Raw genomic sequence first — 72,089 nt, 5'->3', positions numbered from 1 at the left:
AGAGTAATAACGGGCTCTTTCCCCACAGCCTCCCATCTCTTGCCAGAGTCTCCCACTGACTGACCCAGCTGAGAGCCTGAGGATGGGGGAACCCAGTAGAAGGCCATAGAGGACAGCCTCTGAGCCTTCAAGCAGATTGGAGAAGGATGGAAAATGGACCCGAGGAGAAACAGAATATCTCCCACAGATGACGATGAGAGATACTTTTAATTTATTAATATTCACATAAATAGAGGTGCAAATTTTTTAAATACTAGGAAATTACTAGCATAGCATTTCTCAATTAATTTTTATAGAATAATTGTTTCACTAAAGGTTCACTGAAAAAGGGATTCTGTGATCAAATAAATTTGGTATATCCTGTATTCTACTTTTGGAGCCTAAAATTCATTAATAAACTAAAAATTATATGAAGAACTACAATAAGAAGCATTTTAAAATTTATATCATCCTGAATCCCCAAACTTACTTAATGAGAGAATTCTTTAGTTATAAATAAAAACCCTTACAACCCATGAAACCTTAGGAAACGCTGTACTATCAGGTTTAAGAGTATGAGGTCTACTTTACAAATCACAACCAACAAAAATATTCATAATAATACGAAAGTTTTTAAGGTAATTACAGCAAGGAGCCCTAAAAAATAGAAAACTTAATAACAGAAGACAAGGATATCAGTTATGCCCATATGTAAAGGACAAAACTCATAGAAAGACAAAAAGTTCAAAAAAGAAAATCCAAAAGAATACTGTCCTCAAGAAATACATTTAAAATTAAAGAAGGTTAAAAGTTTTGAGAATCATATGTAATTGTAAAATACAAAAGGAATTTTCTTTTGAATTTGCCTTTGGCTGGGCATGGAGAGGGTAAGGGAAGTGTTTAAATGTTATAGCTAAAGTGTAAGAAGAGAGAGTTAATATTAAAATTGTGATATGTACATCTAGAAAGCTAGGCTATATTGGTAGGGAAAAGTATTATGATTTTTTAAAGTCTCCACCTTTTATGCTGTAAGAGTTATACCTGGTGGGTCAGTTTTAGTTTATACTTGAGGTCTGTAGTAGAAGCACATGATAAAGAAGAAGTCAAAAATTCCACCTTTCTCAGCTCCCCCAGAATGGTGAGAAAATAAGGAGCCAGGAAGAGAAGAAACCAACAGTCAGACATGCGTCAAGTTTGGCCCTTCCCAGAATCAAGTTTCAAGTTGGAAAGATAGGTTAAGAAAAATGCTGATCACAGATGAACATGACTGAGCCACTTTCCTTTTGAGACTGTGGAAGGTGATTATTCACTGCCTGTCCTCACAACAAGCTGAGGGTGACCACATCAAGCTAAACTTTGATCGTGTGGTGAGGCAGAAAAAGCTCCACAAGAACTCCCAGGTTGGGGATAAAGTAAAGTATTTCCAGCGTGCCTTACGGAGAAAGGCCAAAGGTAGCTAGGAGTGCTATCTGGAGAGCTTGCCAGTGTGGGCTTTCACGCAGTGGCCCAATACTTGAGGCTGTGGGGCAGGTGGTTCGGGCTGGAGGAAGAATGGGAGTCCTAGCTCATGAGTTCATGGGTTCCTTGGGCCAGTGAGACTGAAGTATATCCTAGTCATCAAGAGTAGATAACAGATGAATGGATAAAGAAGATGTTGTACATATATACAATGGAATATTACTCAGCCATGAAAAAGAACAAAATAATGCCATTTGCAGGAACGTTCATGGACCTAGAGATTGTCACACTATGTGAAGTAAGTCAGACAGAAAAGACAAATATCATATGATATCACTTATATGTGCGATCTAAAAAAATGGTACAGATGAACTTATTTGCAAAACAGAAATAGAATCACAGATGTAGAAAACAAACTTATGGTTACCAATGGAGAAAGGGGGAAAGAGATAAATTGGGAGATTGGGATTGACATATATACACTATGGTATATAAATAACTAGGGGCTTCCCTAGTGGCGCAGTGGTTGAGAGTCCGCCAGCCGATGCAGGGGACGCGGGTTTGTGCCCCGGTCCGGGAAGATCCCACATGCCGCAGAGCGGCTGGGCCCGTGAGCCATGGCTACTGAGCCTGCGCGTCCCGAGCCTATGCTCCGCAATGGGAGAGGCCACAACAGTGAGAGGCCCACGTACCGCAAAAAAAACCACAAACAGATAACTAATAAGAACCTACTGTATAGCACACGAAACTCTACTCAATACTCTGTAATGACCTATATGGGAGAAGTATCTAAAAAAGAGTGGATATATGTATACGTATATGCATATGTATAACTGATTCACTTTGCTTATAGCAGAAACTAATACAACATTGTAAATCAACTATACTCCAATAAAAATTATTTAAAAAAAAAAGAGTAGATAGACATTGCTCCCTAGACATTTTGCTACAGCTCCAATAGAATAACTAGGAATGGAACCAGTTGAATCTCTGTTCACTAGTTCTGGCTAGTGGCTAGTAAAAATCCACTGCTCACTTGACTCACACTCAATCTTTCCTCTGCAACCACAGGGATAGGAAAAACACATCACTGCCTCAACACTCAGATACCATCTAGGAGAGAAGTGGGAGGGATGTAGTGACCAATTGTTTTAATTTCCCTGGAACTGAGAGGTTTCCCAGGATGCAGGACTTTTAGTGCTAGAACTGAAACACTTTGGAGGCAAACTACTACATATTGGTTACCCTAAGGGGATGCAGAACTCTGAAAGATTGGATACTATTTTCTCATCCAAACAAAAATTGAGCTAATTCAAGAGACAGTTTAAACTGATGCAATGGAATGATTCATCCAAATTGGGCTAAAATTTAGCCTCTGATCCCCCCTCTCTTCCACTGGTCTTCAGCACTTGAGATCAGAGCAATTACAGACCAGTTTTGCTGTACATCTGAATGTGATGTGATATATCATACAAAAGAAAAACCGTCACAATAATAGCAAAACTAAATAAACAGCACAACCAAAATAGAGTGGAAAAAACCCTGCTTATTCTTGTGAAGGATTAACTGGTACAGAATTTGCTCACCTGCTGTTATGACTGGAAAAGCAGATAAATTATATGAAACAACTGTTTTCAGACGCTGAAAAATAGGAAGCGCAGGACGATGACCTCTAGAGGAGGAAAGCGAATGAGTGAGTCCTATGATTGCCGCAGTTTTTACCTGGAGGCAGCTTCCAGGCCATAGCACAGGTTGGGGAAACCCAAACACAACACAGCAGTCTTGCTGAGTTAAGAAAGCCAGAGATGAAGTGCAGGGAGGATAAGGCAGCTACATTTGTGGACATACGCTGGAGGAGAGGGAGGGACAGAGAGAGAGGGAGAATATAAATGCTCCAGAGATGTGCAGAGAGGTCTCTTGATTTTTGGGGGGCAGAAAAAGTTTGGTAAAGAACCACCAAAAAGAAGTTGAAAATTTCCCAAGCTTACATAGGACTGGGAATAGGTCACATTCCCACCTGTCAGAGGGAAAAGACTGTAATAAATGGGCATTGGGTACAGAGTTCAGAAAAGGCTCTCCCTAGCAGTGAGGCTAAATTAGTCCTAGACTAAAGGCTTCTCAGGTGTATCAAAAGCAAGCCATGAAAGAATCAAACTGATGTGAAGTTACTTAACTGCATGCATAATGAAGTCCCACACTAAATGAATACAACACAATCTAGCAACCAATAATGTAAAGTTCGCAACGTTTAGTATCCAATAAAAATATTAACAGGCATGCAAAGTATCTAGGAAAATATGACACCCCTAATGAGAAGAAAATAATCAACAGAAACAAACCCAGAAACAGCAGAGCTGCTGGAATTAGCAGACAAGGACCTTAAAACAGCTTTATGAATCCTGTAAATATGGTCAAGAATATTATGAAAAAGATGAACATGATGAGAATAGAAAGACTAAAAAAGTAAACAGAACTTCCAGAAATGAAAAACTATAATTGAAATGAAAATTATAGTGAATAGGATTAACAGCAGATTGGACATTGTGGTAAACTTGGAAACATAGCAATTGAAGCTCCTAAAATGAAAGAAATATTTTTAAAAGCCTGAAAAAAGTGAACATACCATCAGGGATCTGTGGGAAAATATTGACAAACTTGACATATGTGTAATCAGAGTTCCAGAGGAAAGGTATGAAAGAAGGAGTAGGAGAATATTTGAAAAAATGCTGACTAAATTTTTTCAAAACGATGAAAAGTATAAACTTACAGATTCAAGAAGGTCAATGAACTCAAGCAGAAGAAGATGAAGGAATTGACACTAGGGCATATTATAAGCAGATTGCTTAAAACCAGTGACAAAGAGAAAACTCTAAAAGCAGCAAGGAGAAAAAAAAAGACAGAGTATATTCAGAATAACAAAATAAGTATGGCAGCAGACTTCCTGTCAGAAATAAAGCAACTTAGACAACAGTGGAGCAACACCTTCACAAACAAAACAAAATGCTATCAACCTAGAATTCTATACTAAGAATATCTTTCAAACTGAAGGCAAATAAAGACTTTTCAGACAAGTAGAAGCTAAGAGACTTTTTGCCAGTAGTACTGTGCTACAAGAAGTTTAAAGAAAGTTCTCTAGGTGGAAAGAAATTAATATTACATGGAAATTTGGATCTGTATATAAAAATGAAGGAATAAAAAGTGTGAGAAATGAAAAATATGTGGGTAATTATAAAAGACAATGTTTTATTCTTTTAAAGTGCCTTTAAAAGATAAGTGCTTAAAGCAAAATTAATAAATAAAATATATTTTGGGGTTGATGACATATAGAAGTCAAATGTATGACAACAGTGGTGTAAAGGAAAGGAGAATAGAAATGAAAGTATACTATTGTGAGGCTCTTACATTATACAGGAAGTGATATAATAGTACTTGAATATAGACGGTGATAAGTTAAAGATGCATATTATACACCTTGAAGCCAAAAATAAAAAATAAAACAAAGGACGATAGCAATAATGGAGATGGAATCCTGACTAATACTCAGTTAATCCAAAAGAAGGCAGGAAAAGGAAAAAAGTAACCAAGAACCTATGGGACAAATAGCAAGGTGATATATTTAAATCCAATAAAATAAAATATTACATTAAATTTAAGTGGTCAATATATTCCAATTAAAAGGCAGAGACTGTCAGACTGGATCACAATGCAAGACCTAACTATATGCTACATATAAGAAACTCATTTTAAATATGAAGATGCATATAGGTTAAAACTAAAAGCATGGAACAGATAGATTATACAAATAGTAATTAAAGAAAGTTGCATCAATGGGCTATATTAATATCCAACATAGCAGACTTCAGAACAATGAATATTATGAAAGATAAAAGGAAAGATTTCATAATAGCAAAGGGATAATTTCATAGAGGAAGACATAAGAATCCTAAATGTATATGCACTTCATAGAGCAAAACACAGATGAAGTGAAAACTGATAGAACTGTAAGAAGAAATAGGAAAATCCACAATTATAGTCAGGATTCCAATACCTCTCTCTCAATAATTGATATGGCAAATAGGCAGAAAATCTGTAAGCGTTTAGAAGACTTGAACAACACTATTAACCAGTTTGACCCAACTGACATTTATAGAATAAGCCATCCTACAACACCAGCAGAATCCACATTCTTTTCAAATGTACATGGAGAATGAATCAAGATGCACCACATCCTGGGCCATCACACAAGTCTTAATGAACTTTAAAAGCATTAGGATTATGAAAAGTATGCTCTCCAATGACAAAATAGGTTCTCTGGAATTCACTGAAATAGAATTTAACCTTTATACACTGACATATTTTCTAATGTGACGAGAAGTGCTCATTTAGTTGTCAAAAGAATCAGAAACACAATTCAAACTAACTGAAGCAAAAAGGGAATGAATTGGCTTATGCAGCTGAAAAGAACACGGAGCTCACAAGGTTGAAGAGAAATCGATAGGATAGGGATGTAGAGATTAACACTTGGGACTCAATGCCATAGGTCACAGTGTTGTTCTGCTCTGTTTTTCTCATTTATACCAGTCTCTGTACAGAGTTATTCTCAGGACAGTCTCAACTAACATGGTGGGAAGATAACCCCAGATTGGGATTGTCACTGCCAGCAATTCCAGTGTCTATATATCAGTCCCAGGGAGGGACGCCGATCAGTCAAGCTTGGTTCACCTTCCTACACCTGTTGTTGGGAGGCAGGCTCTGATAAGAGGATGAGAGAAGAAATCTTGTTGGGAAGTTCACAACCAATAGCTGTCATTGTCTACCATAGAGAGTAGTCTGAAAAAGAAGCGACGCTTGATCTGAGTGTTTTTTTTAAAGGCATTTGTAGTCTGGGTAAGATCATCTCAGTTTGCAAAGCTTGTATGCTCATAGGCTGACAAAGTTGCAGGAGGTCAACCAAAAAGTTTTAATAAATGGTAATCCCCAGTCTTCTCCAAGCATGGGACCCTACTAACAACCGGGTGTCTGGAAGTGATTTTTCCATTAAAAACAGCAGGAGATGAAGACGGGACTGGTAAGCCACATATGCTCTATAAAAAGTGGTTAAAGAGCTCAAGAGTAGAGCTTTGTTTATTCTAGATGGTTAATTCAGCTAGTCAAGACAGCGCGTCTGCCTCTTAACCCTCTTGTCTCTAAAAAAGGAGCAAACTCTATGGAACCTACTTCTTTTCCTAAACTCAATGTTTCTGGAATTGCAAGAGACCTACTCTCTATCCCCCTGCATAAACCCTGCCCCTGGTCCCCTAAACCTATTTTTGAAAGAACCATTTGGTAAACTAGCTTCCTCTCTTTCCTCTATAAAAGGCCACGAAGAACAGGGTCCATTTTCTTCAGACCCATGCTGAGCTCATTCTAAAATGATATTCAAGCAGCTATTAGAAAGCTGCTATTTACCATTTACTAGCTGTATTAGTTTCCTATTGTCGTATAACAAATTACCACAAACTTAATTACTTAAAATACAAACTTATTCTCTTACATTTCTCGAGGTCAGAAGTCTGAAATGGGTCTCAAGTCCCATAAAGCAGGGTTGCGATCTTTCCAATTAAACAAGTCTGAGACTTAGAGAATGAACTTTTAGTTACCAGTGGGGAAGGGGAAGGGAGAGGGATAGATTGGGAGTTTGGGATTGACATGTATGCACTGCTATGTTTAAAATAAAATGCCTTTCCACGAAAAAAAAAAGTCTGAGAAATCCAGCTGGTCGGTCGTTTGCATTTAGCCCCCCATATGCGATAATAAAATAGAAATTGCCCTGCCCTGGAAGTGGCTCCTGGCCCAAATTGGGTGCCCTATAGGGTCTTAGATGGCGATACCAGACCAAGTCCCTGTGCCCCAGAAACTAACATAGGTTCTTCTACTTGATCCTGAGAAGGAGGGCAAGTCCTGAGTCCCAGTGTCAGGAATTGGGGCTGCATAGGAACAAGAGGTGGTGGAAGGGATGGATATCTTGGCATAATGGCCAGAGAGGCTGGAACAGCTACCTCAGCTGGAGGAGTTAAGGTTTGAAACGACATATCCTCACTCTCATTCTCTTCCTTTTCTTATTTTCTCTGATGTAATAGCACAAACGCTTGCACATAAAGGATTTCATCATTCTTCCCTGCTTCTTCACAAAATGGATGTAGAGTCATTCAAAAGCCACTGTAAAACCATTAAAATGATGCCTTTTTGCTTTGGCATCAACCAACTGGGAATACAATGCAGCTGAAAAGAAAACTGGTTACTGCTGCGACATACAATTTAATTACTAAAATTATGACTGATGTCATTTACCAGATATACCAGAATTTTAGGAGTTCCATATAATTTCTAGAACGTGTATATTAATAACATTTTACCCATATGATACAGCCTAAGAAGTGTTATCACCATTTATTTGACAATGCTTCTCACGTGAGTTAACATACCAAATAAGCCTAGTTTAATATTACTCTCTCTCAGATGGAGAGAGAGGAAATAATTTGAGGTGTTTCAGGGACCCTTTGGAAAACCCCAAAGGCAGATAGAGGTCAAATGAACTTCATTTAGAATTTGATCTTTGGGAATTTTGTCAAAAATTTCAAAACGTTTTAACCAGTGATAATAAAAGATCACAAAGGCAAATACAGATCACTTAAAGAAACTCATAGTTATCAAAAGCAGTTCAATATTTAAAGAACTTCGTCCTCTTAGAGAATCAAATTCAGGCTTTGTACCACTTTACCTTTAAAATTCATTTTCTTAATTAAGTTCAATCTTATCTTAGCCAATCCTGACCATGACAAAACTCTGTGTGCCTCTTCCACAAACCTTCCATAACTTTCTGTATCCATATTTATCTGTCTCTCACTTTCTCTTCCCCTCAGAAACAACCAGCTCTAGGACAATACCACCTTTTTCCCTTTAACAAAATGCATTTTCATTCCTCATACCTTCTTCACTGAAAACACACATTCTACATCTCTGCATACTGAAATGTTTCTCTTATAATTCTTAACCTTAAAACCTTAATCTCTAGTGAAAACCAAGGAGCAAGTAATTGTCAACTGTTTGTCATACCAGCATTTCCTGATTGACAAAGTTATGCCTAAGTCTTCCTCTCCTAGGAAGGCAAAGGTAGGAAAACTTGGACCTGCCCAGCAATTAATGTTCTAATATTTTATTCTATTTAAAATGACCCAGATAGTCAATGAATTCTCTTCATTCAACTTAGTTTAAAGTTACAAAAATCGGGAGAGACTATTTTAGACAGACATTCAAGACATTCCCAAGACATAATTATTCCTATGGAGTAAAACTCTTACACCTCATTTACCTCTATTTTATTTACTTAAAAGCTTTGTCATATTATTTTTCTTGCTCTAACAGGAATAATAAGGTCTTATTTGATTTCTAGTAAACTAGGTACAATAAAAGCATTCTATTTAATGCTGAGGACTGTAAAGACACGTCCATATTAATCACACCAACCAACTTAAACTAACTTTAATACCAGATATTAATTCAATACTGAATATTTCCTAGATCACATGAACGCAAAATTCATTCTGGCCTGTTTCTTTTATATTTGAATGTTTATATAAGGGCTTAGTTTCCTTTAAGCTAATTAAATAGACCTCTTTTACACATTAACTTTGGTGATGCCACACATCTATAACACACGTACAAACAAACACAGGGACCTCACAGTTTCCATTCCAAAATTCCAGCCATGAGTCAGCTACAACAATGTAAAACCCATCAGTTACAAAAGAAGTTGGATTCAAATTGGGTTTCTTTCTGGCAGATGGGACAAGTCAAGGTCACTTGCCTAGATCACTAAAGCGTTTTTACTAATATTTATGGAAAAGACTTTTATGTCTATTTGCAGCTTTTGGTGATTTTAGGAACCAAGTGGAACCTTCCTCTTCTTCCTGGGAATGTCCCCTCTAGGCTAAGAACAGAAAGTGTTTCGTTTTGTTTTGTTTTCCTGTTCCTTTCCTCCATTTGACATCAGTAAAAGTTTTAAATATCACAAAGCTGCTTTGGCTATAAATGGAGAAACAGTACCAAACAAAATGAAATGAAAAACCCAAAAGGACAAACAGAAAATCCTAAATAAACCCTCAAGTTTGGTCTTGGGGTCTTACATATACCAACGACACAGGAGATCACAATGTAATTAACACATCAAGGGTAGTAGTACATGGTGCACACGGTCCCAGGACAACCCTTTCTAAACCCCTTGCAGAGATCCTAACAGGTAGTGTGGCCACACGTTGTTTCAATAAGATATCACCCTCCTCTCAGCTGTAATCAGATCACTTATCCAAAACGCACCTCAGAGGACTTTGTTTAGGGATAGTTGAAACATTTCCCATTTTTAAAGACAGAAATTCAAGACAAACAAAATACAAGTGGCACACACAAATGCTAGCATCCAAAGAAACAAACAAACCAGTTCAAAAATCAGGTAGAAGTCCAACAACTCTTTCCTCTTTCCAACAGGGTACCCCACTCAAATACAAAACAAATTGGCTTATTCCAGAGAAAAAGCCCCAAACGAAGAGAAAATGCAACTATTTCCCCTATCCAACAGGGTACCCCAAACAAACTGGCTTATTCTGCAGAAAAAGCCCCAAACAGAGAGGAAAAAGTTTCTGGCTGTACACACCAGAGCGACTTACCCTTCTGTATGGAGACTGTCAGCTCCCAAATGTCGATTCCTTCCTCCAACTGCCAAGCGCTGGGGAAGCGGGGGCTGCTTTGGGGAATTTTGTTTTTGTTTTGTTTTGCGGTACGCGGGACTCTCTCTCACTGTTGTGGCCTCTCCCGTTGCGGAGCACAGGCTCCGGACGTGCAGACTCAGCGGCCATGGCTCACGGGCCCCGCCGCTCCACGGCATGTGGGATCTTCCCGGACCGGAGCACGAACCCGCGTCCCCTGCATCGGCAGGCGAACTCTCAACCACTGTGCCACCAGAGAAGCACTGATTTGGGGAATTTTGAAGGAAAGAGCCCAGGACAAGTGGCCTGCGGCAGCTGCTAACGCCTTAGCCGAAAACTCCCCAACTGGGGCCAGCAGGCCACGAACAGCAAGGCTGCTGGCTAGCTGCTTGAAAACTCATTACCGAATCTAAACTCACCTGTACTGTTCGCTGCACGACAGGCCAATAAATCGAGAGATGAATTGTTGAGGCCAGGAATTCAGAGAGCCGGCAGACCGAGAAAATGGTGGACTCGTGTTCCAAGGAACCATCTTGCCTGAGTTAGAACGCAGGCTTCTTTTATACTAAAAGGGGAGGGAGTAAAGTAAAACATTTCCTAGTTCCAGGTAGCCTCCAGAGGGGATGTGTTAATTTCTTCCTGCTTGCAGTCCTTCACGGGGGTGGGGTGAGGGTGGGGGGCTTTGCGGGGGGTTGGGGGGTGGGGTGTCTGGTCAGGATGTTTCCTGTGAGCTAAACAAAGGTTTTTCAGCTTTATATTCATTACCTGGGAGGCAGGGTTCCCAGAGATGGGCCATTATGTATAATTCTAGCTTATAGGAAACATCCCTTCAGTGAGTAACTTGTAATAGACTATAAAGGTTCTTCCCTATTACTGAAGGGACAAGTGCTGAAGATAGCTCCCACTCGGAGTTTCAGATTCAACTCCCGCCTCTTCCCTCACTCTAAATCCACAGAAAAATTCTATTTGGGATTATATCCCCTGTGCCCATGCTTCCTGTGGCAGAGTCAGCTCTTTGCTCACAGAAATATCTGTGTCCTTATTTCCCATTGTATAATTGTCACTAAGCAGTAGCGTCTTTGGGTTTCGGAGCAGCCAAATGGCTGAGCTCTTTGTAGTGAAGTGTGAACTAGAACCTCTCAGGGAACACTCTTCTTGCTCTTTTCCAGTTGGCTGTTGGTTTCCAAGGACTCAGGCCCTCCTGGATGGAAGAGCCATGATATGGAAGGAGCCTGGGCCCCCTCAATCACCACTGGGTGAAACCTGTCTACCCACCAGGAAATCTTCACTGGACTGTTAAACATGTAGAAATTAACTCCTATTGTGTTAAGCCACTGACATTTTATAATTTACATACGACTACTAATACTTGAAAGTAATTCTAAGTCAACAAGAGGTAGCGCTGGAGAATTGTTAGAATTCTCTGCATCTCTACCTAAGACTGAGCAAACATCCACTTCTGCTGAACTCTATAAGCCAAAGGTGTAGCAAATGATGGTGCATAGGTTGTTCAGCCTGCTGAGGGTTAATTACTCTGATACTTTTGCATGGGGAAAACACAAAAATGAGGAAAGAGGTTACTGCCATTTTCTCCCTTTAATTAATTAATATACTTAGATATATATTTAAATAATATGTACATATTATATATAATAAATATATATTATATATAACTAAATATAAATAAATTACATATATAGGATATGTATATGGGTGTGTGTATGTGTGTGTGTGTGTGTGTGTGTATATATATATATATATATATATATATACATATATATATATATAAACAAGAGTAGCCCTGCATTGCAAGGGATAAGGAAAGTTTACAAGTTTGCTCAGGGGCTTAAAATTCTTAGGTCCATCACTGAGTTATAAATTTGCTGCTATATAATAAATAATCAGAATGAGGGAAATAAAGATTTCTCTGTGGTACATGAGTCTGAAGTTTGGAGAATAGAGGGGATATATTGTGAATCATATTCTCATAGGTGAGGATTTGAAAGTGGCAAATTTGACTTATACTGGTAAAAGGCAGTTTGCCAGCCACAGAATTTTTGGGTAATTTCATAGGCTGCTAATCAATTTCAGAGGAGTGCAACACACAATAGGTAGGAAATAACGTGGAAAGAGGTGAGGGGCAGGACCCTTCATAGCAAGGAGAGAAAAATCCATGGCGTTACCCTGTGCCACTCCAGCTTCACAGTTCTCAATTTACAAATTAGTTACATTTCAAGGTTCATTGTCATTTATTCATTCTTTCATTCATTCATTTAATAAATGCTTATGTAGTAGCACGGCTATAGCTTTGGAGATAAAATGATAAATAAGATAAGGTCTTGCTATGAGAACAAGTATACTACTCTGGATATACAGACGAATAATTGTGATACAAGAAAATTTTCATGACGAAAGTATGAAAGTCAGCTTTTTGGAAAAAAGGACATGTTGTCTTCAATAAATAACTGTATTGAAAATGGCTGGAATATAAAACCAAACGACCAAAGCCTGTTTGACCCATAATGTACCTAAGACACAGTTAAAAAAAAAAAAAAAAAAGGATTATTTCAGCTACCTCTTATGGTCTTTCATTTTACCATCTTATTTTCATGAAAGATTAAGACAGAGTAAGCAACCCTGAACATGAGTAACCTGTTATCATTCTGTATTTAAATAGAATAAAATCTTAACACATCAGATGCTTCTCTAGCTCTTCCATATTACAGAATTCCATTGTATTAGATGAAGTATCCAAATTCTTCATTTTCTAGATAACACAAAGTCTTCACTTGAGGGAGGGAGATGGTCATTGCCGAATAAACCTAGATCAGTGGGTGGGAGTGTCTGGAGACCAGCAGCTTTGGAGCGGCCTTAAGGTACCTCGGGGGATCTGAACTCCTGTGTCCTCCCAGCTGGTAGAGTAAATGAGAAGACAGTTCTGAGCAACGGTGTCATTCAGGCTTCTGGCAGGAAACAGATGCACACTCAACCAAGATTCTGAGAAACTTTACTGAAGGGACAATTTACAGAGGTATGGGCAGGGCTAAAGCTACCAACAAGCAATGTTGAAGCACCCAGAGGCTGACAACACTAGGAAGCTGTTTCCATCTCTAGATGTGAAGGAGTGTCTTAGTCAGGAGAAAAAATTAGACAGAGAAACAGAACCAAAAGGATATATATGTATGTATTGTACGGAATTGGCTCACGCAATTATGGAGTTTAAGAAGCTACAGGATCTGCAATCGGCAAGCTGGAAATCCAGGAGAGCTGGTGGGTCTGAGTTCCAGTCCGAGTCCTAGACTGAGTCTGAAGGCCTGAGAAGCAGGAGAGCCAATGGTGTAAGTTCCAGCCTGAGTGTGAGTCCAAAGACAGTCAGATAGAAATAATTTTCTCTTACCTCAGACTTTTATCCTAGCCATCAAAAGATTGGATGAGGCCACACTCTGGAGGGCAATCTGTTTTACTTAATCTACTGATTCAAATGGTAATCTCATCCAGAAACATTCTCACAGACACACTCAGAAATAATGCTTAACCAGATATTTGGGCACCCCACGGCCTCATCAAATTGACATGTGAAATTAACCATGACAGAGGCAAAGGATGAATAGTGTTCTCAGAGCCTTGCATGAGCTGGAGTAGCGAGTCTTGAGAAAGGATCTGTGGTCGAGAGAGGTACAGCTGCTATCAGAACAGCTCTCAGGCAGAGAGGAAGAGGAGTGAATAAACACCCCATTCTTTCTCTCTGCACACCCATCTTCTGCCACTGCATTCCATTGGCCCAACCCAACCGAAAGCCAGTGGACCTTGGAGTCTGAGTGATACAGTCAGTGGTGTAGGGCAGCCTCCTGGGGCTCAGAGCAGGCAGATGAAGAGGAGAATAGGAGGAGAGGCAAATGGAGACTACCCAGCACAGAAACTCCAGAGCTTTTTTAGAAGTACTTAGTAAGGGAAAAGACGGTCACTTATAGCCAGGGAGGGCTTAGAGTCATTTTAGATCTTAGCATTAAACAAAATGAAGCATCAAACCAAAGAGGGACTTATTTCATACCACGTATATAAGTTTCGGGCATACAATTGCATATGAATGCATTTATTAGTTAGAGATCTATAATTCTGAGAATGTATTTGTGTGTACATATCTCCTCTTTAAGGCTGTAAGCTATTGTAGGGAAAAGACTATCTTACAGTTTTATTTTTCCAACAGTGCCTTGAACATGGTAGGTTTCCATAAATATTTGCTGAAGAACTATTTCAACTTCTTTTCTTTGAATCTCATAGAAGCTGATGAAATGCAATATAAGAAAACAAGACAGGTCTCCTAAGTGTCATATGGAATCAGCCAAGGAGACTTTTAGCACAGCAGGTAGTGAGGATGGATGGAACTAAGTTGCTTTGTCTGAGACTTCTTAGAGCTCATTCATTCCACAAATATTTACGGAGCAGCCATGCTGTGCCAGACAGTGTGTTAGGCTCTTAAGATACAAAGATAACGTTTTCAGGAAGAAATCTATTAAGTACCTGAACTGCTCATTTTGTTGACATGCAACCAGCCAATTTCCACACAGCTGTTGGGGTCAGCCTTATAGACATCTGAATCAGTTAAGCCAATGAGATGAGCTGCTCTGACCCATACATTCTAGCCCCGTAGAAAAAGCCTTCATTTTGCTGTCCACAGCCTTACAGCAGATTTATTCCTTGACTGAACTTGGGTAACACAGACACGGGTCATGACCACACAAGTTTAATTAAGCTCTTGCTATACCACTTACTCAAAGCTACTCCCAAGACTTGGGCCCAGTGATGAGGGGCCCTTGAAACTGAGGAGTTCAATAAGAAGAGTAGTCACAGAATAGTTAGGCTTTCTTTACTAATGTCAAATGCCAGCACCTCCCTTGGGGGAGCATCTTTTGTATCTGCAGAAAAAACAATGTCCCCCATCCATTAATTTCAACTGGCTTCCCCTTCTGGACCCTGAGGCATGAAAAGCTGCTGTTTAGAAGCCAAGAAAATTCAGTGGGGAAAGGAAATCTCTTCAATAAATCGTGTTGGGAGAATTGGGAAACCACATATAGAAGAATGAAATTAGACCTCTATCTTAGACCACTCACAAAAATTAACTTGAAATGGATTAAAGACTGTGATATTTTGATTTATAATAAGATATATATATATATTTGGTCTTTGCCCTGTTCCTGGCACAGTTTCTAAAACGCTTGGAATTTCTTAAATGATGAGAGACATAAAGGTGTCTTTTGTTACGTTATTTAGGTGACTTTTGGAAAGCCCAAGGTAACCTAGGCTGGGACTGGTTTCCTGGGGAACCAACCAAATGGTTAGAAGGTTGGAAATGGTTAGAACTGAAACTTCAGTCCCACCCCCAGACCTCCTGGAGGGGACAGGGGCTGGAGATTGAGTTCAGTCACCAATGGCCAATGATTTAATCAATCATACCTATGTAATGAAACCTCCTTAAAAGTCCCAAAGGGTAAAAAAATAAAAATAAAAAATAAAAAAATCCCAAAGGGTGGAGTTTGAGAGCTTCCAACATGGTAAACATATGGAGATGCTGGAAGTGTGACACACTCTGAGATGGCATGGAAGCTCTGAGCCCCTTCCCACATACCTTGCCCTATGCATCTCTTCCATCTGGCTCTTCGTGAGTTATATCCTTCTATAATAAGCTGGTACAGTAATCCAGTAAGTAAAATGTTTCTCTGAGTTCTGAGAGTGACTCTAGAAAATTAATCAAACCCGAGGAGGGGGGTTGTTGGAACCTCTGATATATAGCCAATTGGTCAGAAGCACAGGTGACAAGCTGGGCTTGCAACTGCATGTGAAGTGGGAGAGGGGGAGTCTTGTAGGACTGACCCTGTGAGATCTGATATTATCTCCAGGTAGATAGCATCAGAATTGAATTGAATTGAATTGTAGGACACCCAGCTGGTGTCAGAGTATTGCTTGGTTGTGTGGGAAAAAACCCACACACATTGGAAAGACTTAAAAATGAGAACTGAAACTGTAAAAAAAAAAAACCCTCCTTGACACTGGTCTTGGCAATGATACTTTGGATACCACACCAAAAGCACAAGCAGCAAAAGCAAAAATTAATAAATGGGACTACATCAAACTACAAAGCTTCTGCACAGCAAAAAAAAAACAATCAGCAAAAAGAAATGGCAACCTATAGAAAGGGAAAAATATTTGCAAATTATTTATCTGATAAGGGGTTAATATCCAAATTATATAAAGAACTCATACAACTCAATAGCAAACTACCCAAACAATAAGATTTAAATTGGGCAGAGGAACTGAATAGACCTTTTTCCAAAGAAGACATACATACGGTTAACAGATATACATGAAGACATCCTCCACATCACTAACCATCAAGGAAACGCAAATCAAAACCACAATGAGATTATCACCTCACACCTATTAGAATGGCTATTATCTAAAATACAAGAGATAAGTGTTGGTGAGGATGTGGAGAAACGTGCACTGTTGGTGGGAATGTAAATTGGTACAGCAACTATAGAAAACAGTATTAAGTTTCCTCAGAAAGTTAAAAATAGAACTACTGCATGCAATCTGATTTCTGGGTATATATATAAAGGAAATAAACATAAGATATTGGGCTTCCCTGGTGGTGCAGTGGTTGGGAGTCCACCTGCCGATGCAGGGGACATGGGTTTGTGCCCCGGTCTGGGAAGACCCCACATGCCGCAGAGCAGCTGGGCCTGTGAGCCATGGCCGCTGAGCCTGCACGTCCGGAGCCTGTGCTCCGCAACGGGAGAGGCCACAAGAGTGAGAGGCCCGCGTACCGCAAAAAAACAAAACAAAACAAAAACCATAAGATATTGAAGAGATATCTGCACTCCCACGTTCATTGCAGCATTACATATAAAATGGAATATTATTCAGTCATAAGAAGGAAGGAAATTCCGCTGTTTGCGACAGGGATGGATCTTGAGGTTATTAAGCTACGTGAAATAAGTCAGAGAAAGACAAATACTGTATAAAATCATTTACATATGGAATTGAAGAGACAAACGAACAGAACCAGAGGGTAGAATTGTGGTTATAGGCCCTGAAGTGGGGTGGGGGAAATGGGGAGATGTCAAAGAGTACAAACTTGCAGTTATAAGATGAATAAGTTCTTGGGATCTAACCCGTACAGCAAGATGATTATAGTTAATAATACTGTATTACATAGTTGAAAGCTGCTAAGAGAGTAGATCTTAAATGTTCTCAGCACAAAAAAGAAATGATAGTTTGTGACATTGAAGTGTTAGCTATGGTGGTAATCATTTTGCAATATACAAGTATATTAAACCAATGTGTTGTCCACCTCAAACTTACACAATATTATATGTCAATTATATCTCAACAATGCTGGGGACAGGGGAAAGAAAAGCCACTGTTTACTTGAGCGGGTTCTCTCAGAGCAACACAGCCCTGTTTTCCAAGTTCCTTTTCTAGAACCTTGTCTTGCTTCCATAATGCTGGGAAAGTGGATTGGAGTCCCCTGCTGTTTGTGTCAAATAGCAATTCTTTTATGTTGCTCCACGATAAATACTGCTCAGACATTTTGAGTCAAAACTGTGAAATACCCCTTATTGCCTTGCCATTATCCATTCTATTACTAGATTTAAGACTTGTGAATAATACCATATGTGACCTTGGTTAGAGGTTTCTTTTTTTAACCAGGACAAAAACCAGTTGAGTGATCTCTTCAAGTAGGGTGTGTCAGTATTTGAACATTCTACATACTTGTTAAGAATCTCTATTATCTGATCTCAAAATTTTCTGTAACAGGATGGAATATATTTTCTCCAGAATTTAACTTTATGCCCATTATATCTATCATGGGCTCTGAGACACATATTAGGATGAGTGAACTAATGTCAATCAAAGGTTTACCTTCAGTAGGTGTCGATCAAAATTGAGAATTTGCCAGCTTGCTTAATATGATCATTAGTAATATCTTTTAATTAACTTTCTGATAGTCTCATTAGTTGAACTTCTGGTTTAGAAATGAGAAAAATATGGATGACATGTCTTCCCTCTCTATTTTCAGATTTTTTTTTTTGCGGTACGCAGGCCTCTCACTGTCGTGGCCTCTCCCGTTGCGGAGCACAGGCTCCGGATGCGCAGGCTCAGTGGCCATGGCTCATGCGCCCAGCCACTCCGTGGCATGTTGGGTCTTCCCGGACTGGGGCACGAACCTGTGTCCCCTGCATCAGCAGGCGGATCCTCAACCACTGCGCCACCAGGGAAGCCCCTATTTTCAGATTTTTGACTTTTATTTTATAGATACCTGTATATATATTTATATATTATAAGCTTTTTGTATTGGGAGATATTTTTATATTTGTTTCTGCCCCCAATAAAGCATTCCCAAATACAGTAACTTTATATATAATAAATACTCCACAAATGTTTGTGGAATTGAATCTATATGAGATTTTTGAAAATGATAACATGGAATAACAGGAATATTCAGCAGAAGACTTGAAGGTAAATTTGAGAATTTCACTCAGAAAGTATGAAAATAAGACATAGATATGGAAAATAGAAGAGAAAAGAAAATTAGAGACCCAAATAAAGTTCTAGTGAGAGAGAAAAATACAAAAATGAAAGGGGATATTATCAAATAAAAATTTTTAAGAAGTGAAAATCATGTATTTACAAATTTAAAGGGCCCATTGAGGGCTAAAGTGAATGAAGAAAAAACTCACAACAATTCACATAATTGTGAAGTTTCAGAACCTGGAATAAGAAGTAAGCTTAAAGGCTGTTAGGGGAAAAAGAAGGTCAAAGACCAATGATTAGTAATCATATGGAGCTGGTTTTTTGAACAGCAAAATAGGTAGCTCTAAAACCACAAAATGGTATTTTGAAAATTCTGAGGAAACGTTAGTCCAATCTAGAATTCTGTACAACAAAACTATTATTAATCAGTATCAGAAGAAAATAAAAACATTAGGGGGCATTCAAGTTCTCAAAAATCTGCTTTCCATATATCCTTTCTCCTGAAGCAACAGGAAGATGTGTTCCACCCAAGCAAGGGAGTAAACCAATAAAGAGGAAGACAGGCAACAAGAGATCAACACAGGATCACAGAGACTTTTTAGTATTGTGGCACAGAGAAGGTCCAGGATGAAAGCCACATGTTAAGCCCAGGGGCCCAGAGTTCAGATTAAATCAGGAGGTTAAAGAGTTTCAGGAGACAGGGCTTCCCTGGTGGCACAGTGGTTGAGAGTCCGCCTGCCGATGCAGGGGACACGGGTTCGTGCCCCGGTCCGGGAAGATCCCACATGCCACAGAGCGGTTGGGCCTGTGAGCCATGGCCGCTGAGCCTGCGCGTCCGGAACCTGTGCTCCGCAACAGGAGAGGCCACACCAGTGAGAGGCCTGCATACCGCCAAAACAAAACAAAACAAAGGGTTTCAGGAGACATACTGATGAGGGAAAAATTAAATGGATACAATTCTTTATCATTTGCTCATGCTAAGATGATTTATTTTACATCTATATAGGAGTGCTTAGAGAAAACAATCATGGTTTACATTGGTGAAAACACCAAGGCAACTATCAGCTCCAGAAAAAAACCCAAAAATTTGTATAAGAAACTAAATATATTTATATCATGTTTTGTATCTCAGTTTGAACAATTTTAACATAATCATAATAACTATTGCTGGGAACATGAAGGAAAAGAAATTATGTGTATGTAAATGTATGGAAAAGAGAGTGTAAGAGAGCTAAACTTTCATCTCCATTAAAGAAAGATAAAAATTGTTAAGTTTAACAATCATAAAGTAGTAGTATAAGCCTATTATTTAAAAATATTGTGGTATGTATAAAAAGAAACAAAAGAGGTGAAAGTGATTATCTCCTTAGGTGAGCAGAACTCACAGGTGGAGAATAGTGGAGCTGAGCATAAAATAAAAATTAAATTAAAAATCACATCATGATTTCCCCAAATTCATGCAACTATATTAATATAATATAACATAACATAATGTAATATAATTAGATAGTTTGAATGGGCTACTCAGTTACAATCCTTAATAACAGAAATATTGAAACTAGTATCTTAATTTTGTCAACTGATCTAAATTAGAATTTATTATTTATTATTTTTTCCTATTTATATTCAAAAGTTACTGAGAAAGCTTAAACATTTGAAAAAAGCCATTTTGAAATAGAAAGTAGCTAAGTAAGGCACAGAAGCTAAGTTAGCACTCTGAGCATTAAACTGTGCCATTAGCTACCCACCGACAGAAAATAAAATTATTTAATTTTTAACTTGAAGAAAAAGAAACACACAGATTAGGATGGGAAGACAAATTCTTCCTGGCATTAAGGTCTTAAAAGTATGTAAGGTATAGATTATTATAGAATGAAAGGAATACTTATCTTCATGTGAACTTGGGAACCTAAACCAGTCCATCATTAATCTTTCCTTAAGTATTTCCTTGTCATTCCATTCCATATGATCATCTTTAATTTACACTAATTTGAGGGCCTCCTAATTGTATTTCATTTACTGATTGAGAAAATATTTAAAGATACTGAAATCTAATAAGAGGTTGAGAAAGCTTCAGACCAAATTCAGAAGAAGGAAAGAACCCAGAGATATAACGATGTAAGCCTAAGAGTCAAAGATACTTTAGCTTTGAAGGCAGTTATGATCTAGAAAAAATGGGCATGAATTTTGTTTTATAAAAGCTTCACACACACATATATATAAATATATAATATTTACAACAAATGTAGCTTGTATATTGGGAGGGGGATAAATAAAGCTAAAGATTCTTGTACTCCTTAGAGAGACGTGAACTGTACTAATATTTGAATTTAATATATTATACGTCTTTACTATAATTTCTAGGGAAACAATTAAAATAATAGAAACTAATAGTAGAGAGGAACATGGAATAATAAAATAGAGTCAATCAGTCCAGAAGTAAGCAAGGAGAGAGAAAATAAAACATAAAATAGGTGAGAAAGAAGATAAGATGATAGATTTAAACTTAAACCCAATCTATATGAGTAATTATATTGAATGTAAATGGACTAAATGCTTCAATTAAAACACTAAAAATTGTCAGACAGGATAAAAAACCAAATCCAAGTATATAATACTTATAAGAGAAAAATATAAAGCACAAAGCAATCCTGAGGGAAAAAAAACAAAGCAGGAGGCATAACCCTTCCAGACTTCAGACAATACTACAAAGCTACAGTAATCAAAACAGTGTGTAGTGACACAAAAATGCACATATGGATCAATGGAACAGAATAGAGAACCCAGAAATAAACCCACACACCTATGGTCAATTAATCTTCGACAAGGGAGGCAAGAATATACAACAGGAAAAATACAGTCTCTTCAGCAAGTGGTGTTGGGAAAGTTGGACAGCTGCATGTAAATCAATGAAGTTAGAACACACCCTCACACCATGAAAAAAATAAACTCAAAATGCCTTAAAGACTTAAATACAAGACACCATAAAATGTCTAAAAGAGATATAGGCAAAACATTCTCTGACATAAATCATACAAATGTTTTCTTAGGTCAGTCTCCCAAAGCAATAGAAATAAAAGCAAACATAAACAAATGGGACCTAATCAAACTTACAAGCTTTTGCACAACAAAGGGAACCATAAATAAAATGAAAAGACAACCTACAGACTAGGAGAAAATACTTGCAAATGATGTGACTGACAAGGGCATAATTTCCAAAATACAGAAACAGCTCATACAATTCAATAACAAAACAACAAACAACCCAATCAAAAAATGAGCAGAAGACGTAAATAAACATCTCTCCAAAGAAGTCATACAGATGGCCAACAGTCACGTGAAAAGATGCTCAACATGGCAAATTATTAGAGAAACTCAAATCAAAACTACAATGAGGTAGCACCTCAAACCAGTCAGAATGGCCACGTTTAAAAAGTCTGCAAATAACAAATGCTGGAGAGGGCATGGAGAAACGGGAACCCTTCCCACCTACACTATTGGTGGGAATGTAAACTGGTGCAGTATGGAAAACAGTATGGAGGTTCCTCAAAAAACTAAAAAGAGAATTACCATATGATCCAGCAATCCCACTCCTGGGCATATATCCAGACAAAACTGTAATTCAAAAAGATACATGCTCTCCTATGTTCATAGCAGCACTATTCACAATAGCCAAGACATGGAAACAACCTAAATGTCCATTGACACATGAATGGATAAAAAAAGATGTGCTACATATATACAATGGATTATTACTCAGCCATAAAAAAGATTAAATAATGCCATTTGCAGCAACATGGATGGACATAGAGATTGTCATACTAAGCGAAGTAAGTCAGAGAAAGACAAATACCATAGGATATCACTTATATGTGGAATCTAAAATATGGCACAAATGAACTTATCTACAAAAAAGAAACAGACTCAAAGACATAGAGAACAGACTTGTGGTTGCCAAGGGGGAGGCAGTATGGGGGAGGAATGGAGTGGGAGTTTGGTGTTAGCAGATGCAAACTAGTATATATAGGATGGATAAACAACGAGGTCTTACTGTATAGCACAGGGAACTACATTCAATATCCTGTGATAAAACATAATGGAAAAGAATATGAAAAACAATGTATGTATATGTATAACTGAATCACTTTGTTGTACAGCGGAAATTAACCTGACATTGTAAATCGACCATACTTCAATTTTTAAAAAGTAGAATGGCCAAACTACAGTGTATTTATACAATAAAATACTATACACAGGTGAAAAGGAATAAACTGAGGCTACACACTATAATATGTACAAATCTTAAACACATAACGTTGAATGAAAGAAGCAAAACACAAAGGAATCATATAGTATGATTCTGTTTATAAAAGTTCAACAACAAGTAAATGTAAATTATATCATTTAGAGATACATATATAGATGGTAAAATTATAACGAAAAGCAAGAAAATGACTGCCTTAAAATTAGGATAATTGCTACTTCTGGGATGAGAGACAAAGTATGACCAGGAAGAGGCTTATGGTGGGTTTCTGGGGTATAACAATGTTCTATTTCTTGACCTGGGTGATAGTTGGATGAGAATTCATTTCTAATTATTCAGTTTACTATAAAGTCACATTTTACCCATTTTTTTGTATTCAAGTTCTATTTCTCAATTGAAAAAATTTACAATTCTCAAAACAGGCTGTATTTCTCTTGACTACATTTTTCTTTTCATTTAGCTGACAAATATCTGATCTTTTTTTAATGGTCCTCATAAATTCCCCTTTTCTATGACCCTTTCCTCTTTACTTCCAGACAGAGTTAGATGTTGCATTTTTGCTACACAAATCATCTGGTAAATGTCTCTGCTGAAGCGTTTACCCCCATGCAATATTATCTGTTTACATGTTGGATTATGTGTGTGCATGAACATACATGTGCACACATATGTGCATGTACACACATATACTTACCTAGATGTGTGTTGTCCAATATTAGAGGCACTGGCCACATGTACTCTTTTTTAAAATATAAATTTATTTATTTTTACTTATTTATTTTTGGCTGTGTTGGGTCTTCGTTGTGCGTGAGGGCTTTCTCTAGTTGCAGCAAGCGGGCGCTACTCTTCATTGTGGTGCACGGACTTCTAATTGCGGTGGCTTCTCTTGCTGTGGACCACAGGCTCTAGTTGTGCGGGCTTCAGTAGTTGTGGCACGCAGGCTTAGTAGTTGTGGCACATGGGCTTAGTTGCTCCATGGCATGTGGGATCTTCCCGGACCAGGGCTCGAAGCCTTGTCCCCTGCATTGGCAGGAGGATTCTTAACCACTGCACCACCAGGGAAGCCGACCACATGTGCTCTTAAGCATCTTAAATACGTTAGTCTAAATTGAGATGTGCTGTAAATTAAAGTACACATTGGATTTTGAAGACCTAGTATGAAAAAGGCATAAAGTATCTCAGCGGTTTTTTTTTATTTAAAAAAGTTTGGGTTACAATGCTTAATGTGAGACTCAACTCAAAATGGATTAAAGACAAATATAAGACCTAAAACTCCCAGAAGAGAACAGAGAGAAAGCTTTTTGACATTGGTCTTGGCAATTATTTCTCAGATATAACACAAAAATCATAGGCAACAAAAACAAAATTAGACAAGTTGGACTACATCAAACTAAAAAGGATCCACAAAGCAAAGAAAACCATCAACCTATGAAATGGTTCTCCCATTTTTGTAAACCCTACATCTGATAAGGGGTTAATATAATTAATTAGTATATTTTTATATTAATTTAATGTTAGTGATATATATATATATATATTTGTGATATATATAATGTTAGTGATATATATATGTTAGTGATGTTATATATATGTAAATATATACATATATTTGTGATATATATAATGTTAGTGATATATATATATGTGATATATATAATGTTAGTGATATATATATGTTAGTGATGCTATATATATGTAAATATATATATATATTTGTGATATATATAATGTTAGTGATATATATATATTTGTGATATATTAGGTTAAGTAAAATAAATAATTAAAATCTATTTTACCTGTTAACTTTTGCTTTTTGTTAAATGTGGCTAGTAAAAAGTTTAAAATTACATATGTGGCTTGCATTGTTTTTATTGACTCTGTTCTTTCAGGGCAGGCTGTTGGTCAGGATTCTATCTCACTATATTCAACAGAAAAATCTCAAAATAACAGTGGTCTGAATAATTCAGAACTTTATTTCTCAGGATAAAAGTAGTTTCAGAGGTAAGCCAGTGAGGGCTATATGGTGGCTTCATCAATTCATAAGGGACATAGGTCCATTCAGCTTCCTGCACCCTCATCCTTGTTTGTAAATATGCTCATCAGAGGGGCTTCCCGAGGGGCTTCCCTTCCCTGGTGGCGCAGTGGTTGGGAGCCCGCCTGCCAATGCAGGGGACACGGGTTCGTGACCCGGTCCGGGACATGCTGGAGCGGCTGGGCCCGTGAGCCATGGCCTCTGAGTCTGCGCGTCCGGAGCCTGTGCTCTGCAACGGGAGAGGCCACAACAGTGAGAGGCCCGAGTACCGCAAAAAAAAAAAAAAAAAAAAAAAAAATGCTCATCAGAGATAGAATTGCAAATGATGCCAAAATAAACTACAAGTAAATATGTATTTACCTCCATTAGAATCCATTACAGAGAGAGAGAACTTCTGTGGGAGGCTCACAGAGAGCATCCAGATACATTGTTTTTGAAATATTTACACTTAAGATGGAAATGTTTTAACTTAGGTACCTAAAGGAATGTGTAGTTAGCATGTCTTAAAGTCTCTCCTTCAACTATCAGATGTTTCAAGTGAGCTTTTGCCAAGGGCTGGATCAGAGGCAGGACTGAAATCTCCTAGGAGTGCCTATGAAGAGCCTATGTTTTGTATTGTTGATTAAAGAGAGAGCCATATGCTTTAGATAACAGGTATGCAGGTGGCAAAGCCAACATTCTGTTGTGCAAATTTAGTATCCTGACTTGTATGCTAGCCCAGATGGGGGGCTACCCTATTTGTGCACACAGATGATAACAGGGTATCTGTGCAAAGCCAGATTTTACTCAGAAAAGAACTTTGAATCAGTGAATGCTCTTGAACAAGAATTTGGTTGAAAACCCTTGCTCAAAGGTGGATTAGAGCTTGGGACTGGGAAAGGGCAGGTGGAACAATCTGGCAGTTTCAACCGTCAAATAACTTAAGCATAGTCTGGGTAGAAGAATGAATTTTAGAAGGGTGGACCCTAAAGAGTTAGCTGAACAATATATTCTGAGATTCTGAATAAGTCAACCTGTGGCTAGGGGTTTTGTCTATTTGAACGTCGGAGACTGTCTAATATCTACAGTGATTATAGTTTTTGTTTAGTAAACGTGTGTTAGCCCGATAGCAAATTTTACTCACACTATTATTTGAATATGTGGTATAAGTTCAACACTTTTTTTTTCTTTCTGGTTTTTTTCCCCCAAGGTTCCTTCCATTGCATCACCCTACCATAACGCTTCTGGCCTGGTTGGAAAGGATGGAAGTGGTATTTTCTCTACAATCAGAAGAACTCTATGAACTAGGTCCTTCAAGTTTGGCCAGTGCCACACTAAAGGGAAAGATAAAGAGTTTGTAAAATCTTCTAAGATAATAGCTTGGATTGCTTGGTTTATACTTGCCTGCATAATCCCTTTGAATGACAGAAGCTGAATATTATTGCAGTATTTCTCTTTGAATTCTGTTTGTAATGTATTTTCCTATTTTTTAGGTAGATGAATTCCTATGGAGACTAGATGAAGGTCATCTGTGGAGTCAAGTGAGGAAACAGCACTGAACTTTTGAAAAATATGACCACCCTTCCAGCTAATCTGTACCTACTTCATTCTGCAGTTTATTGTTGGCACAGTCCTGGCTGTCTAGTAGATTATAAGTCTTCTGAGAGCAGAGATCATGTTTGTTGTTCCCCACTGTACACCAAGCTCCTAGGATACTACTTTAAGGACTCAGTAAGCAACCAGGAAATATTTTTTGAATGAACAAATAAACCATGAAAAATCTGGAATCTATACTCAGATGAAACAGATTAACCCAGAGATGACTCATGTTCATCTAAATCCAAGAAAATTTGTCTTCTGTAATGTTGAGAAGAAAGCTGATGTAGACCACTGAAGAGATGAATAGTAAACCAATGAGTCTCTAATTTGGGGCAGATGTGGAACATTCCAGGTTAAATGTGGGGTGGATTTCACTTTGAAAATACCCTGAATGAACTACATCTGAGGAAAAAACTAGGACAACCAATTTGACAAAAGTTGGAGGCCACTAATAAAATGGTATAGAATTTACTACACACGCACACAGACACGTACACACTCAAGCTGAATACCATCAGTGGACTGTATCAATGGCAATATCCTGGTTGTGATATTACACTTAAGTTTTGCAAAATGTTACCATTGAAGGAAACTGGGCCAAGTGTATAACAAATCTCTATCATTTCCTACACTGTGTGCAAACCTACAATTATCCCAATAAAATTCCAATAAAAGCAAAAAAATAAAAATAATAAAGAAGGTGAGAGAGAGAGAATTGTGAGAGTACTCATCAAAACTGTCTGAGTCACAAAACATTGGAGACCATCAAATTAAGATGGAGCTAAAGCAGTTCTCACTGTGAGCCTGGGAGCTTTCTCAGCTTCAGATGATGGAACAGTTGCTTAAAACAGATATTTTTCCCAAAGTCAAAACTGGGATCCACAAAATGTTAAGAGATTGTGGGAGATTTGAAGTCGAGAGAAAGAATCCATGAAGTTAAGAAAGACTGATACTCTTGGTAACCTTTTTGCGGAAGTCACACCAGAGGCAGCTACTCTTTCTATCTCCACTTACTGTTGGCCCTGACAGTGAAGTGTAATATTTTGGGGCTCCATATAATCCAATTTTGTAAAAGGATATTTTTCTTTTCAACCTTGCCATCTTTTTTTTTCCTTTTCCTTATTAAAAGTCTCTATTAAACTGAAATAGGGCTTCCCTGGTGGCGCAGTGGTTGAGAGTCCGCCTGCCGATGCAGGGGACACAGGTTCATGCCCCGGTCCGGAAAGATCCCACATGCCGCGGAGCGGCTGGGCCCGTGAGCCATGGCCGCTGAGCCTGCGCGTCTGGAGCCTGTGCTCCGCAACGGGAGAGGCCACAACAGTGAGAGGCCCTCGTACCGCAAAAAAAAAAAACAAAACTGAAATATACTGCATATCCAAAGAGGAGAGTCAATATGGCTTTCAGCTTATCTATAATTTTTGGTTAGGTTGATTGAGGTAGATATCTTGAAAGCATGCCTTAAATCTCTCATCTCTTGTGATTATTATTAGCTTCTCTCATAATCCTACATCTTTAGTTTTGTATATTATCAGATTCATTCAATTGTAGTAGTATTGTTTTGTTGCAATAAGAGTGTTAGAGATAACAAGATGAAAAATTCTTTCAATTTGATTACATAACAAAATCAATATTTTCATGTGTCCTTGTTACCCTTTAAAGCTGTCAGTATATATGTTCGATTTTTATATATTTGCAGCAATATTATAATGACAAATTAAAGTTATGGTTCTCATTTTTGTTCCATGGATTCATTCATTCACCTTTCATTCCTTCAATTAGGATTTTTAATTATAAATAAGCACCTGCCACTGTGGTCGGAGTAGATTTAAGGGGAGAACTAATGTCATTCAACCCAATTTAAAATATCCATTTTGAAAACAGAGAAAAACTAAAAAGTGAAGACTACTAACTAGTCAGTACTATTCACCCTTGATTAGAAATATAAGCAAAGTTCATAACAAACTCACCCAATATGCCATCAGTGAATCGCCATGATGTTCGTTTTGTCCTTATTGATTCATGCAGACATCCCCGCGGAAATGACCAATAGGGATAAATCTTCACTTTTCTTATTTTCTGTAGATGAAATTTTAAAGAACCATTGCCAAATCTGTCATTCAATTTTCCAACAAGTGTTTAGTAAGCTAATGTATGCTGAAAACTGTCAGAGTGATACCCCATATTAAAGGAATCTGTGTGACCATTAGTAGGTAGGACTGGTATATGAGGATGGACCAAGATGATCCCATAACGCAGCTGGACCAGAAAAAGGAGGTGTCCATTCTTGTTACCTGAATAAAATGAATCACATTCACCTGATATTCCACAAGCTGACCCTCTAATGACAGCAAAAATCAGTGTAGCCAGAGCCTTTGCTTCAAACCAGAATTCCTCTGCCTTCAAGCTTAAGAAGAATACAAGGAGGAAGTGAAGCGTCAGATAAGGAAGCATTTTCTGGAACACTGGGTAATCTGTAAATGGGTGATATTAACATCTACAAGAAACATTTTAAAGTCAGAATGTTTATATACCTTTTCACTTTCAAGGAAAAGATGAATGGTCACCAGAAGACACTCTGGGTGTCAGAAAGAAAGGCCATATTTCTCTTTGAGGACGTGACCCTAAACAGCTCTATATTTATTGACCTGTTGTTGGCGAGGCCTGACCTAACAGGGCCAAGCATGGCACTAAAAGGAAGGATTTGGGCTTCATCTTTGGAGTGAAGGTCTTGCAAAGAAGTCACGCAGATACAGGGCAGGATATTGTTCTGGGACTGCTGAGCAAGAGATAGGCTGAGGGTTTCATGTGGGCTGAGGGTTAAGCTTCCCGGGGAGAGAGGAGCAGAGCAATTTGCCTGAGTGTTTCTACTGATGAAAATGTTATCCCACAAGATTCTACCTCCGGAGGAGAATCTTGGTTAAAGCCTTGACCCTTTAATCTGTTCGCTTTCAAACAGTGTGAGATCTTTTTGCTCATCCTCAGGAAGACATACAGAAGATCTTGACCTTTCTTACCTGATCCCCTTGACTCAATTTCCTTTCTTGGGAGGTGAGCTAAGCATTATTTGGATGTGTACAGAGTCTCAGTCCCTGAAGAGCTGAAGAATTCTGGTCAGGTTCTTGTTGGGAAAGAAAGTTATGGGTCTTTTGTAAGGAAGGCTACGTCAGCAGGCCTTGTCTACCTCTGTCTTAAAGATACATACTATGGGAGCTGACGGCATTTCTAGCTAGCTTCTTAATGCTTTTCATAATGAGAGAATGGGGTAGAGACATTAGTACACAAGACTTTGGAAGTCTAGGTTTGGGGAGAAGGGATTCAATTTACCCAGTTCTTGCTTTGAAGGCTGACAGCTGTTAAAAGGCTTCTAATGGTATTGTGAACTGTCCTCTGTTGGTCCTCTGTGTCTGAAAGCCCGGATTTGTTTCTAAATTAAAATCTGTCAAATGCTCATATTGATGAGTGTTTTCTGGGTGTAAATTCTCATATACTGCTTTCTCAGTCCATGACATGGGCTACTGGAAAGCATGGATGATGCCAGAAAAGCATATTTAAAGAATTTTGAGTTTCAATTTTTTTTAAATTGAAGTAGAGTTGATTTAGAGTGTTGTACCAGTCTCTGCTGTACAGAAAAGTGACTCAGTTATATACATGTAGACATTCTTTTTTTTATATTCTAGCATTTTGACTTTTAGGGTATACTCTTTTCAGGTAAGGGCTGATTGTCCTAAATTATACAGGAAACGTTTTTCCAAGAACTTATCTGAGTGACCGTTGAAGCTGAACTCTTATTTTACACATAGGATATTTTTGGCCTGTAATTTTTCTTGCCGGGAACTATGATTTTAGATATGGAGCTTTAGCCTTCCCCAGGGGACTATCTCTATGATCAGGAAGCTCTTTTAGATTTGGTACGAGTGACCTAACTCTTTGGAGCAGCTGCGACAACCAGGTAAGTCCTATATTCACTAAAACAGCTAAGGGCTAATAACAAATGGGCCCTACCACCAATGTGAGTAAGTCCTATTTGATTTAAAGCCAACAATCAAACAAACAAACAAATAAAACTGTAAAGGACAGGTTTAAGCCATAAACTGAAGTCTCTGGCTGAGGCTTCCAGTAGAGATCTTCAAGGGTCCCGGTGATTCAGCTGATGGATCTGATTTAAAACTAGAATATAATAAACCTGCAAGGGAAAGGTAAGTTACAGCCTGGAGTGAGGTCAGGGCATAGGCAGCTGATACAGCTAATCTCTCTGTCAGGCCAGCTACATTCAAAATTTGGAAGCCAACAGGCATTTTTTCCCTTCTCATTGAGATCCCCATTCCTTTCCCCCCTCTACTCTATTAGACCATGAAGTGCTTTGTTTTGACTTGCTTTATAGATTCAAGGTTATAAAGTGAGAGTTTATTGATCTTAGTTCCAACAAAACATCTTTCATTTTCATTAAACAAAATGCCTAAAATCTGTTATGTTGCAAGTAATAAATTTGTACTTTCCGTCTTTACAATAGGCTAAAAATGCAGTTAAGAATGAAGCCAACTCCTCAAGCTCCATTAGAGGCGACATGAATTATTTAAATCAAATTACAACACAAATTCAGACATAAAAAAAAAAAATTTCTCGGAAAATCCATGTCTATGATTCCCAGTTCTTCCTGGAGCTGAAATTGTTATTTTTCGTATTCTTTCTGCCTGTAAGAGTACTATTGACAATAATAAAGAATATTTTGTAAATAATTTTAAACTTTAGAAAAGGATAAAGGAGAAAGTAAAACTCAATCTGAATCCATTTATAATAGCACGAAAAGGATAAAATACTTAGGAATAAATTTAACAAAAGAAATGTAAGACTTATGTACTGAAAACTACAAAGCATTGTTGAAAGAAATTAAAGGATATTTAACTAAATGAACAAATATCCCATGTTCATGGATCAAGGGACTTAGTATTATTAAGGTAGTAATACTCTCCAAATTGATCTACAGATTCAATGCAATCTGTATCAGAATCCTGACTGCCTTTTGTTGGGCAGAACTGATAAGGTGATCCTAAAGTTCAAAAACAAATTCAAGGAACCCAGAAGAGTCAAAACAATCTTGAGGAAAAAGAGCAAAGTTAAAGGACTCTTACTTTCCAATTTCAAACTTTACTACAAAGCTACAATAACTGTGACAATGAGGTACTGTCATAAAGCTAAATATATAGATCAATGGAATAGAACTGAAAGTATAGAATTAAATTCATACATTATTTATTTGGCCATGCCATGCACGTGGCATTGGGGATCTTAGTTTTGTGACCAGAGATTGAACCCATGCCCTCTGTAGTGGAAGCACAGAGTCCTAACCACTGGACTGCCAGGGAATTCCCTAAATCCATACATTTATGGTTAACTGGTTTTTGGCAACGGTGCCAAGACCATTCAATGGGTAAGGAATAGTATTCTCAACAAATGGTGCTTGGACAACTGGATATCAATGAAAAAGAATGAAATTGGACCCTTTCCTCAAATAATATACAAAAATTAACTCAAAATGGATCATTGACCTAAATAGAAGAGCTAAAACTATAAAACTCCTTGAAGAAAACACAGGCATAATCTTTGTGACCCTGAATCAGGCAATGGATTCTTAGATATGACACCCAAACCACAAGCAACAAAAGAAAATATAATTGGACTTAATGAAATTTAAAACTTTTGTGCTTCAAAGGACACTATCAAGAAAAAAGACAACTCACAGAATAGGAGAAAATATTTGCAATCATATATCTGATACAGGACTTGTGGATAGAATATATAAAGAACTCCTACAACTCAATAATTAAATGACAAATAACCCAATTGAAAAACAGGCAAAAGACTGAATAGACATTTATCCTAAGAAGACACACAGATGGCTAATAAACACTTGAAAAGATACTTGAAATCCTTAGTTACCTGGGAAATGTAAGTCAAAACCACAATAACTATTTCACATCCACTAGGATGGCTAAAATCAAAATGACAGACAGTAACAGATGTTGGCAAAGATGTGGAGAAAATGGAATCCTAATACACTGCTTCTGGGATTATAAAATGGGGTAGCCACCTTGGAAAACAGTTTGGTAGTTCCTTAAACTGTTTAACATAGAGTCATTATATAATTCAGCAATTCTACTTCTGGAAAAGTAGGCTCAAGAAAATTGAAAACATATGTCCACATAAAACTTGTACATAAATATTCATAGCAGAATTATTTATAATAGTCAAAAAGTAGAAATTGCAAAAATGTCTACTAACTAATGAATAGATAAATAAAAATATAATATATCCAGGCAGGGGGATGCTATTCTACAACAAAGAGGACTGATATACTAAAACATGCTGCAACATAGATGAACCTTGAAAACATTATGTTAAATGAAAGAAGCCAATCGCAAAAGGCCATGTATCGTATGATTCCATTTATATGTAATTTGCAGAACAGGCAAGTCCATAGAGACAGAAAGTGGATTAGTGATTGCCAGTGGCTGGATGTAGGGGACAATGGGGTAATAACTTCTAATGGGTACAGAGTTTCTTTTGGGGTGATAAAATGTTCTAACATTAGATATTGTTGATGGTCTACAACTTTGTGAATATGCTAAAAACACTGAATTTTTACTTTATTTTTTTTCCTGCCCCAAATTCTTTAATGGCTCCCTATAACCTCCAGGATAAATTCTAGCAGCTGGAACAGGGCACTTAACACTTTTTATCGTCTGATCTCAGCAAACCAAAACAGCCATATCTATTGCCACAGCCCCTACCCATTTCCTCACGCTCTCCCTGTGCCTTAAATATTAGCAACACTGATTGCTTGTATAAATTTTTACTTTAAAAGTGTGAATTTTGGGGCTTCCCTGGTGGCGCAGTGGTTGAGAGTCCGCCTGCCGATGCAGGGGACACGAGTTCATGCCCTGGTCCAGGAAGATCCCACATGCCGCGGAGCGGCTAGGCCCGTGAGCCATGGCCGCTGAGCCTGCGCGTCCGGAGCCTGTGCTCCACAACGGGAGAGGCCACAACAGTGAGAGACCCGCATAATGCAAAAAAACCAAAAAAAGTGTGAATTTTCTAGTATGTGAATTATATCTCAATAAAGTTGTTATTAAAATTAAGCCAATGGATTGTCATTTTAAAATAAAGATGGCACTTGTGAAGAAAATATATAACTCAATCTGAGACCATATTACGTATTAATAAAGCTAAGGCTATTCACATGTTGGGTTACATATGTACATCTGCACACACACACACACATTATTTCCACAAGATTTTGATCAAACAGTGCATTCTGTGTTTACTCTTTTTCAGGTAACAGCATAGCCTTTCCTCCAGGGACACCAAATATTCCTGTAAAGCAGGGTTCTTCCAAAAGGTGGGAAGAGTACCACTGGGGATACTCGGGACAATTTTAGTTGGTACTTTGTTGAACACTTTTTATTTTAATACTTATCCGTTTATGTTATTGTGTACTGAAAAATATAATGAGCACGTCGAACTCATGTCATAGATATAACTGCTTAGGATCAGGATAGGCGGGAATATATGTTTTAAAAACTGAGAAAATTTAAAGAAATACACTAAGTATGTAATAGTAGGCCTAAACATAGGGCAAAAGCCCTGAAATGGTACTGAAATAACTGTAGTTTAAAAAAAACCTCTTCCAAAATACTTTTTTAAATCACATCACAGTATTTTGTTGCACAGGTGGGTACAGCATCACTCAGTCTCTCTTGATGGGCCATTGGGTTGTTCACAACTAGAAGTTGTTATTCTGGTGAGTCTCCCCAGTGCCCAGCTGGTGCCCTCCTTGCCATGGCTGGCCAGGGGTGGCTCACAGAGGAAGCGGAAGTAGCCAGTGAAAACCTTTCTAGCAATCTTCAAAAGCAGACTCCCTTGGAAAAGGTTTGCTCCTGTAAGTTCAGATTGTAAATTTACCTGATGGATGCACTGGAGTATATTTTAAAGCTACATATTCTTGTGGCAAGGCAGGAAAAAAGAGGGTGGCCAGTAGCCATGATGGGTGAAACCACTTCCCTTCCCTTCAGTTCTCCTTGCCCCACGCTTTGCTCTCCAGGATTCAATAACTGATGAGTCCTGAAATGGCGATAGGAAAACTTGGGGCTCTTCCCGCAAGAGATCTCTCTCTCTCTCTCTCTCTCTCTCATTGCAATCACTTCCTTCCACCCTCTCCCCAAGCAAATGGGCTCAGAACAGCAAGCCAACTTTATAAAACCAGCTCTGAGAAGGACAAAAATGCCTGATCTGTGTTTAAAAGGCAACACCATGTATTTAGAAATAACCTGCTTTCAGGAAATTCAGAACAATCTTCTTAAAGTTCTGCTGGAGCGAGCCAATTTCTCTTTTAGGGTCACTTGTTTGTATTAATAGAAATCCATCTGCATAAAGTGACAGTCTACGTTCCTGCTCCCCCGCCTGCCACCAGATGGAGACTTGGTCAAAGTGGGATGCTGTCTTTCACACAGATGCCAGCATATATAAAAAGACAAGTTATTGGTGGAAATTATAATAGATGGAGATTAGGACCATTCTAAAACAGACTTGGATCTCTGCTTTTGACACAGGAAATGTTGTTTACACCGTTTCAGCGGGATTGCCAAAAATATACCAGTTCCACGCTAAAGATAATTACTTACACTACTTACTAACAGATAATGCATCCTTCCGAGTAAGTTTTTAAAAAAATTTAAAAAGAAACTCCTCCAGTTAGCACTTGTTTATTTATCCTTTTTACTCACCTTACCTTGGCAGTTCCTAACCCACCTCTGATCAGGACTCTCTTGACATTGCTGGTGACTGGAATACCTCATCCCTCTAGATACTACCATTGGCCCAAGGCTGTAGCCCTCAGTCAACCCCGTAGCTAATTAAGTTCTGTGACCTCTACCTTCTTTACTTTTCCAACCATCTCATACCAGTCTCATGCAGCTCATATCTTGTGGCCAGTACTGTATGAGTTATGACAGTATAGGGTCTCAAACATGGTGGAAAGCAAGGAGAATTGGAATCAGGGAGAGTTTAATTCATAGAAGTTGACGTAGAAATACTGGGAGTTAAGAAATATGAGTAACAAATAAAAGTCTCTATTTATCCCTAACCCTTCATCCCAACCTTGAAGGCAATTTTTGGATTTGTTTGTTTCTGATATGTCCTGCCAGAAATTTTCTAACCCTTTATAAACATATATGGTTGAAATTTTCAAAGTGTGACACAAATGGGAGTACAACTAAACATCTGTTTCGTACCTTGATATTTTTTCAATGAACAATGTATCTTGAATATTCTTCCAGACCAGTACATGGAGCTCTACCTGATTCTGCTTGGAATTATATTATACGGATGAATGGAAATTTCTTAAACTCTTCCTCCTACTGAAGGGCATTTAACTCATTTCCAGTTGTTTCACCATTACCCACAAGGGTGCAGTGAACAGCTCTCTACAATGGACTTTAATCACCTATGTGAGTACATGTGTTGGACAACTTCCTGCAAGTGTAATGGAAATTCACATTTATTGAAAACAGTGAAATTGTGATTGTCCCAGAAATCTTGGTTGCATAGGCAGAATAGTTAAAACTATTTTCTGCTCACAAATAGGCAAGTAGATCTAAGGGAGAAGTGATTTTCCCATTCACTATCAGCTACAATTGAAAACTCAGAGGAAAATTGCCCTCTCATTTGGTTTCTCCTCAGGGAACATTTAAATGATATTCCTGCCCCAGAAAAATCTGCAAATTAATAAAAAATTATGATTTCTTAGTATTATACTTTTGCAAAGTGCAGGGCATGACTGGGCATGGAGATCTGAATAATTCAAAAGAGAAAACAAACCAAAATACTCAAGATACATGGCCTGAAAATAGCCAGAAGATGGAATCAAAAGTGTTGTTGGTTTTCTTTTTGTTTTACTATATTGATGGATGCCATTCAACTAGCAAATTTTGGAGGAAAATATTATTTTAATATTAAAAGAAACTTGTATATGTCATGATGTACAATTTTAAATTTACGTAAGTTTTTTGATAAACAGGAGGTTTTGAAGAAATTTTATTCTTGTTACGGGTTAGTCTATGACCCTGGTCCCCTATATATTTACCTCTGCCATTAGGGGTATATTTATGTCAAGTTTTCACTGGGCAAACCCATTAAACTTTTTTCCATTCCTCATTTTGTAAGATTGTGTGCCTGTGTGTATGCATATCAAGTTAAAATAACCCCACAAAGGCAATTATAAATGGAGAGCTCGTGGAATCAGTAATGTTAGCCATTGTTAGAGTAATACATTATTCTGTGTTGAAGTTAATAAATATTAAGGCCAAAGGTAGTAAAATTAGATGTGAACTTCTGAAGTTATGGATTGTTTGACCCTGACTAATCTTAGGTCAAGACAGAGAGTAGAGTGGAGGATTTTGAGAAAAAAAAATTTTTTTTAAATAATTTAAAAGAGAGAGAGAACTATACTCAATATTTTGTAATATCCTATAAGGGAAAATAATCTGAAAAAGAATATATATCTCTATCTCTGAATTACTGTGTTGAACACCTGAAACTAACACAACATTATAAATCAACTATACTTCAGTTTAAAAAAAGACAAAAAAAGAATTAAAAAGAAATAGTGAACAAATTTTCTGTCCGTATGAAAAGGACTTTCATGATGGCTCCAAGCATTTTTTGAAACCAGAAGTATAGCATTTCATAGGATATTTCCTACAGCTTTATATTTCTCTCAAGGCCTGTGGAATTATAGCTATTTCTTCTACCTGTCCTGGCGTTATGTAAAAGTAAATGCTTTACCTTATTTGTCTTTGTTCAGTGTCTCCTTTTATAAAGATGAATGATGACCTTTGTGACTTCTGAACACCAGCGATAGGTTATTTCAGGACTTTTTTCCTCAATAGAGCAGCCTCTTTTTTTTTTTTAACCTTTCATCTATTTTGGAGTTAAGCATTGGCAGTATTACCCTGGCCCTCTTGCTTTGGGAATGACTAAGAAAAAAAAAAATCAGCTTCTTAAAAGGATTATCTTTTTAGTTTTTTTTTTCTTTTATCCTTAAAACTCTTCATACTTGCCCAGCTTTTTGTTTCTATTTGCATCTGAAATCTGTTTTACTTGGTGGCCAGTTGATATGCATTCCATTTCTGTTTCTAGAGTTACTGGCATCTTCATCATCCTTTCACAAGTAGAAACACTGAGGCCACAAAGGCAATAAGGGCTTGGCAGCATTCTCAACTCGGTTTTTGAAGGAATTGAGATCATGAGATGCCGAGTTTTCTTTCCAACCATGCTTTCCCTCTTGTTTCGTAACTGGCTCCTTCTGAACTCTCTGGTACTTCAAGTGATTGGGTTATAAACAGTGAGTAGCTGGTGAGGCAGAAGTGGCTTCTGTATCCAGCCTTAGACACTCGGGAAGGGCTAGCCGAACATTAGGATAACCTTCATAATAGCTCCTTAATCTTGTGGAAGGAGAAGAGCAGCCTCTTCAAGGATGTTAGTCAAACAATCTCTGGTCTTCTGTTCTTCCAGTAAGACTATTCCTTGCAGCATTGAATTGGAGGAAGCATGAACTTCAGATGGAGAGCTGAAAAAAACCTAGAATCTAGTCTGGTTCAATGAGTGTGGGATTTGGAGCCACCTTTTAACCTCTCAGTATTCTACTTTGTAAAATAAGAGTTTGGTCTTTCATTTTTAAGTTTCTCTTCCAGCCCTATCTACATTCTGTGATTCTTCTGAGGTTGGGTAAATGCCAAGGAATTGTGAGAAACAATTCTAAGAAATATCAGTGTTCTTTTTGTCTTCTAACTTTTGTCATTTGCTAATTAAAGACTTGTTTTATCAAGCAATTTTTAAAAAATATAAGCGATTCATGCTACTCTTAATGACTGGTAGTATTTTAATTGGTTTTGGGGGAAAAAAGGTATTTGCTCCCACTGTTCATTAAAGTACTAAACAAGGAGTACATTTAAGTTACCATGATTGACCCTGGTGGTAACACAAAGATGAGTAAAAAGCAACAAACAATCTCTATCCTCAAGCAATATATAGTGTACATGCATATGGCGAACTCTAACACAAAGTGTAAAATGAGTACAATGAATTGATGTAAAAATTCAGAGGAAGGGGACATTACTCTCAGTGGGAAGACCTGGGAAGCCTTTGTGGAGAAATTCACTTCCCGGTACTAGGAAGTATTCAGCAGAATGAGTGAGGTTGTATGTGAACTAGACCATCGAGGATAAGTAGGAAATTAGTCATAATGAGTTGAAAAAGTAGGAGATCAAGGCAGAGGGAATGGTGTGAACAAAGGTGTGATATTTTGGACATACACAAAAAAGAGTTAATGTCTAGCCAGGTCTGCCAGCCCCCAGAGCCCTCCTCTCCTGCAATTGTGTCTATCTGACCTCTACCCCCAGCTTACTAATGACCTCTTGGACCCTGTGTGTACACATGCACTTGTGTGTGTGAATCTGATATTCAGTTGCCAATCAAGCCTTGATTGTCAACCAGGCCTTGTCTTGTTTCTGAGGCCCACCCCAGTACTAATCTCTAGATTTCTGCCCCGTTTCCTGGACCTGACCCCATATTTAGTAATCAGCCTGCACTCCAATCTCTCTCAGGTATAAGTCCCACCTCATTCTTGGTCTTTCAGCACTTTAAAGACGTTGATCCACTTTCTTCTGGCCTCTATGGTTTCTGAGATGTTCACATTCCTTCAAATCATTGTGCTCCCGTGTGCAATGTCTTATTTTTTCCCTGACAGCTTTCAAGATTTTTTTTCATCTTGGGTTTTCAGTAGTTTGATTATGATGTGTCAGGTGTGGCTGATTTTGAGTTTATCATACTTGGAGTTTGCTAAGCTGCTTTAATCTCTAAGTTTATGTCTCTCTCCAATTTTAGAAAATTTCAGCTCATTTTTCTTTTTCTTCTCTTTCTGGAATTCCCATGACATATATGTTAGACCTTTTGATATTGTTCTAAACATCCCTGAGGCTCTCTTTTTATTTTATTTTTTTCTCTCCGTTCTTCCAGTTGGATAATTTTTATCGATCTATCTTCAAGTTCACTGACTCTTTTCTTCCTGTCATCTCTATTCTGCTGTTGAGCCTACTCAATCAATTTTTTAAATTTCAAATATTTTATTTTTAAATTCTATACTTTCTAATTAGTTCCTCTTTATAGTTCCTATTTCTCTGCTGAGAAGTACTTTCTTTCCATTCATTGCAAGTATTTTGAGGTTTATTTCATGGATCACAGTTACAAAAGCTGCTTTAAAATCTCTGCCTGAAAAATGTTAACATCTGGGTCATCTCAGGGTTGACCTATGTCGCTTCTCTTTTCCCTTGAAGATTGGTCACATTTTTCTGGTTCTGTGTATGTCTGAGCAGCTCTGCATTGTCTCCTGGCCATCAAGAATATTATGTCATGTAGATTCTTGTTCTAATTCTCTGGAAAGTGTTGACTTTTTGTTGTTGTTGTTTGATACCTAGTTCTATTCACACTGAAAGTTCCGTTTTGCCTTTTGTGGGCGGTAGTTCTAATCTCAGTTGAGCTTTTAAAGCCTTTAGTATGCTGCTTTGAGGATGTCCCTTGTGTGTGCCCCTTAGGGTTTAATAAGAGTTGGGTTGTGATTTAAATATCAGTTCAGTTCTCAAAGCCTTGGCTCTGTTGGTTTGGGTCTGATCCACACATGCACTTGTGCAGGTTCATAAACAGAATTATGGATCCTCTCGTGTAGTTCTCTCTTCTCCACACTCTCTGGCCCACAAAGCCCCCTTTTCCAGCTCTCAGTCCAGAAAGTGGGAATATTAGCTCAGTTTTAGGTACCTGCAATGCTGACCCCTTCCCAGCTCTGTGCTTGGGGTCGCCCTCAGGGCAAAGCCGAGAGAAAAGGGAAAAAAAGACTCGCGAAATTCAACTGCCCTGTTGACTTGGGCTTAGTTTCCAGAGTTCTCAAGTAGTTACTTTTTGTATCTTGTCCAGAGTTTTTAGTTACAATAGGTAGGAGAGGTAGGCTGTGGTGGGCGTGTCCTCCTCTGCCAGAAAAGGAGTGTAAGTTCTTGTGGAAAAGTACATTTTCAAGGAGCTTGGAGAGAAAACAAAGAAGGAGAGAGCAGGATGGAACTCTGGTAGGGAGGCAGGTGGAGAGAAGGATGCTTTAGAAAGGAGGGACTTGCTTAAAAGCCATGAGACCCACAGGAGAGGTAAAATAATAAAGATGACCTGCCTCAAAGATGAAACTTTGCTAAAAGATGTTAAAAGGACTCTGAAAATTAGGTCCATGCAGGTAGATCATGGCGCAAGGTGGAAAGATGGAGAAGTCATCTGTAAGGGAATAAATGCCCCAGGTTGCTTTTGTTTTTCTTTTTTTCCTTTTCCGTGGCTTTGACCTCTGAACTACCTCAAGCACAGAGATGGGAAGGGGGGTTCTGAGGTGCAGGCTGCTAAAACGCAGATAATAACCCATTTTTCTGATGTGAAGCATGGGGTGACGGCGTACTGGTGGGCCAGAGGGTAGAGAGGAGAAAGCCATGGAAGGAGATGCATAATTCTGTTTATGAACCCACACACTGTATGCATGGTCAGGTTGGGGAATCAAGAAGAGGAGATGGGATTCAGGGCATAAATGGTGGGTGTGGCTTAGAGGAGAGAAAGGATGCTTTTTTCTCTGAGATGGAAGAAAGGACGTGAAAATGAATGATGATCCCCAGAAATCTGGGGGGTGAAGAGAAAGGAAGCTGAGTTGTCTGATACCTTACATCTTGCTGAGATCACCTGCCAAAAGGGAGGGGGGCTGGGTTGAAGAAGGCTTTAGTTAATCAAACCCTCATGAAGCGACTTGAATTTAGTTGCTGTGCTAGCACCGTTTCATCTCTGACTGTAAACCCTCACTGTTCCCATAGGAGCTAAATGCTGGGGCAGAACTCGTCAGGAGACAACTAGGTCTAAACTTGGGTAGCATGTGCATTGCATATTCTCTCCATTTCTAGAGTTGAAAATGGCTTTGGAAAAAAAATCATACAATTATAATATGTGGACCACAGAAGAAAGAAAAGTTAGCAATGTTCTGGGAATCCTGCCCAGCTCTTTTATGATTCTGAGTAGTAAAGTTACAACAGGCCACATGCAAACTTGTTTGGCAGATCGTGGGCTACAGTGTGTGTGCTTAGTCAAGGCCTCTCACTCATCTATTTCATTTTTTGCCAGCATCCCCATTATTAATGAAGAGCGACTGAGCCTCATGGCAGGTTTGAGTTAGTGCTGATGTAATTGTCCATTATCTTTCTTGTAATCGCTTTCATGCAGTTCAGATGCCTCCCTTCTATTTCACAAGATCTGACTCTCAGCACTCTGGTTCTTGGTGAACCAAAATGCCAAGTCACTTTAGATCAGGTTTCTTCTGCCTTTCTCCTCTGAGTCCTCAACTGTGCACCCCTTCCACTTGCAGAGAAAAGTCATTTAGAGATTTAACGTCGATTTCATTTCTATTAACCATGGTGCAATATCAACATTTTCCTCCAGGCAAAGGTACAAATGACACATATTTTCCATGTGTGGTTGGTGTGTGTGTATGTGCTCTAAGACTGTTTTTATTAAAACAAAGCAAGATCTACTTCCTGTGAGATTCAGTGTTTTGTTGTTAACCGATGGGGCTTTGTGTTTCTATGTTAGAGTCCCCTTCGGCTGGGGTAGAGACCGGAGGGGTGGGTACCGAGTAGATTCACCTGAGAGTGTCAAAGTGCTCTCAGATGAATCTGAGGACAAGGAAAGAAGAATGCTTTAGAGAATGGAAAATGACCGGGAAATGGGCTATCAACCACAAACTGTCAAGCTGATTAGTTTAAAATCAATAACGTGCTGCGCGATGATCTCCCCTTGACTTTGGTGGGGATTTAATATGTGTTTCAATCACCCAGGTAATCTTGATTTTTAAGTGAATTCCAATGTCAAACTAAATAGGACACTAGTCTCATGAATGAGTTTTTGTCTCAATAAGTCAGAATCCAGTGGATGGGTTTATGAGCTCTAGAAAGAAACTAAGCTGTAGAAGCCTAGATATTTAGGGCTAAAAAATATATATTTTGAAATCATCTAGCCCACCTTCTTTATTTTATAACCAGAAATGGAAACGTAAGAGAAGTTAAGCAACTTGCTAAAGGTCACACAGCTCATTACTGACAGAGTCAAAACTCAGCCACGTGTGTATTTACTCCCTATGTGCTTTCCGCTGTACTGTGAAGGTTTGTGCTTGTCTTGCTGCCTTTGCTTTGTTTCTTTCCATTGAAATGTTAAAGGTAGTGGAGCATGGGAGGAAGGGGAGAGTTTGCAGAAAAATCGGCCCCCGGAAAAGGACTTGGTTTCTCAGAAGGGGGTGGCTTCAACAGGTTGATACGAATTTATTATTAGATTTTCATTCCGTTAGGCGAAAGCCTGTGATTTTCACTCTAAGAGGACTCTAGGGGCTTAGAGACTTCTAAGACCTTCCAACATTTAGCAATGATGCCAGACCAGAGGCTTCCTTGAGCTCTAAGCACTGTTATTGGTATTCCTGCCTGTGCATCCTCTCCCCCACCCCTTGAGCTAACACACAAAGCCCATCATCTGATTACGATGGACATGTTGCAAACAGAGTTAAGATTCTGTAGATGCCTTTAGACTTGGTTAGCATGAGAGTTTTCCCTTGAGAACAGTCTCCAGAGGAATGCTTCATGAAAAATGCTGGTGACTTCCAGGCAACTTAGAAACAGTGGGTTTTATTTACATGTTCAATGGCCACTTTCTCTCCTATGTACACATTTACTCTCCTCCACGTGGGCCTGTCTGATGAAGACAAAGCCAGGTAAGGATAGTTTCTAAGGTGTTATTTAGGAAGTAGACTTTGCCAGTGTTGTGAAATCAGAACAGGCAATCAAACATTTTCCAAGTTAGGGGTAGAGAACCCAGACTGACCAGATGACCCTAGAAATTCAGTCTCAGGACCCAGCAGCATGGACTTGAACTAGCCTGTCCCAAAATCCTCATAGCCAGGCTGCTGGGGTGAGGCCAATATCCTAATTCAGGCTGCAGATTGCAGGAACCAGACATAGGTCACCTGGGAAGTGATTCTGAGAAAGAAGGTAGCTCAGCTACGCTACCCAAGATTCATTCAGACATAGGCTATAAGCTTAGACCACATCCCTGGTCTCAACTGGAGATGCTTTTCCTCCCATAGATACCCAAGTGACTGCTCTTAAACTTCTTTTATTAACCAAAGTAGACACATTAACTTGTGGAAAGAACAGGAGGTTTAAAATCAGAAGTTCCAAGGTCCGGATCTAGTGGGAAGAAAACCACAACTGGCTGTAGGGCTTCAAGAAGGTCATTTTTAACCTCTTCATATCTAAGGGTCCACACCTCCAAAATAATCTCTACAGTCATTTCCAGATAAAAATTCTGTGTTCATTGCCCTGTCAAGGTCACACAATGCAGTCATTATACCTTCTTTCACCTGGACCTGAACAGCACTTCTGTTTGGCACTGGATGCTTTGCCTCCCTCCTTGAGGTGTGTTCCATGGACCACAGTCAGTGGAAGTTTGTAAGAAATGCACAGCTCAGCCCTTGCCCCAGACTTACTCCATCAGAACCTACAGTTAAAGAAGATCTCCGTGTGATTGGTTTTTAGAAGCACTGCGCTATTGGACTCTCAGAAAAACAGCCTTGAGACTGACAAATTTCATCAATCCTGTTGTTTTCGGGGGTCTCTATGGGTAAAAACAAACTAAAAAGTCTATTTTTTGTTTGTTACATATGTACATATAACAAATAAACTGTATGTGTGAGTCTGCTACATTTCACATATTTGGGTATGTATATACGTATAATCCATTTTTGTACAGAGATGCATCCTCTCAGTAAGCTTAGCTCTGTAATCAGGCTCTCGTACCACCTAGCAACCAGTCTGGAGTACCCCATTTGCAGGACTGTGGCAGGAACTGGTTCCACAGTGATAAACAAAGCACATGTACTTTCTGCCCTCCTGGAATTTGTAGTCCAGTAAGAAGTTCTCACAATGACTAGAAGATAGAGACCGTGTCTTTTACATCTCTGTGTCTCCCAGAGGGTCTAGAACTAGAACAACACAGTACATGTGCAGTAAGCTTTGCTCCAACTCAAATGATAATAGCAGAATGCCTGGAAATTACCTGAATAATATTTTGCAATTGTTCAAGCTGCTTGAACAAAACCCAGCAGGAAGCTGAGAAAAATGTGGTTTACCTTTTAATTTATTCTGTTTCTTCTCCTATTATCAAACTTGGAACAGTTTGTCAGGTTTTGTTTGTAACATATAACTTTCCAAATGCAATAGAACCACGTTTCTCATTACACATAAGTAATATTTGGTTAAATATTACCTAAGCTGTTTCTACATGACAGGGGAAAAAAGATTTCAGCAGAAAATAAGGCAATATGTTTGGTTGGAACTTGTTCTACTTTTGGTTTTTTCCATATTGGTTTCCACCTTTGTTTCAAAATGTTTGTGTCTGAGGGGAGATTTCCGGACCGCAGTATTTTGGTTGAGTGACAGTCACTTGTCAGTTCCCCACCCTGTCTTATCTTTAATACCTTCTTTGCAAATTAAACAATAGGAAGATGGAAAGATATTTTGGCTCTATCAGTGCAGAATGATTTGAATACACCAGCCTAGTAAAAAAAAAGTCACTGGAAATAAAAGCGTAGGGAAAATCACAGAGCTGGAAGAAAATTTGGATGAAGTCTGATCATGTGGGAGGGAGGGTGGGATGAGCAGGGGCCAAGGAAAAGGAGGCCCAGAAGGGAGAAATGACTTGCCTAAGGTCAATAATATTTTAGGGAAACGAATGGAAATGCTTTTAGAGGGATGCCTATGGTTTGTATAAAAGGTTCTCTAGTGAAAAAAGCACTATATGGATTTTCACTTTTATAACCGATGTATGTACACAAAACAAACTGTGAGGTAGGTGATATTCGTTTGCAATAATCCAAATGCCTTTCTTCTTCCGTTCTTCATTTTAATGTTACTCTGTTGACTTTTCTCCAACTTCCCTTGCTGGGTTTTTTGGTTTGTCTACTTGTTTTATCAATCACTGAGAGATATGTTGAAGTCTCTAACTATGACTGTGGATGTGTCTGTCTCTCCTTTCAATTCTGCCAGGTTTTGCTTCATGTGTTTTGAAATCTGTTGTAAGGTGCATTCACATTTAGGATTGTTACGCCTTCTTGGTGAATTGATCCTTCTGTCATTATGTAAAGTTCCTTTTTATCCTAACAGTTTTCCTTTCCCCTAAGTCTCCTTTGTCTGATTATTAATACAGCTACTCAGCTTTCTTTTGATTAGAGCTCGCCTGACTTATCTTTTCCTACCCTTTACTTTTAACCTACCTTTATCATTGTATTTAAAGTGAGTCTCTTGTACACAGCATATAGATGGGTCATGGATTTTTTTTTAATCTAACAATCTCAGTCTTTTATTATTTAAATTTATTCATCTATTTATTTATTTTTGGCTGCATTGGGTCTTCGTTGCTGTGCGGGGCTTTCTCTAGTTGCAGTGAGCGGGGGCTACTCTTCCTTAGAAGTTGCACAGGCCATAGCAGAGGGAGATCAGCCCGGTGCTTTGTGACCACCTAGCGGGGTGGGATAGGGAGGGTGGGAGGGAGATGCAAGAGGGAGGAGATATGGGGATATATGTATATGTATAGCTGATTCACTTTGTTATACAGCAGAAACTAACACACCATTGTAAAGCAATTATACTCCAATAAAGATGTTAAAAAATAAATAAAGTATTTATGAGACTGAAAAAAAAAAGTTGCACAGGCTTCTCATCACAGTAGCTTCTTATTGTGGAGCATTCTCAAGTTCCAATCTCAGTCTTTTAATTGAGGTGCTAAGATTACTTCCATTTAAGATAACTATTGCTATTTTGGGGCTTCCCTGGTGGCACAGTGATTGAGAGTCCACCTGCCAGTGCAGGGGACACAGGTTCGAGCCCTGGTCCCGGAAGATCCCACATGCCGCAGAACGACTGAGCCCATGCGCCACAGCTGCTGGGCCTGCGTCTGGGAGCTCGCGAGCCACAATTACTGAAGCCTGTGCTCCTGGAACCCATGCTCTGCAACAGAAGAGGCCACCGCAGTGAGAGGCCCACGCACCCCAGCGAGGAGGGGCTCCCGCTCGCCGCAACTAGAGAAAAAAACCCGCACACAGCAACAAAGACCCAATGCAGCCAAGAATAAATAAAATAAATTAAAAAAAGATAACTATTGTTGTGTTTAGATTTAAGTCTACATTTTATTATCATTTTCTGTTTTATTCCTCTCTTTTCATCCCTCTGCTTCCCCATCCCTGCCTTCTTTGGGGTTATTCAAATGTTTTTTAGTACTCCATCTAAATTTTTCTATTTTGTTTTTGGCTATATCACTTTGCATAGTTCTCTGTTTGTTCGTTCTTTAGTTCTTTTTTTTTTTTTTCGGTACCCGGGCCTCTCACTGTTGTGGCCTCTCCTGTTGCGGAGCACAGGCTCCGGACACGTAGGCTCAGCGACCATGGCTCACGGGCCCAGCCGCTCCGTGGCATGTGGTACCTTCCCGGACAGCGGCACAAACCCGTGTCCCCTGCATCAGCAGGCGGACTCTCAACCACTGCGCCACCAGGGAAGCCCTGTTCTTTAGTTCTTGTTTTTGTTTTCCAGTGGTTTCTCTAGAGATTATAATAAGCATACTTAAATTTTACAGTCTACTTAGGGTCAATATTTTATCGCTCCAAGTGGAATGTAGAAACCTTACCACTATATAGATTCCTTTGCCTTCTTCCATTAATGCTGTAGTTGTCTTATGTAATATAACTATATCTTTTGAAAACCCAATCAGATACTGTTATAATTTTTGCTCTCAATCATCCCACATATTTTAAAGAACAAAAGAAGTATAGTCTACTACATTTCCCTATATACCTAACATTTCTATGGCCCTTCCTTCATTTTTAATATTACAAAATTCCATCTGAAACTTTACAACTTTCTGTCTGAGCTTTCTTTTATAACTTTCCATTTTGTTTTGTTTTTGTGGGGTTTTTATTTTTTGTTTTTTTTGGGTAGGACTGCTGGTTAGGAATTTTCTTAGTTTTCCTTCTGAGACTACCTTTCATTTTCCTTCATTCTTCAAGATTATTTTTGTTGAATATAGAATTCTGGATCGATAATGCTTTTCTTTTGGCACTTAAAAAATATCATGCCATGCTTCCTTCTGGCCTCCATGGCTCTTGATGAGAAATTCACAGACATTTTAAAAATGCCATGCCACTTCTTTCTGCTTTTGTGGTATCTTATGAGAGATACACAATTAATTGAAATGTTGCTTTGACTGCTTTTAACACCTGACTTTAGTTTTTAGCCGTTCAATTATGATGTATCTTGGCATGGATTTCTATGTGGGTTTCTTTCCCCATTTGGAGTTCTCTGAGCTTCTTGAATCTGTAGGTTGATGTCTTTCACAAAATTCAGGAGATTTTCCACAACTATCTCTTCAGTTATTTTTTGTGCACTTCATTGTCTCCTCTCTTTCTGGGACTCCACTAACATGAATATTAGATACTTTGGTATTGCCACATAGGTCCCTAAGGCTCTGTTTATTTTTTTTTTCAATAATTTTTTCACTCAGCTGATCAGATTGGATAATTTCTATCACTATATCTTCAATTTACTGCTCTTTATTTTTGTCATTTCATTCTGCTATTGAGCTCATCTAATGAGCTTTTATTTTGCTTATTCTGTCTTTTAGTTCTAAATTTTTTATTTGGTTCTTCTTTATAATTTTTATTTATTTAATGAGAAATCTATCATTCTATCCCTCAGGCCACTTCAAGAGGATTTATTTTTAATCAATGAATTTGGTAAAGTAGCAGGATACAAAATTAATGCACAGAACTCTCTTGCATTCCTATACACTAATGATGAAAAATCCGAAAGAGAAATTAAGGAAACACTCCCACTTACCATTGCAACAAAAAGAATAAAATACCTAGGAATAAACCTACCTAAGGAGACAAAACACCTGTATGCAGAAAACTATAAGACACTGATGAAAGCAATTAAAAATGACACAAGGGGCTTCCCTGGTGGCACAGTGGTTGAGAGTCCGCCTGCCAATGCAGGGGACATGGGTTCGTGCCCCGATCTGGGAAGATCCCACATGCTGCGGAGCGGCTGGGCCCATGAGCCGTGGCCGCTGAGCCTGTGCGTCCGGAGCCTGGGCTCTGCAAGGGGAGAGGCCACAACTGTGAGAGGCCCGCGTACCACAAAAAAAAAAAAAAAAAAAAAAAATGACACAAACAGATGGAGAGATATACCATGTTCTTGGATTGGAAGAATCAACATTGTGAAAATGACTATACGATCCAAAGCAATCTACAGATTCAATGCAATACCTATGAAACTACCAATGGCATTTTTCATAGAACTAGAACAAAAAATTTCACAATTTGTATGGAAACACAGAAGACTCCGAATAGCCAAAGCAATTTTGAGAAAGAAAAATGGAGCTGGAGGAATCAAGCTCCCTGACTTCAGACTATACTACAAAGCTACAGTAATCAAGACAGTATGGTACTGGCACAAAAACAGGAATATAGATCAATGGAACAGGATAGAAAGCCCAGAGATAAACCCATGCACATATGGTCACTTTATTTTTGAAAAAGGAGGCAAGAATATACTGTAGAGAAAAGACAGCCTCTTCAATAAGTGGTGCTGGAAAAATGGGACAGCTACATGTAAACGAATGAAATTAGAAGACTCCCTAACACCATACACAAAAATAAACTCAAAATGGATTAAAGACCTAAATGTAAGGCCAGACATTATAAAACTCTTAGAGGAAAACATAGGCAGAACACTCTATGACATAAATCACAGCAAGATCCTTTTTGACCCACCTCCTAGAGAAATGGAAATGAAAGCAAAAATAAACAAATGGGACCTAATGAAATTTAAAAGCTTTTGCACAGCAAAGGAAAACATAAACAAGATGAAAAGACAACCCTCAGAATGGGAGAAAATATTTGCAAATGAAGCAACTGACAAAGGATTAATCTCCAAAATTTACAAGCAGCTCATGCAGCTCAATATCAAAAAAACAAACAGCCCAATCCAAAAATGGGCAGAAGATCTAAATAGACATTTCTCCAAAGAAGATATAAACCATGAAAGGATGCTCAGCATCACTAATCACTAGAGAAATGCAAATCAAAACTACAATGAGGTATCACCTCACACTGGTCAGAATGTCCATCATCAAAAATTCTACAAATAATAAATGTGGAGACGGTGCAGAGAAAAGGGAACCCTCTTGCACTGTTGGTGGGAATGTAAATTGATGTAGCCAGTATGAAGGTTCCTTAAAAAACTAAAAATAGAACTACCATATGACCCAGCAATCCCACTACTGTGCATATACCCTGAGAAAACCATAATTCAAAAAGAGGGAGGTACAACAATGTTCATTGTAGCACTATTTACAATAGCCAGGACATGGAAGCAACTTAAGTGTCCATCAACAGATGAATGGATAAAGAAGATGTGGCACATATATACAATAGAATATTACTCAGCCATAAAAAGAAACAAAATTGAGTTCTTTGTAGTGAGGTGGATGGACCTAGAGACTGTCATACAGAGTGAAGTAAGTCAGAAAGATAAAAACAAATACCGTATGCTAACACACATATATGGAATCTAAAAAAAAAAAAAAAATGGTTCTGAAGAACCTAGTGGCAGGACAGGAATAAAGACGCAGACATAGAGAATGGACTTGAGGACACAGGGAGGGGAAAGGGGAAGCTGGGGCGAAGTGAGAGAGTGGCATGGATATATATACACTACCAAATGTAAAATAGATAGCTAGTGGGAAGCAGCCACATAGCACAGGGAGATCAGCTTGGTGCTTTGTGACCACCTAGAGGGGTGGGATAGGGAGGGTGGGAGGGAGACGCAAGAGGGAGGGGATATGGGGACGTATGTATATGTATAGCTGATTCACTTTGTTATACAGCAGAAACTAACACACCATTGTAAAGCAATTATACTCCAATAAAGATGTTAAAAAATAAAAATAAAGAGGATTTATTCTTACTTCTTGGAGCATATTTGTCGTAGCTGCTTTAAAGTCTTTATCACATGATTCCAAAATCTGTATCATCTGAGAGTCGACATTTGTCAATTGCCTGTTTCCATGCAAGTTGAGATTTTACTCATTCTTCACATGTTGAGTATTATGTGGTTTCATCCTGGATATTTTTGATTGTTATGAGACTCCATGTCTTATTTAAATCTATGGAGAATTTTGAAGTATTTATTTTTCCAAATAAGCTGGTTGGCTCCAGAGAGCCTTCAGGAGTTTTGATGTCTATTCCATTTTCAAAGCCTTGCACTACTGTTGAGATCAGCCTTACACTTGCACCATCCAGAGGCCGTTCTAGGACCTGAGCAGGAATCCACCCCACAGGCCAGCTCTCAAAGCCTATGAGATGCTTGTTAGGATCAAATCTATTTGTGAACAGTTCATGGGACTAGAGATCCATAAACACTTTTATGGGTTTGCTTCCTGGAACTTCTCCTTCTCTGCCATCTCCACCATACAGTCCAATTTCCTGAGGCTCCCTTTTTGGTCTTCTGAGATTTTATTTGTCTAATATGCCACATACTTCTTACAACGTGCCCATATCCAGGGCTGAGAAGTGAGAGGACAAAGAGAGAGAAAAATAAGTAGCAGGTTCCCCTCACCTTCTTGGGACCACAGTTCCTCTTGTTTGAGAAGAAGGACCCCTCCTTCAGAGTTCAAAGTGCCTATTGGCTACTGGGACCTAGGGAGTAAGAGAATAGGAAAAGAAAAAATTATAAAAACAGGATTTCTCCTATGCTGTCTGTATATTGGGAGACTACTTTTCTTCTTCTTGTGCTGGAACTAAAGGGCTTCTCCTGGAGATCTTTCTGTCTGTGCCAGTGATCACTTCTGGGTCTCAGGATGCCTTGAGTTCAAGCCAAAAAGAAAAGAAAAGATAAACTCATGGTTTATCTTTTGACGGTTTAGTGAGACTAGAATTCTGATGTTCTTCCCCAATCCACCTGCTTTTTTTCTTATTACTTTTTACTTTTCGGAGCCCTGGAATAGATGCTCCATGCAATCTGTTCAAGATTTATAATTGCATTCAGTGGGAGAGATGGGGTGGCCTGTGCTTCTCCATCTTTCTGGGAATCAGAACTCCAGAAGTTTTAAAGATACAAAATAAAACATATACCTAGGTCTCTGTCCCAAAGATTCTGACTTTGTTTGTATTGGGGGAAATATGAGCAAAGGTTTAGTTTTGTTTTGTTTTGAGATAGCCCTTGTGATCTGAACATATAACAAAGTTGAAAACCTCTTTCATAAGCAAAGATACTTAAGGGCAGATTTTATTTTAAAATCCACAGCTATGGTTTATTACCATTTTTGCCAGACACTCTGCTAGTTATGTTAAGGATTATTTAACTGTATTGAATATAGTTGAGTTTATACTGTGGATTGTGTTGTACCTGGTCTTGAATTCCTACTAGGACATTCATTAGTTGTGTGATTTTCAACAATTGGCTTGACCTCCAAGCCTCAGTTTTGTATCTGGGAAATGGGGATAATACTAAAATCTACACTGAAGGGTTGTTGAAAGGATTAAGTGAAATAATAAATGTAAAGCACAGAGCAGAGGGCCTGGAATGTGGCCAGTATTCAATAAATATTAACTATTATCACCACTCACATTTTATAGGCAAGAAAATTGAAACTCAGACAGATTAAGTAACTTACACGATATTTCTTTCTAGTGCTTTTTTATAATTGAAAAGAAACTAATATTTACTTTAAAGGGAAACATTAGCATATTCATTAGATTAAAAAAAATTTTTTTATTGACAGAGTTGATTTACAATGTGTTAGTTTCAGGTGTAGAGCAAAGTGATTCAGATATATATATACATATTTTTCAGATTCTTTTCCATTATAGGTTAGTATGAGATATTGAATATAGTTCCCTGTGCTATATAGCAGGTCCTTGTTATTTATCTACTTTATATATAGTAATGTGTATCTGTTAATCCTAAACTCCTAATTCTTTCCAGTGCTTTTAAAGTTACATCACCCAGACCCCTAAACATGAGATGGGGTCATTTATTGTGACTGAAATGGTTCAGATATAGTTTTACTTTTTTGAAAAAGAAGTTTATCCAACCATCTAAATGTTCACAGGTGATAGATAATTAAGGAGCTGTAGCTTTTTCTGGGAAGCCCAAGTGTGAGCAGTGTTGTGTGTGGAAAGCACTTTTTTTTCCTCTAGAAACCTTCAGTGACTTCTTGCATTCACATGTGCAAATGCTCAAGCTTTTGCATGGTGATAGAAGATAAGTAAATACCAGACCTGTCATTTTGTCTTCTGCCACTTCAAGCCCAGGAACAATAATTTTTTTTGGAACGTTCTTGAACGGGATGCATACTGATTTAGGATCGTGTTCAGAGGCATCAAGTAAATGATTGCTGGACATACAATCCAGGTGTATGTATAATACATAGTATGACACAATATTTGTGATTAATGTATAGTGTTCTATTATCCAGCAAATTATTTTTTGAATTTTATTTTATTTATTTTTTTATACAGCAGGTTCTTATTAGTTATCCATTTTATACATAATAGTGTATATATGTCAACCCCAACCTCTCAATTCATTTCACCACCACCACCTCCCCGCCACTCCCCCGCCTTTGTGTCCATACGTTTGTTCTCTACAACTGTGTCTCTATTTCTGCCCTGCATACCAGTTCATCTGTACCATTTTTCTAGGTTCCACATATATGTGTTAATATACAATATTTGTTTTTCTCTTTCTGACTTACTTCACTCTGTATGACAGCCTCTAGATCCATCCATGTCTCTACAAATGACCCAATTTCTTTCCTTTTTATGGCCGAGTAATATTCCGTTGTATATATGTACCACATCTTCTTTATCCATTCGTCTGTCGATGGGCATTTAGGTTGCTTCCATGACCTGGCTATTGTAAATAGTGCTGCAATGAACATTGGGGTGCATGTGTCTTTTTGAATTATGGTTTTCTCTGAGTATATGCCCAGCAGTGGGATTGCTGGGTCATATGGTAATTCTATTTTTAGTTTTTTAAGGAACCTCCATACTGTTCTCTATAGTGGCTGTATCAATTTACATTCCCACCAACAATGCAAGAGGGTTCCCTTTTCTCCACACCCTCTCCAGCATTTGTTGTTTGTAGATTTTCTGATGATGCCCATTCTAACTGGTGTGAGGTGATACCTCATTGTAGTTTTGATTTGCATTTCTCTAATAATTAGTGATGTTGAGCAGCTTTTCATGGGCTTCTTGGCCATCTGTATGTCTTCTTTGGAGAAATGCCTATTTAGGTCTTCTGCCCATTTTTGGATTGGGTTGTTTCTTTTTTTAATATTGAGCTGCATGAGCTGTTTATATATTTTGGAGATTAATCCTTTGTCCATTGATTCATTTATATTTTCTCCATTGATTTGCAAATATTTTCTCCCATTCTGAACGTTGTCTTTTTGTCTTGTTTGTGGTTTCCTTTGCTTTGCAAAAGCTTTGAAGTTTCATTAGGTCCCATTTGTTTATTTTTGGTTTTATTTCCATTATTCTAGGAGGTGGATCAAAAAGATCTTGCTGTGATTTATGTCAAAGAGTGTTCTTCCTATGTTTTCCTCTAAGAGTTTTATAATGTCTGGCCTTACATTTAGGTCTTTAATCCATTTTGAGTTTATTTTTGTGTATGGTGTTAGGGAGTGTTCTAATTTCATTCTTTTACATGTAGCTGTCCAGTTTTCCCAGCATCACTTATTGAAGAGACTGTCTTTTCTCCATTGTATATCCTTGCCTCCTTTGTCATAGATTAGTTAACCACTGGTGCATGGGTTTATCTCTGGGCTTTCTATCCTATTCCATTGATCTATATTTCTGTTTTTGTGCCAGTACCATATTGTCTTGATTACTGTAGCTTTGTAGTAAAGTCTGAAGTCAGGGAGTCTGATTCCTTCAGCTCCATTTTTTCACCTCAAGACTGCTTTGGCTATTCAGGGTCTTTTGTGTCTCCACACAAATTTTAAGGTTTTTTGCTCTCGTTCTGTAAAAAATGCCATTGGTAATTTGATAGGGATTGCATTGAATCTGTAGATTGCTTTTATTATCCAGCAAAATTTAAATAACCAGGAAAATCTCCCTGGTTTTCTAAATAAAGGGCATCAAATGATATTTTAGTTTCTTTGCTTCTCTTTAGTTTTAATTTTCCTTTCTAGTCCTTCTTTTATAATTTTTAAACAGAAAAAGTATGTTTTTCTTCAAGGCAGAGGAGGTCCTGGTGCTTTCCTATGAGAAGTTTTATCATCATAATATGATTTGCTATTTGAGAATCAGAATGGTGGCTCACTCTGACATTTTATCAGCCAATTTATCAACAGGAATAGCTCTTTGGAGGTATTCATTCCATCATGTAACATTATTCACGTCAGAAGGATGACATCTAGAAGAAATTTAATGTACCTTTTAAAACCACGCTGCTGAAATATTCACCACCTGTAAATGTTTTCTTGGTCTGTATGTGTAGGTGGAGGGAGGTGGAGTGGTGGTAATAAAGTGGGAGGGTCGGGAGGGGGCGCTAACTATACAGGGGAAATGACTCCGTTAATTCTCTGACGGTAAAGGTCAATGTTTTCCCAAATCCAAATTTGACATTCAGAACAAATCTAACTTCTCTCACATCTTCATGGAACAATGACGAGTCCTTTACTTCGTGACTTCTATACCTTAACCTTCTAATAGCATCTTTTGCTTCTTTGTCAGCTATCCCTGGTAACTTGCAATGTTGAGGACTCAGCTTTGACAGTCAAGGGTCTCACATGACCAACCGCCTTTTGTGGAAGTCGTATTGCATGGGAAAAAGTTGTTACACGGGCATACGAGCAGTAAGGCCCAGTAAATGTCTCTTTCATGCAGAAACTAGCATAAGCACAGACGGCAATACCTTGAATGGAGGAGTCTTAGAAATGAGCCATGACACAGTTGTAGAAGGCCAAATGTTTTCTTGGAAAAGGTTGTGTGCTTCTGACGCAGGATAGGAGAACCTTCGTTCTGAATTTTCCCTACTATGTGTACACAAAGGGCAGAAGGCTTTTAAGATGTAATGTGTCTGCTAATGCAGCTTATTTGAACAGAGGTTGGGATTGGATGCACAGGCTTAGATGAGTTACTAGATTGTTTTAGAAAAAATACAAAGGTGTCAAGTTGGGTTTCGATTTTCATTTGTTAACAGTATAACATGGTGGTCTGGGAGTAGTTGTGTCTGGAAGGAAAAGACAGATGTCCATAGCTGATCCCAGTCATACCCAGGGTGGATGTCCCACTCTGTGGCATTTGTCCTGCCAGTTCTTCTCTTTTTAGCAGACAATATGAAGGAGCTGAGAAAAGTTGGATTTAACTGGACTGAGTCTTGAGCCTGTTATTTACCGGCTATGAGGGGGACACATCTCTGCTCTGAGCCTCTGTTTCCTCATCTATTGAATAAGAGCAACACCATCAACGACCCACTAAGTTATGATGATTAAGAGAGAGCAGTTAAAAACAACGTTGAAAACCATAATGCTTTAAATAAATGCTGATAATAACAATGGTAATAATAATAAACATTTTTAATGGTAAACATTGATGGAACGTGTGTAACGTACCAAGGACTGCCCTGAACACTTTTTGTGATCTTCACAGCAACTGAATTCAACTGAATTCATTCTTTCTTTCCCTCATTCACTTATGTCTAAATCCATGCATTTCACTTTGCAAATAAAGAGTTCAAGCTCCCTGAAGGGAGAACACACATCTCTCCAATTCACTGGATGACTGGTATAAATATCTGAATACATTTAGGTCAGCACTTCTCAAAACAAGGGGCAATTTTGCCACGTAGGGGACTTTGGGCAGCGTCCAGAGACAGTTCTACTTGTCACTCCTGGAGGGAGTTATGGCATCTAGTCCGTAGAGGCCAAGGACGCTGCTAAACATCCTAGAATGCACAAGACATTCCCTTACAAGAAAGAACTATCCAGCCAAAATGCCCAGCGTGCTGAGGCTGAGAAATCCTGATTTAGATAAATGAAAAAAATAAGTCACTAAATGAACGCATGTGCCGAACAGTCTCCTAGAACATGATGTGTCGTGCAAACTCTATCTAGACATCAGAAGACTGCAAGCTCTTCATTGTTTTCTGATTCTCGCCTCACATCATTCCTTCATGCCCTTAATTCTTCATTTTGTGTTTGATGAGACTTATCCCAGCAGAGATAACTGCTTCATTCACTTCGATGATACAACAACTAAATAAAAACCAGAGAGAAATCCAGACAATATTTTCTCCAAAGAAGTTCGTCTGCCCCCGACCTCTGCAAAAGGGGCTTTGCTAAAACAATCTTTCTGAATACATCTGGTCAGCCAAAATGAAAACAGCAGCCAATTGGAGCAAGTTTAAAACATGATCTGTTTCTGGTTCTTTTTAACTTTTCATCTTTATTTTTCCTTTTACTCAATTTCTGACCTGCTTTTAATTTACTTTATCTTTCCCAATTATTCCTATTTTTGTGAGTGATCCTTAATTTCTGGCATAAGGCAGGGAATAAGCAAATTAAATAGCAAAGAGAGGTATTCCAATGTGACATTTTTCTCACACATTTTCATTTTCCCCACCAGTATTTCTTGGACAAGGTTAAGGAATTTTTTTTTTTTTTTTCTGTTAAAAATCACTAGGGACTTCCCTGGCGGTCCAGTGGTTAAGACTTCACCTTTCAATGCAGGGTGTGCGGGTTCGATCCCTGGTCGGGGAGCTAAGATCCCATGTGCCTCGGGGCCATAAAACCAAAACATAAAACAGAAGCAATATTGTAACAAATTCAATAAAGAGTTTAAAAATGGTCCATATCAAAAAAATCTTAAAAAAAAAAAAAAAAGAATCACTAACCTAGCGTATAAAGTAAGCTACCAGTAGAAGAAGCAGCCAACAACCAACCTACTGGGGGTGAGGAGGGCACGGGGAGAGAGACCAGGGTGAAAGATAGAGAAGATATTTGATCTGCTTTACTTCTTTTGAGGAAAAAAGTACAGCTTTGATTCACAAATGCAAAAATATGCACAGGCTTCAAGTACCTATTTTCCAAGGAAACGAGACAATGCATGAGAAAAAGAGGCTTCGAGAAAGAGGAAGGAGAAAGACTGTGTGTGTGCACAAAAGGAAGAGCAGAGCAGAGGGACAGCTGAAGGCCAACCTCTCCCAACCACCCAATTAAACAATTCTCTGCAACTTCCATCTCCTCAGCCTGCCTCCTCAAAGCTTCATGCTCCTGTCAGGCAAAGCCTCCAGAGAATATCTGTCCGTACAGATTTTATGGTGGGACTTAGGAAATGTAAAATGAAAATAATCCTTTTTACTTTTCCAATGTTTTATTAGTCTTTTATGGCCCACAGGAAGCAGGAAGGCTTTATTTCTTCCTTAATTATTTGCTAAGCAGTTCCCCTCTGTTCCACCCTCCCTCCAAAGTCACCAACAATCCTCTTTCCCTTTATAGGATGAACTAGGATGACATGGGCCCTGTCCTCCTACCACTTACAGTCTCCAAAATAAATAAACAAAACAGACACACAGAGGCCAACTAAGGAGAAGTCAGAGCAACTTGCTCAAGTAAAAGCAAAAAAAAATTTAATTTTTTTTTCAATTTTGTAATTGCTTTTCTGCAATGTTCAATTCTGCAGGGGGAAATGGTTGCCAATTTTACACACACACACACACACACACACACAATCCAATAATTGGCTTGTTGGCTGAGCTGACCGACATTTGAAATAATAGGCATATTTTTTAGTCATGAATGATGCCTCTTCGATGTTAGTTATCTTGTGTAAAAATTCCTGGTAAATTAATCGCTCTGCTGTTTGACTGTTGAACATTAAATATCTGATCTTCCATAATTTCAACATTAAAGGCCTTTTCTAAGTTGTTGAGTTTACATCACCAAAGCAAAATGTCTTTGACTAACCAAAGACATGTTTAGCTCTTTCAAGATTCTGATAATAAACAACTCTAAGATAAAACATAAATTGACCCTAATACTGAGTATACAATTGGCAAAACAATTTTGTGAAGGAGTGTTACAGAAAACAGGGGATTCTCGAGGGAAAAGAATGGGATATGTATCTTATCATCACGGGATAGGAAATTCTGAAGTGCTTGGAAAGAATCATTCATTTTCCTATGAAGGTAAAAACGGTTCATTATGCCCTTGTTCCTAACCTGCCCTGAAAACCTAAGGATGAATGAACGATATCACAGGAGATCATGTAGAAATTTTATAAGCCACAATTACTACCTCATTTTCATGGCAATTGCTATATGTGCCCTTGTCTCTAAAAGTGTCATTGTGTCTTAGACTGGTGGATGGTCCAAGACTTTGTTGGAAAAATGTCACCCAGGTCTTCAAAACTGATTCCAGATTCTTCTCACTGCTAACTTTCCATCAGATGATCATTATAAACCAATGCTTCAGAGAGGGCGCTTCTTCCCAAAGGCACTGCCTATTTTCTGATTGCTAAGATATTGAAATGTTATTACTAGAAATTCATTCACACATTCCATAAATATTAAATGCCTCCTTGACACATAAGAAGACAAATCACAATCCCTCTCCTCAAAGAGTTTGTGGATTTGGTGTTTGAACTAAGGCAATAATGGATTCTGAAAGTCCATTAGTAGGCTACATACTGTATGATTCCATGTATATGACCTTCTGGAAAAGGCAAAACTATGGCAATAGTAAAAAGATCAGTGGTTTCCAGGGGCCGGCGGGAAGGCGGGATGAATAAGTGGAGCATGGAGAATTTTTAGGGCAGCAAAACTACTCTGCATGATACTATAATGGTGGATACGTGTCATTATATATTTGTCCAAACTCACAGACTCTACAACACCAAGCATGAACCCTAATGTAAACTACGGACTTAGGGTGATTTTTATGTGTTAATGAAGGTTCATTGATTGTAACAACTGGATCACTCTGGTGGGGAATGTTGATAATGGGGGAGGCTATACATGTGTGGGAACAGGGAGTATATGAGAAATCTGTGTACCTTCCTCTCAATTTTGCTGTGAACCTAAAACTTCTCTATAAAATAAAGTTTATTAAAAAATGTCCACTAGTAAAATGTAATCTATCTTGGAAAGGGCAAAACTTTCCAGTGATCAGCTCTTCTGAATTCTAAGAACCCATCAGTTAATTCAGTGCTTTTCCACTGCCAACAGCCAAGAGCTAGATATTTGAAGGGGATGTGATGAAAGAAGGTTTGGGTGGGGGCACTTTTACAAAGATATGTCTGAAGAATGGGGCACTATCCAGAGAAGGAAAGTCTAAATAGACCATTGTGGGAAGGTAGTGAGCAGGCAACATTTGTTAGAGGAGGTTGGGATATGGAGGTTGGTAGGGCAACATGAAATTAGAGTTCTATAGAAGGCAAGTGTGCTTCAAAAGACAGTGTGACTCAAAATGAGTCAAAGACCTAAATATGGGAGCTAAAACGATGCTCTTAAAAGAAAACAGAGGGATAAATTTTCATGACCTTGGATTTGGCAACATTTTCTTAGATTGACACCAAAAGCACAAGCAGCAAGAGAAAAAAAATAGATATATTGGACTTTGTTAAAATGAAAAACTTTTGTGCATAAAAGGATACCACTGAGAGAGTGAAAAGACAACCCACAGAAAGGAGAAAATATTTGCAAATCATGTATCTGTTAAGGGGTCTAGTATTCAGAATACAGAAAGAACTCTTACAAGGTAATAGACAAACAACTCAAAAAATGAGCAAAGGACTTCAACAGACATTTCTCCAAAAAAAAAGAAAATGATACAAACGGCCAACAAGCACATGAAAAGATGTTCAAAGTCATCAGTTACTAGGGAAATGTCAAACAAAGTCACAAAACATACCACTTTACTCTCACTAAGATGGCTATAACCAAAACCAAAACCAAACACAGACGATCTTAGTGTGTTTAATAAAGTAATAAAAATACCTTAACCCTAGCCCTAACCCTAAATACTGGGATTTGGGGGCAACAGACTGACAGTTTTGTTGTTTGCATAATTACAATCTGCATTGCACATAGAAAGGATATGGCCACCTTTTGTTAAATCTGCACTTTCTAAATATCAAAAAAAAGGGGGAAATGGGGTATAAATCAACTTTTGTATAACCTGTTTGAAACATGAGTTCTATTTGCTTAATATTACAGCTTTGCCCCTTTTTCTGTAGGTCTCTTGGGATCCTGTGTAGAAACTGTTCTCATTAAACACCAAACAGTTAAGTCCATTCCCTGGTACTAGCTACAAATTTGGTTTAATATTCTACTTAACAATCTAAATAAACGGAAATATTTCTAAAAAGGAAAAAACAATGTGATTACATTTACTATTTTGCCTGGCTTTCGACTAACAGGCGAGATATCCCAGCACTGTGGTTGCATTGAGAGATTGGCTCGTAGGTTGTAGAATTGCCTGCTTTCTTCTTGAACTGGGTAACATACAAGTCTCCTACAGGTCCTTATTGTCAAAAGAGGAATACTGATCTTACATAAACCACAGATGGCTGTCATAGTACCTCTAGCTGGGGAAAAGTTAGGATCTCATTATAGGAGGTGGAGGAATCAGACTGCCATATACTTTTGCCTGGTTCCTAAGCCTTTCCATTCCACCATGCTACAATCCAAACTTCTCAGCCAGATAGTCAAAGCTCTTCACAATATGACACCACCTGTTTAAACACCTATTTCCAAACTTCATAACTTCAGTTTCCCACTGTAGTCAGGCTGATCTTCCTTTTAGCTTACAAACACGGCTTTTCATTCCTAACTTCAAGCCTTAGGTTATTTCCCCCTCCTTACTCTTACGACCTACTTTCCTGTCTCAGCACATACAATCCTTCACCATCTTTGGAATGCAATTCGGTCCCCTACTTTCCTGTCTCAGCACATACAATCCTTCACCATCTTTGGAATGCAATTCGGTCCCCATGTCATTCATGAAAAATTCTGGAATCACTCCAGCTCCTGTGTAATTGATGTTCACTAATAATAAACAAATAAACAAAAATCACTTTGAGACTAATTATTTGTATAACTAATCTGGGTCCTTCACCATTGTTGGACACAATGGTTTGGTTTAGTCAATTTCTATTTCACCCTCTTTCTATAGCAAAGTTTCTATAACCTCAGCACTATTGACATTTGGGGCCAGATAATTCTTTGTCATGAGGGGCTGTCTTGTGTATTGCAGAACGTTTAATGACATCCCTAGCTTCTACCCACTAGATGCTAGTAGCACTCACCCTTCAGCTGTGACAACCAACAAGGTCTCTGACATTGCCAAGTGTCTCCGGGGCAGGGGAGGGAGAGCAAAGTCACCCCGACTCGAGAACCACTCCTAGGGTACCTCCCTGAACCTCAGAGGCAAGAAAGCTGAAAACCACATTTCTCAGACTCCGTTGCATCTAGGATTCTGGACAGGAAATAGGTTCTGACGAGCAGGTGAACTTGTGCTAGATTTGAAAGGATACAGTGAGGTGGGGACCATCTTTCTCTACCTTCGGCTGTTTTCAAATGGCAGAAAGGGTTGTGAGGATGCAAAATATCTCTGCAGCGATATTCCATGTCCGCTCTCCTGGGGGTTGAGACAGTGCTGTGTGTATGTGTAGTGGCTGTGGGGTGGGATGAGGGATGGCTGGTCTCAGGGTTCCAGATCCCACTCAGTTTCTGAGTGTCAAGAGACAATTTCCCTAATTGCCCAGTGCTGGCTACTTGCAGATTCCAACTTCCTGATTCCTGAATAGCAGTTGTCAAAGTGAGGTCTTGAACTCAACAGAGCCTCTGGGGCCTAGCTCCCTGGTGGTCAGTTCTATAATGTTACAGTCAGTCCCAAGGGCCATTGAGAGTGAACTGAAACCTTCCACAATTTTTTTTTTTTTTTTTTTTTGCGGTACTTGGGCCTCTCACTGTTGTGGCCTCTCCCGTTGCGGAGCACAGGCTCCGGACGCGCAGGCTCAGTGGCCATGGCTCACGGGCCCAGCCGCTCCGCGGCACGTGGGATCCTCCCGGACGGGGGCACGAACCCGTGTCCCCTGCATCGGCAGGCGGACTCTCAACCACTGCACCCCCTTCCACAATTTTTTATGCACCTAGTTCACGTCATCTGTCTTTCTTTTTCGGAATAAAATAAGTAGTTTCTCTTTTCTGCACTGAACCCATATAATGCCTTACCTATGATTATTTTATTCTTTCACGAACTTCCTTTCTTTCTGAGTAGTTAAGCTTTTTACAGGAAGGAATCACACTTCTTTCTCTTATCTGCCACCCATAATTGTCATCCAGTGCTTTGCTCAGAGTGGGAACAGGAAAGCAATTCAATTCATCTGTGTATGGCATTCAACTGAAAAGCTGCTCAATGAATAAAGTCCTGGAAGAAAGGATGAAAAAAAAAGGACACCCCCATCCCAGTTTTCCCTCCTCCTCAGTGTGTTATAGCACCTGGATGTGCTCATCTGAACCAGGAGAGAAAGACTGCTTCTAGTGGGAAACTGTTATGAGACTTTCTTACTAATGGGCTCGATTATATGCTCCATTCCAGGCAAAGGGCCATATAGAGTATCCAGAACACACACTCTCCCTAGAATCACATCAAGCAGGCGTTTGGCTCTAAATATCTATTCGCCGATGACTCCCAGGTTTACGTCCCCAGGCCTGGCCATTCTCCTGGACCCCAAACTTGTATATGTAAATGTTGATTTCACATCTCCACTTGGATATCTGATAGTCATATTAAATGTAACATGTGCAAAACCAAACTCTTCTTCTAGCCCAGTCTGCTTCTTTCACTGTCTCTTGCTTCTTCGTTTGTAAATGCCAACATTATCCACTCATGTCAAAAATGACTAGAAATAATGACTAATTTCTCCCTTTCCCTCAACCTCCACTGTCAGACTATCAGCAATCCTGTGTTTTAACTCAAAAATCGATCTAGGGCTTCCCTGGTGGCGCAGTGGTAGAGAGTCTGCCTGCTGATGCAGGGGATGCGGGTTCGTGCCCCGGTCCGGGATGATCCCACATGCCGCGGAGCGGCTGGGTCCGTAAGCCATGGCCACTGAGCCTGCGTGTCTGGAGCCCGTGCTCCGCAACGGGAGAGGCCACAACAGTGAGAGGCCCGCGTACCACCAAAAAAAAAAAAAAAAAAAAAAAAATCGATCTAAAATCCATCCACTTCACTCCATCTCTGCTGCTATCACCTTGGTTCAAGCCACCATCACCTCACTGGTTTCAATGTTTTCTCTCTTTCTCCCACATTTTAAAACAAAAATTGGATCACGTCTCTACTCTGTTTAGATCTGGTCTGTAGCTTCTCATCAGAATCACGTCAACACCCTTTAATCCACTGAACACAGCTTTACATGGTGTAGCCAGTGCTCAGCTCTCCAAATGCATCCTGTCCCATTCTCCCCTTACTCTTCATGCTGCAGCCCCAGGTCTTTTTTGTGTTCCCTGATTTCCCAAGCTCCTTACTACCTCAGGGGCTTTGCACTCGCTTATCTTATCCCTACTCTGGCTCTTTGCATGTCTAGTTCTTTTTCTCTTTCAGATCTTGGCTCACATGTCATCTTTCGGATATGTTTTCCTTGATCAGCCCATGGTAAGTAAACCCCACCCTCGAAGTCATTCCTATCCTATCACCCTGGTAATTTCCCTTAGCCGTCATCAGTATCAAAACTACCTTGCCTACTCATCTGTTCTCTTGTTTATTGCCTGTGTCCCCCACCCCCCAGCCCACTAGAGGACTAGAACTCTCATTAGGGCAGGACCATGGATTTGTCTCACTGCTGCATCTCAGCACCTGAAACAGGGCTCGGCACATTGCAGGCCCTCAGGAAATAGTTGTTGAATGAAGAGTTGAATATGTTCTTATCCAGGTTATTTCATTGTGGCAAAATACATATAACATAAAATTTACCATCTTAGCCATTTTTAAGTGTTCCGTTTAATGGCACTAAGTACATTCACAGTGTTGTGCACTCATCACCACCGTCCACCTGCAGAACTCTTTTCATTTTGCAAAATGGAAACTGTATCCATGAAACAATAACTTCCTGTTCTTCCCTCCCTCCAACCCCTGGCAACCACCATTCTACTTTCTTTCTCTATGAATTTGACTACTCTAGGTACCTTATATAACTAGAATCATACAGTATTTGTCTTTTTGTGACTGGTTTCGTTCACTTAGCACAATGTTCTCAAGGGTCATCCATGTTGTAGCATGTGTCAGAATTTCCTTCGTTTTAAAGGCTGAATAATGTTCCAATGTATGTATAGACCACATTTTGTTTATCCATTCATCTTCCTATGGATACGTGGGTGGCTTCCACCTTTTGGCTATTATGAATAATGCTGTTATGAACATGCGTGTGCAAATATCTCTTTGAAACCCTGCTTTCAATTCTTTTGGGTATATACATATCCAGAAACATAATTGCTGGATCATATGATAATTCTACTTTTAATTTTTTGAGGAAATGCCATACTGTTTTCCATAGAAGCTGCATCATTTTACATCCCCAGCAACAGTGCACCAGGGTTCCAATTTCTCCACATTCTTGCCAACACTTGTTATTTTCAGTTGTGTTCTGTTTCTTATAGTAGCAACCCTAATGGATGTGAGGCGGTATCTCATTATAGTTTTGATTTACATTTCCCTGATGATTAGTGATGCTGAACACCTACTCACATGCTTTTTGGCCACTTGTATATCTTCTTTAGAGTAATGTCTGTTCAAGTCTTCTGCCCATTTTAAAATCAGGTTTGTTGTTGTAGGAGTTCTTTTTGTATTACAGATACTAAACCTTTACCCAATATATGGTTTGCAAATATTTTCTCTCATCCTGTGGATTTCCTTTTCATTCAGTGGGTTATATCCTTTGATGCACAGAGTTTTAAATTTTGGTGTAGTCAGTGAGATCAGCTCGGTGCTTTGTGACCACCTAGAGGGGTGGGATAGGGAGGATAGGAGGGAGACGCAAGAGGGAAGAGATATGGGGATATATGTATATGTATAGCTGATTCACTTTGTTATAAAGCAGAAACTAACACACCATTGTAAAGCAATTATACTCCAATAAAGATGTTAAAAAATTTTTAAAAATGAAATTAAAGAAAGTTTCATGTCTGTACACTGGAGTTTTTATGGTTATGAAATTTGTACCCACCATACGAGAACTGTAATTGCAATGCAAGGCAGTATGTGATATATGCTGTATCAATTGTAGAAGCAAAGTGTTTTATGATTTCAAAGAAAGGAGAAAGCATACCTACTGGAGTTAAAAAAAGTTTTTTTTCGGTGTAGTCCAATTTATCTCTTTTTTTTTCTTTTGTTGCCTGAGCTTTTGGTGTCATATCCGAGAAATCATTGCTAAATCCAATGTCATAAAGGTTTCCCCCTATATTATCTTCTAAGAGCTTTACAGTTTTTGTTCTTGTGCTTAGATCTTTGATCTATTTTGAATTAATTTTGGCATATAATGTAAGATAAGGATCCAACTTCATTCTTTAGCATGTAGATATCCAGTTTTGCCAGCACCATTTTTTGGAATAGACTGTCCTTTGGCCAATGAATGGTCTTGACATTTACAAAAAGCATTTGTCCATGTATCTGAGAGTTTATTCTGGGCTTTCTATTCTATTTCATTGGTCTATATGTCTGTCTTTATGCCAGTACAACACTGTTTTGATTACTGTGACTTTGTAGTAATTTTGGAATCAGGAAGTGTGAGATCTCCAACACGGTCCTTTTTCAAGATTGTTTTGGCTATTCAGGGTCCCTTGAGATTCCATTTGTATTTCAGAATGGATTTTTCTATTTCTGCAACAACAACAGAAAAGTCATTGGGATTTCGATAGGAATTGCATTGTAACTGTAGACCACTTTGGGTGGTATTGACTTCTTAACAGTACTAAGTCTGCTGTTGAATCCTGTTTCATAGTATCTTGTTAAGAATTTTTTCATCAATATTCATCAGAGTCTGTGGTTTTCTTTTCTTGTAGTGTCTTTGTCTGGCTCTAGTATTAGGGTGATGCTTGTCCTCCTAAAATGAGCTTGGGAGTGTTCCCTCCTCTTCAATTTTTAGAAGAGTCTGAGGAGGCTTGATGTCATTCTTCTTTAAATGTTTGGCAGAATTTGCCAGAGAAGCCATCTGGTCTGGGCTTTTCTTTACTGGGAGGCTTTTTATTACTGATTAAATCTCCTTACTAGTTATAGGTCTGTTCAGATTTTCTATTTCTTCGTGATTGAGTCTTGATAGGTTGTGTTTCTAGGAATTTGTCCATTTCATCCAGGTTATTCAATTTCTTGGACTACAGTTGGTCACAGCACTCTCTTACAATCCTTTTTACTTCTGAAAAATTGGTAGTCATGACCTCGCTTTCATTTCTGATTTTAGTTATTTGAGTACTCACTCTTTATTCTCTTAGTCAATCTAGCTAAAAGTTTGCCAATATTGTTGATCTTTTCGAAGAACCAAAAAGACTGGTTCTTGGTTTTGCTCTTATCTATGTTGTTTAGAACTTTAAAGGGAGGGGGAATGAAAAGAAGATAAGTACCTTTAAGATAATTATAAACTTGACTGGAAAGGAAAGGAGAGATTGTTGAACTGAAAATGACATCATCACCACTTAGGTACGAAACTGGAAAAATTTTTTCACATTCTTCATTCCAGACACAGCCAAGCATGGAAAAGAGGGCTTTATTGTGTGCTCCATGCAAAACAGATAATTTTTTAAGCTTATATTTACATATATGCTTACTATGTGCCAGACACTATTATAAACACTTTACATGTATTAACTCATTTAGTCCTCTTAGTAACCCAGTGAGGTAGGTATTATTATTAGTCCCATTTTACAGACAAGTTGACTGAGGGAGAGAGTTTAAGTCATGACTAGTAAGTGTCAGAACTGTGATTCCCACTTAGGGACTCTAGCTTCAGAAATGCTATACTACTAATAAGCACATCCTTTTGATGGATGAAATAGACACATAAATCGGTCTTTCCTTTAAAGTTTGCCAGTAGGTAAACTGGCAAGTGAATGCTATTTAGAAGCTACCAATGAGATGGCCTTGAAATATGCTATCCCAGCCCCAAAATCTTGTTCTTAGGGCTTTGGGATCCAGGTCTTCCCTATTCCAAGCTTTCTTCCCAGTGTCCGGACATCCACTTGAATCTCTGTGATGAACATATTACTTGCCAAGCTTTACCATCACTCTGACTCAAACAGTGTCAGAATCATGGTCTGCAATGCCAAGGTGACACCGTGCTGGGCACTTCGGCATGCGTGATCAGTGTTACGATAGGCACCCACACTTTGGCCCCTCCCCTCCCCTGTGGCATCTGTCCTATTTTCAGACCTACTGTGCTTCCTTATGTCGTTGCTTTGGGCTCATCAAATTTCTCATATAAATCCTGACTGCTGTCTTCACTTCAAGGCTGAGCAATCTGATAGGGCCTGTTTTAAAAGGTCATTCTTGTTATTCGTAGAGAACAACAGCAGCCAGAGCAAAACAGAGTCGGAACGTCAGTGCCCTGGTCAGAACCTTCCTGGGAATCGGGGGAGAGGAAGGCGCATGGAAACCTACCTTGACACAACGCGGTACCACGGCCCTGACGCAATAATCTGTAAGTACATATATGCACATATGCGCAGTAGTCACAGATTTCTTCTCTCTCCTGCTGGAACACCAGGAGTCAGGAAAAATATTCAGAGCCTGAGCCGGGACGTTGCTAGTGAAGCAGAGATTTCAGGTGAGAAGTAAATGTGCAGAGCGGATGCAGTGACCTTTCTTATTTGCAGTGTTTTCATTCTGCAGCTTGCACGGCAGGGACCCTGACATCAGAGGCTCTGATGGCCCGAGGCTGTGTTGGAGAGGAAATAAATGAGCCTGCCCTACTTCCACAGGCGCTGGTAATGTGTGCGGCAGGGAACCTGGGCCGGGCGAGATGTGTGTAGCCGAGCGACCTCTAGTGCCTGAAAGCGGGAGCTGCATCGCCTGCTCCAGTGGGCGGAGGGAGGCCGAGGGGACCCTGAGTTTGAAAGCACAGGGTTTGTTGGGAAGATCCTGTTTGTCCAGCGCCGTCCAGGGTGTTAGGGAGGATTCAAAGGAATTACAAGCAGGCAAACTTAAGGAGCTTATCCTCTGGCTTGGGGAAATCAAAAGAGCATATGGTTTCTGTATTGACATGAGGCCATAGGAGGAGTTTCTGAGAAGGGAGAGAACACCATGGATGAGTAATCCCGGAAACTGAACCTGGAAGGGCTAATGGACTTAAGATGAAAAGAGGGAGGGCATCCCGGGGATGGGAGAAAACAAGCCGGCAGGAAGAAAAACCTTGACCACGTAGAGCAGAGATTTCTAATGAAAATACCTGATAGTCTGCGGTATTGGAGTGATAGACAGCGAAGCCCAAGAGTGGAGGATCCAGCCCCTCTGGGCTCTCCAGAGGACCTTGCTCAGGTCTCTGCTACGGAAAACCTCCTCGCCACCCAGCCTGCCCAGCTCTTGCAGTCAGAAGGGAGCCCAGCAATCGCTCTTTCTGTCCCAGTGTATGGGGAATGATGATGGGCGTGTGACAACATGATCATGGGCTGCAAACGCAAATAGTACCGGGCCAAAGAGTTAATGTGAAGGCCTGAAACAGATGGGGTGGAGGATTCTGGCACTTCAGCGATGTCCGCTTTCGTTTTACATTTTGCAGAGACATTTAGCCAGCCTAGAGTCCTCAATGCAGCAGGAAGTGGTGGAGGCTTCTTCAAGGGGCAGCGGTGATTCAGCCCCGGCCAACTGTTAGGGTCAGGAATGCAGGTCTGAGTGCCAAGTATTCCACGCCTGCACAGGAAACACATTATCTAAAATTTTAGGTGACGCCTCTCCATGTTTAAGTGATGGGTCAACTTTTTATTTTTTAATTTAATTTTTATTTGATATTGGAGTATAGTTGATTTACAATGTTGTGTTAGTTTCAGGTGTACAGCAAAGTGATTCAGTATAGGTATACATATATCCATTCTTTTTCAGATTTTTTTCCCATATAAGTTATTACAGAATATTGAGTAGAAAACATTGTGTAGATCAAACAATGCATGCTGTCCCTTTATGAATTGGGGTTCAGATTAATCACATTTATTCTGAAAAATGTTTCAAGATGCTGAATTAAATAGACAAGTTTTACTATAAATCTTATGACTTGGGGGAAAGGTACTGACTTTGGGGGCTGCCTTAGTTTCTTTTTGGTGAGAGTGGGAAGTGTTTTTTCTCTGATGGTGGCCTTGAAAAGAGCTTGGGCTAAGTTCCTGAAGCCCTTTGCTCCTGTCTCTCTGCCCCTCACTTGCAAGTCCGGTCACCTTTCTGAGCCACTGTTTTCTTCTTTTTAAAACTGATGTATAATTGACATGTAACATTATACATATTAATTTCAGGCGTACAACATAGTGATTAGATATTTGTTTGTAGTGCAAAATGATCACCACAGTAAGTCTAATCAACATTCCTTACCACACATAGTTACAATTTTTGTTTCTTGTGATGAGAACTTTTAAGATTTACTTTCCTCAGAAGCTTTCAAAGACACAGTGCAGCATCATTAACTATAGTCACCCTGCTGTACATTACATCGTCATGCCTTATTTTGTAACTGAAAGTTTGTATGTTTTGACCACCTTCATCCATTTTGCCCACCCCTAACCCCCATCTCTGGCAATCACTAATCTGTTCTCTGTATCTGTGAACTCAAGTTTTGGGGTTTCTTTTAGACTCCACATATAAATGAGATCATACGATATTTGAGCCTCTGTTTTCTCATTAGTAAAATTGGCAATCTAATTAGAGGTCATTTTAGCACAACAATCTATGATTCCTAAGGCACCATCTAGATCTAAAATTCTGTGATTCTTGCTCCAGTCTGAAAGAGGATGTGTTTTCCAGCTGACCTCACCTTACAGAAGGCTCAGAGAGAGTTTCATTTTGTGTGCTGGATTTCTGTCATCCTTCAAGGGAGGCAGTGCAGAGTGGCAAAATCACTGTCAACCTTGGCCACACTTTAGAATGAACTGGAGGGTTTGGCAACAAACCCAATGCCAAGCCCCATTCGGAACCACACAGGCAAACTGAAGGGACTCTGGGGATGGGTCCCAGGCATGGGGATGTTGCGATGGCTCCTCAGGTGATTTGAATGTGCAGCCAGGATTCAGAGGCACAGGCATAGGCAGAAGTAGGCTTTCAACCCAGCATCTGGAATCTGACAAGCCTGGGCAGTGGCAAGCCACATTTGCAGCCTGAGGCGAAAGGAAAAAATTTGACCTCTGTACACACTTATCAAAACACCCTCCCCCAAGGGCTTCCCTGGTGGCGCAGTGGTTGAGAGTCCGCCTGCCGATGCAGGGGACACGGGTTCGTGCCCCGGTCCGGGAAGATCCCACATGCCGCAGAGCGCCTGGGCCCGTGAGCCATGGCCGTTGAGCCTGCGCGTCCGGAGCCTGTGCTCCGCAACGGGAGAGCCCACAACAGTGAGAGGCCCGCGTACCGCAAAAAAAAAAAAACAAAAAAAAAAACACCCTCCCCTAGTTCAGACAAAATGAGAAAAGTTTATAAAATCTCTACAATCAGAAATCAAGACTGTATATAAAGTCTGTGTTGTCCAATCTGTTCTTGAACTATGGTCAACCTTGGCCATCAACGCATTGGGGACGCAAGGTCCTGCAGTGCTGGGAACCATGAGTTGACTGGAAACAACCGTTCCTGCTGCACCATAATGCAGGGTCGTAAAACAAACCAACAGTCTGTCTTTATTTAAAATTACGGGGACCTCCCTGGTGGTCCAGTGGTTGAGAATCTGCCTTCCAACGAAGGGGACGCTGGTTCGATCCCTGGTCGGGGAACTAAGATCCCACATGCCACGGGGCAAGTAAGCCTGCGCACCACAACGAAGAGGCCACGCGCTGCAATAAAAGATCCCATGGGCCGCAACTAAGACCCGACACGGCCGAGAAAATAAATAAATAAATAATAAAAATAAAATTATGAGAATTTGTTCATTATGGATATTTTTGCATTCATTTAGACTTTTAAAAAATATTGAATTTAAATATGATTTACCGTGATTCCTGAGTTTTTTGCAGCCCCTCCCTCTCACAGTGTGCACCTGAGGAGTGTCTCACTCATCCCACCCTAATCCCAATTCTGAACCTGGGTGTAAATCCTGCTTCTGCTT

The sequence above is a fragment of the Phocoena phocoena genome, chromosome 10 (assembly GCF_963924675.1).
Source record: "Phocoena phocoena chromosome 10, mPhoPho1.1, whole genome shotgun sequence".
In the NCBI taxonomy this organism is placed as follows: Eukaryota; Metazoa; Chordata; class Mammalia; order Artiodactyla; family Phocoenidae; genus Phocoena; species Phocoena phocoena.
This window is presented reverse-complemented; position numbering follows the sequence as displayed.